We start from the raw sequence: 71,147 nt of genomic DNA, 5'->3' as shown, positions 1-71,147 counted from the left end.
AAATCTCTATCTGGTGAGAAATAGTACTTTTCAAACCAAGCATAGGGACCACAGGAGAGGTTTTCCAGCTCAAGAGTAATGTCGAGGACCCAGAGAGCAGGATACAAGGATATGTGCACATAGAGTTGATGGCCCACCTGAAGCCTGGCTGTGCCATCCTTCCCTCCTCCCCCAGACATACCATATTGGTGCTTTGACCATGAATTGGGTGGTCCTTTGTTGTGAGACAGAGAGGGGACTCCCTCAGTGTTTTTGTCAGCTCTGTGTTCAGTCATGTGCCTGTGATATAGGCATGGGTTCTGGGGGTGGCAGATAATCCGTGGTTAAGTGTTGGCACTGATGATAGCACATTGTGTGCCTTGGGGAGACGCTTAACCTCTAAGCCTCAATGAACTCGTCTGTAAAATGAGGATCATAGCACCCACCTATGGGTGGCTGAGTAAGAATTGAAAAACAGCTGCCCGATAAATATTCCTTTTTTCCCTCCTTTCCATGGCCATTTGTGAAGGAAAAAAGGACCTTACCATGGCTACCATATACTTCAGAATGTGTCTTCACCCATTCCGATCCCCAATGCCACCTCCATCCCCACAGAAATACTGCACCAAACCAAACAGTTTGCTTTTCCCAGGGGTGCTTGCTGAAACCACACATGGAGCTGGCAGTACCTAGTCTTTTGCCACAGGCCCCTCCAGTGGCTGCATACAGCAGCCGCCCTCCTCGAAGCCAAAATAGAAGGGAGTACATAGGAGCGTGATGGGATAGACCTGTGTGCTTCAGGTGCCTGGGACACCAGGGAGGTGCTGCGGTGAGCGGAGTCTTCAGTGAGAATTTGTCGGCTCATCTTAAAATTGCCCCATAGTACAGGAATGAGAGCAGCACCTCTCTCTTGGTGTGGCTGTCATGGTAAAAAGTTCACATGTATCAAGGGCTCTAGAACAGCGATGGCCCGTGGTGCTCAGTGCGTGTTCCTTGCCCAGCAGCTCAGGCTCAGCAATTCCACGTTGTTCATGTATCCTAAGGAAATGACTAAGTATGTGCAGCATTTTTTATCTCAGGGTGAGAATTGGAAACAACCTAAATTTCCCACAATGGGGGAGATTGGCTATGATTCACTCATGGAACGGAATGAAATAAACCATTTCAAGACAGAAGAATTTCATGATTAACCACTGAGTGAATAAGCAGTTTCTAAAACTGGAGAATGGGTCCATTTTTAAAAGTAAGCTTTTTATCTTGAGATAATTTTAAGTTTACAAACAAGTACTAAAGACAATACAGAGAGTTCCTGTATACACTTCGTCTAGCTTCCCCTAATAGTTACATAAGTGTGGTACATTTGTCACATTAAGAGAGAATCACGTTAGCTCTTCACATGATAGGTGCTCAGTGTTTCTTTCCTCCTCTGCTGTGCCAGGGCAGCAGGGAACAGAGCTGAGGCAGGATTCCTTGGAAAGTTTGCCAAGCTCTGACCTTAGCCATCTAACAAGTCGTGCTTCTGTCTCCACCAGATGGACTCCCAAAACCTGGGCTCAGTCCTGGTTCTGCCCCTTACTAGGTGGCCTGTTATGTACCATTCACATTCTATGAGCCTCAGTTTCCTCATCTGCAAACTAGGCACACTAAACGTACCACATTTATTTATTTTAATTTTTTAAATTTATTGTGTGTTTTTGAGAGAGAGAAACATTGATTTGCTGTTCCACTTAGTGATACATTCATCGGTTGATTCTGTTATGTGCCCTGACAGAGAATCAAACCCACAACCTTGGCATATCAGGATGATACTCTAACCAACTGAGAGCCCTACCACTGGGTGTCTGCCCAGTGCTGTCGTTCCGGCTGCTGTCTTGGTCTGGCCCAGGGGATGAGGGACTGCACTGCTGCCCTCGAGGCTGTGGCTGTGGCTGTGGCCCTGCTCCAGCCAGAGCCCGCCCAGGTCTGCAGCTTCCCCACACCTGTGCCAGCTGGAGCCAGAAGCAGGGGCAACTCAGAGCCTGGCCTTGGTGACTTCAGGCCAGTGGTGCATCAGGGACGCAGTGGGGATGAGAGTTAGCCCTGAGACTACAAACTTCAAACACAGGTGCTGCAGGGTAAAGTGTAGACTCATCACCCTGCCGCTCACCACCTTGTCCAGCTTCGTCTCCCCCTCGTATTTTGCGCTCTGGCATAGCAACCACTTAGAAGCCCCTGAAATCAACACCACACCGTTTCTCCTCCCTGAGTCTCTCCTCTTCGTGCCCACCTGGCAACCTCCAGTTCATCTTCTGGAAACGTGATTGGGCCCACATCCCACTCAAGCCACCCAGACGCCTTTCTATTTGTAACTACATGGACTCATCCTACTTCCCCGAATGACTGGGGTTTTCTTCAAGGACGAAGAGTAGATCTCAGTCTCCTCTGCTCCCCCAGTGCCTGCTGAGGGACTGACCTGGAGCTGCATCTCTGGATGGATGATTGGAAGTCCCTCGCTTCTTCAGCAAACATCAGGCTTCTGCCTCTGGCCTGCTGATGCTCAGCCAGGCAGAGGATACAAGAAGCGTGGGGTACAGTGCAGTGAGACTCCCATGCTAAGAGGTAACGGAAGTGTTGAGTGACATGATGGGACTGCAGCAGAGGGCAGCTACTTTGAGTGCACCGGGGAAAGCTTGCAGGAATCACCATCCCAACTGGGCCTTGAAAGTAGAGCAGGAAACTGCCAGGTGGTGAAAGAAGGATTCTAGATTATATAAGACACGGAGGCATGAAAAAGCACAACGTGGTCCAAGGACAGCAAGTACTTGTTATGGCTGGAGCAAGGGAGGAATGGAAGGGGCTGGGAGATGAGGCTGGGCAGCAGGCAGGGCCAGGGAGAGCTAGACTTTACCCTCATGCCAAGGTGGTGGACACACACCTTAGAGCCAGTGATTGAAACTTTGCAAACAGAGGAAGTGACGTGGTCAGTTTGCGTTTTAATGTTGAGGAGAGCTGGGATAGAGAGGCCAGGGCAGAGGCTGCTCTCTTAGTCCTTAGATTTGAACCACTTAATAGTAATAACAACAGGTAACACTTATTCAGTGATCACTCTATATGGGCTCTGTCCTAATTATCTTGTACATATTAACTGATTTAATTATCCCAGGACCCTATTTTGAATATTCAAAAACTGAGGCATAAAGAAGTACCTTGCTTTAGTCGGTAAGTGGTGGAGCCTGGTATTGCACCCTGGCTGGCCCACCTCCGGGCCTGTGGGGGTTTTTTGTGCGTGTTTTTAAAAATATATCTTTACTAATTTCAGAGAGAGGAAGGGAGAGGGAGAGAGAGAGAGTTGAAATATCAATGAGGAGAAAGTCATCATTGATCAGCTGCCTCCTGCACGCCCCTGACTGGGGATCGAGCCCACAACCAGGGCATGTGCCCTGACTGGGAATCGAACCATGATCTCCTGGATCCTAGGTCAATGCTCAACAGCTGAGCCACACCTTGCCAGGCATGGGCCTGTTCTTTTACACAGGGCCTGTGTATGTGTTCTCATCATCGTCGTAGTAATAATAATGATGTTATGCTAATGAATGTTTGTTGAGTGCATATTTCATGTCAGGCTCTGCTCTGTGCACTTCAGACTATTACCTCAGGTTTAATCGGGTTCTAATCAGGTTAGCAAGGACATCGGCCAACTGGAAGGCCAGCCCAGAGCCCATAGTCCAGTGGAAACACTGCTCCAGCCTTGCTGCGTCTGAGCCACCCAGAGGGAAGTGGTCTGGCCACCTCCCCAAATTGCTGACAGTGACCTTTGGTAGTGGCAGCTGGAGCCTCGTGCTACAGTTGGCTGAGGGCCCAGCCAGAAGGGCTGAGCCAGTGTGGAGTGAGCAGCTGCAGGGCCTGGGCTCCTGGGGCCTCCAGTAACCCTGGCTTAATGCAGGGACACTGTGCAAGGCTACTACATCCCAGAGCTGGGGACCAAGCATCAGGACCCCTGAGGTTTGGGCCCCACTTGGTCACTGATGTGCTATGGGACCTGGGGCAAATCCCTACTCCCCATGGGCTTCAATTTCCTAGAAGGTGAGTGGATAAGATGGCCCCTGTCCTTCATCTTCCTTCCGCATAGTGCCTACGATAGGCGGGCACTCTGAGTATGATAGTCTCTTCTGCCAGGAAAACCAGGCCCAGGCTATTTAGGATCTCTCCTGGGTGCCAACACCTGTGCAGTACACTGGGGCTCCAGAGGGGGGCTGAGCTGATCCCCGCCTTCAAGTAGTTCCCAGTCAATGGAGTTGGGGAACAGACAGAAAAGTAATCACAGCCCAGTACCCTGCGGTACTGCGCTGCACAGAGAGGATGCCCAAGAGGATGTTGTGGGCTCCAAGGAGGGAGCAACTGACTCTGCCTGCTGTGGCAGGAGGCTTCCAGAGAGTAAGAACATGGAGCTGGACAGTGTCTTGGATCTTCCAGGTAGAGAAGGGGGTGTGCATTCCTGTTGAGGGAACAGCATGTGCAAAGGCTTGGAGGCAGAAAAGACCCAACATGTTGAAAAAAGATGAGCTCCATGTGGCAGATGGTGGGGAGGGGAGTGTGTGTGTGAGTGCGAGGAGAGGGGGCTAGAGGGTCAGGTGGGCAACAGCAAGGGCCTGAATTGAGCCCCGAGCTGCTGAGCCACAGCTGAAGGCTCCTAGGCTAAAAAGAGCAGGGTCCATGCACAAAAGCCAGCCCTTCACAAAGCAGCCCATTCATCACACACACCTCACACTTGTAGGCCTCATCCTCTCTCTTCAGGAGAACCAGCAATCAAGGAGGCAGCGGAGACTCCAAAGAACCGGCCAGGTGATGCAGAAACAGTTGTCGAGCACCTATGGGTCAAGTCCCACGTTGGCCTCTGGAGAACAGACCAGACAGGGTCCCTGCAAGGAGCCCACAGTCTGGCTGGGAAGACAGATGCTAAACTCATGAGCATGCTAGTAATTGATTATTTAATATTGTTTTGGTGGTTTAGAAAAACATAGGTAGCTGGAGAACTTTATAGCAGGAGCTGGACAGACAGAGAAGGTACTCCTAAGAAGAAACGTTGCAGTTGGAACCTGAGGATGCAGAGGAGCAGCCTTACTCAGTGAAGCAGCAGGGGGAAGCGTGGTACCAAGTCCAAGATGACTTGTCCATCTAGCTGTAAGGGGGATCTGACGCCAGGCCCACTGCTTCACACTTCTCCTCCCATCAGTGTTTTTTACCCATCACTCAAATGTCAACAGAAAAGAATTTCCTCATCTTTGATCTTGCTGGACCCTCTGTGAGGTAGGGCCCACATTCCCAGTTCAGAGGCAAACTGAAACCCAGGAAGCCTGAATGACTCATCTGTGTCTACACAGTAAATCAGATGCCAGACAGGATCCCACATCTCTGGATTCAGATATCTGGTGAGATCATGGAGAAAAACTACCACTGTCTTTCCCAGCTTTACCATGGACCAGACCATCCCTGGGACATCAGACACCAAAGGGACTTTCTTGGGAAACAACTTCCTGAAGGGACATGAGAACGGCCCAAGACTTATTTTCAACTGGGGACAGCACCATGCTGAGCCTGAGGGTGCCCAGGAGCCCCAAGCAGTTTTCCCTTGCTGGTAGTTCAGAGCTCAGGGCAGACACTCCAACTGTAATTCTCTCTGCCCCTGAGGCTGCAACCAGGACTGCTTTTGAATGAAATGGAGCATAAGCTCCTCACAAAGGCTGGCCCAGCCTCTCTAGGGGATATGGGCACCACCACCAGAAAGACCCGTAAACTGTAGGAAGCTCTAAGCCCTTGAGCACTGGGCCCTCAAGCCCTGAAGCGGGACGGATATCTCTGGACCCTAAGGGGGTCTCGACCCCATTCAGGGCCTTCTGGATCCCAGTGGAAGTTTCTCTAGGTCCTTTGGAGAGGATCTTTGGGTTCTGCTAAGGAGTCTTTGGATACTATGGACCTGCAGAGGGAGTTCTAATTACAGATCACTTGTCAGAAAGATGGGAACAGTGGAAGTGTTTACATGTTTGCTGTATCTATGGAGTTTCTTCAGTCCATTTCATTCCCAGGGCACTCACCCCTGGATTATTTTATGCATTCCACGTTTACCCTCAGAGCTGCATTTTACTGAGCTAGAGACTGAGGACAGAGAAATGAGGAGAGCTGTCCCAAACCCCACAGAACATCTGGAATCAGACCGACCCACCCCTGTAGCCTCAATCTGCCCTTGCGCCCTCTGCCAGTCTAGGGTCCACCCTCCCCCAGCCCAGCCTGGCCTCACCTTTTCAGGCCCTGCAGAGCTACAGGCCTTAGAAGCCCCAAAACCAAGCCCCACTCCCCACCTGAGCTCTCCTTTCTGAAAAAGCTCTGTGTGGGGAGGCAGGGTGAACTGGGGGCTTTAATCCTGGCTCTGCTCCTTCCCTGAGTTGCTATGAGTTTAAGTGAAATTGTGGATCCGAAAGTACTTCATAAATTGAAAAACGTTGAACAAGCACAAAGAAGAGGAAACCACCACTCTTACAGTCAGAGACAAGTGATCTGGAGTCAGGCCTTCGAGGAGCTCACAGCCTGGGAAGACAGATGCACAGACACACAACCCTAACACGGCATGGATAACATAACAGCCAAGGGTGTGCCAGGCACTGCGAGGGCACACACAACTCCTGAGGGAGTCAGGGAAGGTCCTGAGAGGACACCGTGTAGATGGGCCCTGAGGGATGTGTGACAGTTTACCAAGCACACAAAAGAGAAGACACACATTTCAAAGGAGGGAGCAGCTGGTGTGAAGGCGTGGGGGCTGGAAAGGGAGTGGTGTCCAGCTCCAGGGGCCAGTAAGTGATGGGGAAAACAGTCTTGGCAAGACAGGCCAGGCCAGCACAGAGGAGAGCACTGAATGCCCAAAGAAGACTTCAAGGTTTTTTCAATAAATAATGGGAATTCTAAAGCAGGGAAATGGGACTTGTACAAGAAATTATGATTTCCACTTTTGACAAATTTCGCAATAGAGGCCCAGAGTGAGTAAGCAAGTTGCCCAAAGCCTCTGTATGAGTCAGGAAAACAGAACTAATGGGATGGAGGTATTTTATATATACACACCCACACATTTATATAAGTGGACATAAGTTACATTTCCTTAGATATATTTATATGTACTTATATTTTGTATACTAATATTTAATATTCTATAAGACTTATTATAAAAAATTGGCTTACATGATTATGAAGACCAGTAAGTCCCAAGATCTGCAAGGTGAGTCAGCAAGCTGGAAACCCCGGAGAGCCAATGGTTTGGTTCCAGTCCAAGACCAAAGCTATCTGAGAACGCTGGGAACCAGTCAGATTGGCATATAAAATTAACTACCAGTCTCACAGCTAAAAAGAGGCAGACCTGGGGTTCGAACCCAGGTCTATCTAACTCGAGAACCCTCTGCTGCAGCAGCCACTGGAAAGAGATCCAGCGCTCTCCTTTCCCAGCCTGGACTCCAGCTCCCTTGCCAGCTGGAAAGAAGCAGCCAGTCCCCAGCCAGGTTAGGCTGTGGGCCAGTCAGAAAGCCCAGCAGGGCTTGGGGAAGGAGCTAACCAGCAGCCTCTCTGTTTCAGACAAGGCTTTACAAAGGCCTTTACACCCCTCTTGGGAGGAGAGGTAAGGGCCAGGGAGTTGGAGCTGGCCCGGCAGAAGCAGGATCTCCTCCTCCTTAGGCATCTGAACAGTTGTGCCTCTGTCTCCCTTCTCCCCCTGCTTCCTGGCCTAGAGAATCATTGCTTTCAAGATTGTTGGAACTGAAAGAGCCCCCAACCTTCCCTTCTTCAAATCAGTTCTACACCAAGATGCAGATGGCAAAACAGAGGTCCACAGTGGGAAAGGGCTTCCCATGGTTACTCAGCCATCCAGTAAGCCAGCCAGCCAGGTCTTACTGGGTTCTGTTGTGTAGAGGCTTAACGTGTAAAGGGATTGAATAGGCAAGTCCAGGAGTGTGGTTACGGGACTCCCTCCTCACCAGCCTGGGACTGCTAAGGAATAAAGATTGACCCACCCCTGTGCCTCCAATGTCAGAACAGTGCCTAGAACAGAGAAGGTATGTGACTCTTCAATAATGTCTCCACATGCTCCACAAGGTCCTGGGGTATATATGAGATTCACAGAGGATGGATGCTCAGAGAACAGAGCTTCACAACTTGGGGCTAGGACAAGTGTGGGTAGCAAGGGAAAAGGAGTTGAGGCTGATAATCCGAGTTTCCAGGCTTCAGCTCCTGGGCACATGGGAGATGTCCTCCTCTAGTTTTGAGAGCAGCTGGAAGAGGGAAGATCTGGAGGGAAGATGGCAAATACAGTTGGGACCATGAACCCATGAGAAAAGGTCTGGGGGAGGAAAAGTATAAGGCTTGTTTGAGGAAGGTTGTTGGTGTGTCTTGGAGAGTGGGAAGAATTATATATGAGAGGTAGAGGGTTTGAATGGAAGCTGAGGTTGGTCCTTGATCCCTTTTGGGCAGTGGAGAAGGTCTGTGAGCAGATCCCCCAGGGAGATGACTCCAAAGGTCACTCCCAGCCAGCCCCATGGGAATACCCCAGATCCCTCAGAGAGCGGGGGGAGATGAAGCCGGGCTGTGCCCACAACAATGTCCATTTCTTCCCTATTTACCCTGAGCATGAGGAGGAGTAAAATGCCCATTGGGCAGATGGAGAACTGAAGTGGCTTGCCCAGCATCACAGCTGGGAAGCTGAATCACAGGCTTGGAGCCCAGACCCCTCCTATTTTACAGAGAAGAAATGAGAAGCCCAAAGGGAAATGCCCCTGTTTTGCCAATGAGGAAGTAGAAATGGGAAGGCTGGGTCTTCTCCATGCTGTTCAGTGAACGACCAAGTCCTCTCATTGTCCTGGGCGTTTATCCATCTCTCACAGGACTGGGTCTTTTTACCAACCTGAGATACTTTTGGCCACAGTATGTTGTATTCAAGGTCATGCCACTGCAGAGCCAGGGGCACCTTCACTCTCACTCAGTACTGAGATCCAGGCAGGGGAACAACGTCCCGTGGCACACAGCAAACCAGCAGCTAACTCCAAAGGCCGTTTCCCCGGGCTGTCCCTTGGAGTGGCAGAGACTTGACTGGTGAGGCCAAACTCTGGGTGACCCTGGGAAACCTCTCTGGGGAAAGGGAGGCTCTGTGACCCAGAGACGGCAAGAGGCTGGCTTGAGGCTCCACAAGCTAACACTTGTCGCTGCCCTATCGCAGCACTTGGTAAACACCAGCTACTTTCTCGTGGGCAGAACCACAGCACCTGCCCCACATCCCACCATGAGAACACACCGGGAGCCAGGGGCTTTCCACCTAGATCTCCAAGAAGTTGCTCCATCATTCTGTCTCACCACAACCATTTCCTTCTCTAAAAACTCCCTTCCCCGGAGCCCTGGGGTCAGCCAGGCTCTCAACATGAGGACACAGGCTAGTTTCACCAGGCTCAGGAATGTCCCAGGAGGTCCTTCTACCTCTGCCACAGCCGCAAGCTGAGGGCGTGTGTGGGGCTGGCAGGAGGAAGGGCTGGGCCTGAAACTGTGGGCTCTCAGAGTAAGAGTGACATACTCCCAACACCGCAAAGCAGTTTACCTACATCAGCTCGCTTAATCCTCACAGCACCCTGTGAGGGTGGGAGCAGTTATTGTCAGTGGTCATTTTACAGGTAAGGACGCTGAAACCAGGGAAGGAGGGTAACACAGCTTTTCTGTCTGACTCCGAGCTCTCTGCTCCTCTGAAGGGTGGGCTCAGTGGTGTCAAGTATGAAGTTTTTTGTTTTGCTTTTGGTTTTGGAGGCTTTTTTGGAGGTTGCCTGGGAAAGAGTTAAGATGCCCAATCATGCCAAAGAGAGAAGGGTTCCTTGGCATGGGGAAACTGGAGAGGGGAGGGAGGCCTGTCTTAGTGAAGGTCACACAGCAAGAGAAATAACTGGCTAGGTTCAGACCCGGTGGCGGGGAGCATCTCCAGGCGTGCATCCCAACACCAGGCCCTGACTGCCGCCACCCATCCCTTAAGGCCTCAGTTTCTCCGCTATCTAGGGGGAGAGGGTTCCAGGGCTCACACCTCAGTTGGGGCTGCAAACCATGGGGTTGCATTTCCAGAAACTGGTTTGGTTTTGTGGGTGCATAGATTCTGGGCCCTTCAGTACCGCCCCAGTTGATGCCCCTAACACCCTACACCCTGGGCCTTGAGAGCCTCTGCCCCCAGTGACACTCCTGCTGTGAGGGGCGGGGCCTCTCCCCTACCTGCCAAGGCCCACCTTGGGAGATGGAGGGCTGGCTCCCCATAGGAGAGAGTTGGGCTGGTGAGTGACACCTGCTACTACTGACATTCAAACTTTCATCCACTCACTCATTCAACCTCTCCGATGTTCAGTCATCTATTCCTTCAACACATTCTTATCCAGCACCTTGGAATTCTCCCACTCAACACTTTCTGACAGCCACAGTGGGTCATGCCTACCGCTGGACCCTGGGACACAGAAATGAACAAGGCAGACAGGGCCTCTGCTCTGGAGGACTTTAAGAGTGTAGGGGGCACAGCAGTATGTGTCTGATGCTATAACATAAGTATGGACCTGAGACAGCATCAAGACAGCCAGAGCCTGACGTGTGAGAGCAGCCAGGGAAGGCTACAAAGGGAGTGGCATCTGACCTGGATCAATAAAGGCACACCAGTTGGCCAGGTGAAGAGTTAATTATAGTAATAACCCCAACATGAGCTCCTTGCAGGGTTTAACTGTGTGCTTTATTTCCATTAATTTTCATCTTGACCACAATCCTGAGATGGATTGAATAGAAGGATATTATCACCCCCATTTTACAGATGAGGAAACTGAGGCTCCAAGAGCTTAAATAAATTGTCCAGAGTGATACAACCAATAAACAAGGAAGCCAGAATTTGAACCAAGTCTGTCTATCTCCAAATCCAGTGCTAAGTTTAAACCTAGATTTAAGTTTAAAACTACAGGATGTTAACTATAAAAGCCTGGAGGCTAAACCCAAAATGTTAGCAATAGTAGCCTCTGGGAGATGAGTTTACACTGTTATATATTGACATACATTTGAATTCTGTGTGAGACAAGATATATCTATATATGTTAGAATTCACAATTATCCCTATGGTAGATTAACTTTGCTTTCTCCAATTCTTTTTCTTCCCCCAGAAATGGAATGCAAGTGGGTTTGCTTGAATGTAAGTGGGGTTTTTTTCTTGATTACAAAAATATGGGATCATTTTTTTGAAAATCACTTAAAAATGACCATTTCTAATGATTTTTTCCCCTTCGTGTTTTTCTAACTCACTGCATATATAACATTTGTCATTTGAAAGTAAATGTTATTTTTATTATTTATTATCTATTTATTTTAAATACATCTTTATTGATTTCAGAGAGAGATAGAAACATCAATCATGAGTCATCATTGATCGGCTGCCTCCTGCATGGCCCCGACTGGGGATCAAGCCTGCAACCCGGGCATATGCCCTGACGGGGAATTGAACCTCGATCTCCTGGATCCTAGATTGATGCTCAACTGCTGAGCCATGCCTGGCTGGGCTAAATGTTCTTTTTAAGAACTGAATTACACACTTTAAGGACTGGGGTGGCCCCACCAACCAGAGTTCAGGCAGTTCCCAAGAAAAAGGCCTGGGGGTTTTGGTTGACTTCAGACCAGAATGAGTCATAGGGGTGAAGTAGCTGCCAAGAAGCAGACAAGTAGGGACAAGAGTCTCAGATTAGAAAAGGAAGTCTCCCCTGTATGTCAGATCTCATCTGAGGCTCACGCATGCTGGTGAGCTACCCTGCAGCTGGGGAGAGACCTAAGCACAGCTGAGGGGCCTTGCAGAAGGGAAAGCTGGTGGAGGTCTTTACAGTGCATGCACAGTTGGCATGCAGGTATGGGCAGGGCTTGGCCAGTGGGTGTGACCTGCCTGGAGAAATAGTGAGCAAGGAGAAGGTGGAAGACCACCTCATTAGAGGGCAGCTGTGTGGGCAATACATTGAATTAGGAGACTCCCTAATACAGACAGTGTTTGTAGGACATTATGTGGGGAGAGATACATACCCAACTCAACATCTCAAAGGGAAGGTGCTAGAAGTATCAGTAGTAAACAATGGTGATAACAATGAGAGTCATTTGTGGAGCCCTTATTATGTGCCAGGTTCTTAAAGCCTAGCATATTATATGTTATATAATTATATCAATTAGCTTAAATATTTCACATAATACATGGTATGTTATATAATTATGGTATGTTATATGTACTATATATGTGTGTGTATATCTCTAGCTTTAGGTGGTTGTGAAAAATAAATAAGATAATGTACATTGTGGTTCTCAAAATTTGGTTTATATATATAACGCTAGGCATAAGGAGCCTGAGATATGTATCAGTGGCTTTCAAACTTGAGCTACTCCAGAATCCTCTAGAAGGCTCATTGCAAGACAGATCACTGGGCCCCACCCCAAGAGTCTCTGATTCAGGATGTCAGGGCTCAGGCTAATTCACAGGTGATGCTACTGCAGCTGGTCTGGGAACTACACTTTGAGAACCACAATGTACATTGTCTTATTTATCTCTCACAACCACCTTAAGAGAGAGGTTCTGTCATTATCCCCATTTTACAGATCAAAAAACAAACAAAACAAAATACATCATCTGGGGCTCCTCAGAGAGGTGAAATGATTTTTTACAGCTAGTACACAGCAGAGCCTAGGTTTGAATCCAGGTCTTTCTGACTCCAAAGCTCATGCATAACCAAAACAATCCATTTTTATTTTCAATTCATTGATAAATAGAAATCAAAGTTTTTATGTTTGGTAACAAAGTTGTAAATTGTTTCTTCAAGACATAAAATATGAACAAAAATTTTGATCCCTGGAAGCAGCTGGGGCAGGAGTGATTCCAAGGGCAGAGAAACAGCAATGTCTTGGGGGGAGAAGGGGGTAATGATTGAGCCTCCCCCCATGTTGGGAGGAGCTTTGATTTTATTCTACCCAACATTTCTCAGTTTTTGCATCTTCAGGATCTTATGTTGTGGGCTCTCTGCTGGGGCAGTTCTTCCCTTTCTTATGATGCAATTCACCAAACATGTATTAGGCATCTTGCTCAAGAGAGCAAAATAGGCTTAATTATGGCCACCCAAAGATATCGAGTCCTAATCCCCAGAACCTATGAATGCTACCTATGTGGCAAAAGAGATTTCACAGATGTGATTAAATTAAATACTTTAAAATGGGGAGACCATCCTGGATTATCAGAGTGGGCCCGATGTAATCACAAGGGTCCTTGTAAGAGAGAAGGCAACGTGTGAAGACAGAAACAGAGAAAAACGTGAAGATGCTATGCTGCTGGCTTTGAACACAGAGGAAGGGCCACAAGCCAAGGAATACAGCTGTAGAAGCTAAAAAGGCAAGGAAACTGACTCAACCCTAGAACTTTGAGAAGAAATGCAAGCAAGCCCTGTCAACACCTTGATTTTAGCCCCTTAAGATACATTTGGGACTTCTGACTTCCAAGATAATAAAGTTGTCTTGTTTTAAGCCACTAGATTTATGATAATTTGTTACAGAAGCTATAGGAAACTGATAGGAGTGGAACTGCCAAAAATAGAAAACTGCCTCTGGCCATTCCATCAGTGAGTGAGCAAATACAATACCACATCCACATTCACACTCACACTGCGTCTGGCCTTGTGCCTGCGGGGAGCAGATGCACACAGACGCACAGGTGCCTCGAAGAGGGAGAGCACCTGTAGCCATCTAGACCCACAGACCACTTCTGGTTTTGTTTCTACAAGGAAGCAAATGTGATTCATTCCCTTAATTAACATTGACTGAGTACGTGCTGTGTGTGCCCAGCATGGTGCCAGGTATGGGTACATACGGATGAGCCAAACAGATCCTCAGGGGCTGCTGAGAAAGGGGGTGTCAGCAGTTCAATACTCTTTCACGTTTCTAATTCTAGCGAGGGTGTCTCTGAATAGGGATTCAGTTCTAAACTCAGGGCCCATCATTCAAAATTACATTTGAAAATCCTTAAATTATCTATAGCGCACAATAATTATTTTGCATGCTTAGGTCTGAACACCTAGGCTGAAGGAAGTAACTAAAAGAAAGGCTGTCTTGACTGAGGAAACAAGATGGCGGCGTAGGAAACAGCTGCACCCGCCGCCTCCCGCAACCACATCAAAATTATAACTAAAATCCAGAACCACCATCACTCAGCACCTCCTGGAATCTGGTTGCACAGAAGCCCCACAACCAGGGAGCTGAGGAAGCACCGAGACCGGGAGGAGGGGCGGAGATGCAGGCGGATCGGGTCCCGATCGTGGAGACGCGGCTGCGGGCCCACTCCTGGTGCCCTGGTTGAAACCCGGGAGTGAGTCTCAGCGGCAGAGGTTTCCCGGAGGAGCGAGGGGTTCCAGCCCCACAGCAGGCCCCCAGCCCAGGGCTCCAGGGCCGGGAAGAGACGTCCCCACAACTCCAGGCTGTGAAACCAGCGGGGACTGTCGCTGAGGGTCGCGGAGGCTGCGGGAGCCCCAGCAGCTCCTCTAAAGGGCCCGGCACAGACTCACTCCGACGCTCCCTCTGAGCCCAGCGCCGGGCAGCAGCCTGAAAAGACCCGGGACACTCGGGGAGGAACTAACCTGCCTGAAGTCAGGGCGAGAGCTGGAGGGACGGCTTCCTCCAGGCAGAAGAGCTGGCAGAGGCCCTGGCTCCTTTGGCGAGTCCTCCCCGCACACAGCTGGCAGGCAGGCGCCATGTTTGAATCGCCAGCACCTGACTCGCACCTTTGGCCCCGCCCCGTGATTCCCGGAGGCCCCGCCCCTCCCCACCTGCAGGCTCATCCAGACCATTTCCAGGGGCTTTTCTGTGCAAGTGGCCTCTCCAGCCTCATGCTTAGGACTTTCCTAAAATCTCTCAAACAAGCAGCAGCGGGCCCCATACAACTTGATAAGCGGCCCCAGGCCTGGCACTAGCGGCAGCCTGCATTGGCTCATAGCTTGGCCTCTCCTGGGCACCTCCAAGCCCAGCACAAGTAGCAGCCAACTACGGTTTGCTGAGTAGCTCATGCTGGGTGGCCCTGGGCAAGGCACTGGCACAGGCTAACTTTGCACCTCCCGGGAGGCCCCAGAGACAGTGCACCCGGTGGTCAGACTCAACCACGCTGGATTACAACCCTACCACATCCACGAGTGACACTTAAAGGACACACTTGGTGAACACCAAAGCTCCACTGAAGTAAATCCTGCTCCATAGAGGTGTCTCCAGCACAGCAGCTCTTTGGCTGTAGCTACAGCTGGTCCTCACAGCTGACTGGCCTGGGAGTGAATTCCTCCCAGTGACGCCAATAGCAACCAAGGCTCAACTACAACAGGACAGCACATAGCCCACACAGGGGAGCACCTAGAAGGCCCAGCTCAAGTGACTGGAGAGGCTGAGCCACTGGACCCTACAGGACACCTACTACACAAAGTCACTCTACAAAATCCAGGATACATAGCAACTCTACCTAATACATAGAAACAAACACCTGGAAGCAGCCAAAATGTGGAGGCAGAGAAACATGTCACAAAGGAAAGAACAGAAGAAATCTCTAGAAGAGGAACTAAATGAAATAGATCCAAACAAGCTAACAGATACAGAGTTCAGAATTTTGTTTATAAGGATGCTCAACCATATTAGTAAGAGTTTTACGAAAACAACTGAGAAAATCGATGACATAATAAAGTACCAATTTGAAATGAAGGCTACACGAACTGAAATGAAGAATAATTTACAGGGAATCAACAGCAGAAGAGAGGATGCTGGAATCAAATAAGCAATTTGGAACAATGAGGAAACAAAAAAACACCAACCAGAAGAGCGAAAAGAAAAAAGAATCCAGAAATATGAAGATAGTATAAGGAGCCTCTGGGACAACTTCAAGAGGTCCAACATTCATATTATTGGGGTGCCAGAAGGGGAAGAAAAGAGACCAAGAAATTGAAAACCTATTTGAAAAAATAATTACAGAAAACTTCCCCTACCTGGAGAAAGAAAGACTTACAAGTCCAGGAAGTACAGAAGGTCCCAAACAAGAGGAACCCAAAGAGGCCCACAGCAAGACACATCATAATTAAAATGCCAAAGGTTAAAGACAAAGAGAGAATCTAAAAAGAAGCAAGAGAAAAGCAGTTACCTACAAGGGAGCACCCATACGACTGTCAGCTGATTTCTCAACAGAAACTTTGCAGGCCAGAAGAGAGTAGCAAGAAATATTCAAAGTGATGAAAAACATGGAGCTATAACCAAGATTGCTCTACCCAGCAAAGCTATCATTTAGAATTGAAGGTCAGATAAAGAGCTTCTCAGACAAGGAAAAGCTAAAGGAGTTCATCACCACCAGACCAGCACTACAGGAAATGTTGAAGGGTCTTCTTTAAGAAGAAGCTAATGAACAAAAGAATCTGACGAACTAAATAGATCCAGAGACAATGACGCATGCAACAGATGATCATATTTCAGAGGAAAGAGGGAAGAAGGGTGAGAAGAGATTAACCAAAGAAGTTATATGCATATAAGCATAACCCATGGGCACAGTCAATAATGGGGTGAAGGCCTGGGGAGGGGGTGGGAGCAAGGTGGAGGGGGTCAATTTTGGGGGATAATGGGACACCTGTAATATTTTCAATAAAGATAAATTTTAAAAAAAAAGAAAGACGGTCTTGAGGTATCTGGACACTGAAGCTGCTCTGCCTTTAAGAAAAAGATCCATCTCTAGGCATGAACTGATGTTGGGCAGAGAATTTGGAACGCTCCTGGCAGCTGCAGAGGTGATTCCAATGTGCTTTGCAATGAAGCATCTATTATCTTAGTGCATATTAAAAGGTTAGTTTGGTTTTTTGAGGATAATGCCAAGTTCTGAGTCACCGTCTTTGGAGGTCAGTGGTTGGAGAGTAAGTTCTAAAGTTGGTGTTAGTTAAATGTGCCTGTGATGGGAGTCCACAGGACAAACTGTGGTCAGTGCTGTTATGGAAAAGTACTGAACCTATGAGACTCTATGGTTGGAGGCCTTCCCAGAGAAGTGATATTGAACTGATACCTAAGGCATAGGTAGGCATTAACCAGACAAGGAGACTATGAGGGAGAATATTCTGGGCACATGAACCACCTCAACGAGTATCAGAAGTTGAGGCCTCCTCTGTAGGCCCAAGTGAGTGACACAGTTGCCCTGCTCCCCAGAGGAACTCTGAGACTCTCTGTCTTAACCCTGAGACCTCCAGGAGATCCTTGTTTGTGAACCCTGTTCCACTTCCTAGTAGATGCAGGGGATTTCTTAAGACAGTTTCTTGTTTACGCACAGGACACTTTTTGTTTCCTGGAATGGTGTGGTGGGTTTTGGGGAACAGTGGTCCTAGAACCTACTCTAACAATAACTTGCTATGTGACTTCAGGCCACTTACTTCTGTATGGGCCTTGATTTATCCATCTGTAAAATGCAGTTGAGCAGAGGCTCTGACACAATCTTGGGACTTGGGGAAATGCACCCTATAGTGGCTTGAAACCCCAGGCCATGGCACTAGCTCTGAATGTGAGTCCTGACTCCACCATTCACTGGGACCTTGGGCAAGTTATTTCACCTCTCCGAGGTTCCATTTCTTCTTTTGTCAAATAGGGGCCTTTGTTCGCTTCCCTCTGGATTGTCTGAAGGTTAAACGAGATCACAGACATAGAGCATTTGTTGCTGTGCCAAGCCCAGCAAATGGCAACTACTGTCATTTTTTTGTAATGGTTGTGAAATGGAACTTGTCATCTCTGCTGATTGCTGTAAAATGCACACCATCGGAGTTTACCATTAGTGCAATCTCTACAGGCAGCCTCAGAAGGTCCTCTGATGGGTGTTCGGGAAACACCCAGAGCTGCATAGCTTCATTTTGGCAGGAACTGAGGAAATTCCCCATAGGGAAGAGTCTTCTGGGAAGGCTGTGGCTGCACTAACTTGTGGGCTAGCGGATTAGACTGAGCTGCAAGAGTGGGCCTGAGATAGAGTCTGGGTGGTCTGAATTAGCTCAGGGTGGGAAAGAAAACGTCCCTGCCCTCAGCTGGTAACCAGGGCCAGGACAAGCTGGGGCAGGATGGCGAGGAGGACAGTGCGTTTTCTCTCACCCATGACTGACCCCTGAGCTTCTGGCCCTGTCCCACCATCACTCTGATTCTGACCATCTGGTTGGTATATATTCGTTTTACAGTTTAGACAGTCTGACTGCCTTTTATACAAGGGATGGGAAATGAGTCCCTGAAAGGGGTAGGGACTTGCCCAAGATCACTCAGCAAATCAGTACCAGAATCGAGGTCTCCAGGCCTCAGATCCAAGAATCTCTGGGGAAGAGATCAGGCAGCCTTCTACACTTTGTCAAATGAGTGAGCAGCTAGTTGTTGCCTGGCAACCTCAGCAGCCCCAGGTGTTTTCCATTTCCACATTTCCATGAGAATCAGGCCACCCAGCGACGCTGGCCTCAGACCTCAGAGAGAAAATGTCCCTGGCTTAAGGGGCAGTAGGGAGGAGGACTTCTCCCGTTGAAGCACTGACCAAGACAAGGCACAGTCAGTTCCCCTCTGGGTCTCAGAGTTCCTCCCAGGCAGCCCAGACTCATCAATCTTTCTGGTCAGGGACAGACTCACATGATTCCTTCTCCAGGCAGAGCTGAGCTGTGGGCTGTCATCATACATAGCAGCAAGCGCTGAAGGAGAAAAATCCTGCCAGGGCCTTTCAGTTATCACTGAGAGGCACCTTAAGAGAGCATTTGGGAGCCACACCTTGGCCTGAACCCTGGCTCAGCCACTCATTGGCTATCCAACCTTAGTTAAGTCATAGGACTCGCAGGTGGAATAATTTATAATACCATAACAGCAAAGAAAATAACTGCATCCATGACTGTCATTGCACATGAAACAGGGAAGGATTTCCAGCTACTTTCAAAATCTTTAGACTTGCTACCCAAAATGACATGAGATAACCACACAGCGCTAGACTACTTACTGGCATCACAAGGAGGAGTTTGTGCTATAGCAGACACCTCTTGCTGCTTTCTGTAAATACCACTGGCCAAACTGAAGAGAGCACTAAGGAAATAATAGAACAGACTAACTGGTTACAGACCTTCAGCCAACGGGATGTTAAGAACACCATTTGGGACTTTATACAAAATATGCTTCCCAGACTAGGGTTCCTTCCTCTACTAGGTCTCCTAACAGCGGTCCATGTGTACTTAACTTCTTCTCTTTGTCTCCTCCAGGATTCAGTCAACTCAACTTCAGGCGATGGCCCTGCAGGAATTCTGCTGTTAACGTAAGAAACATTCAAACTGTGAAGAATTGTTGTGAGTTTATTTGAGCCAAACTGCCAATACATTCCAAGAAGCAAAATCTCAATGGATTGAGATAACGCTCCGGAGAATGGCAGTTGTGCACTTTGTTTTATACATTACAATCAAAAGAGGAGACATAAGTGGGTTACATGAAATCCATTGGTGATAGATTAGGGAGGCGGGAGAGAGCAAAGCAGGGAAACCAAAGCAGGGAAACCTCTGGGATAAAAAGTAAAATGATGGACACACACACTTCTTTTCTTAGGTGAGTGCAGGATAGCTAACAGTCAACAGCTCAATAACAATGAGGGGATCTGTGGTCTCTGCAGAGCAGTGCCTGTGCTTTGAGGGGTCCGGATGAAGGAAAATTACTTTGACATTCCAATGATATGTTATCATAGATGCAAAAAGAAAATAGACAGGCTCTGTTAAGGTAAAGATTGACCTTTATCAGGGAAGATAAAGGACATGACTACCCACCATAAACTGCTTTTTAGTTAAAAAGTTTTCATTTCAGACCATCCTTTGAGGTTACTTTAGGTCTCTGAGTTTGCAAGGGTACCAGGCAGGCCTTCCCTGGGCTTGTCAGGTTAGCATGTGGCCCCTTTTCATCCACACAACCCATTCCCTTGACAGATGACTCCAGCAGTCCCCTAGATCATGCAGGGAAATTCAGTTTCATCCTACCTAAACCTGTCCCAGCCAGTCAGCAAGAGACTAAGACCCATTGTTCTATGCCCACTGATAGCAGAAGTTACAGAAGCCAGACTGTTGCCCTTCAACTTCCCAAAAGCTTTTGGGTCCCACTCTCTTGAGGGGGGAACGTTAGGATAGGTAGCTAGTTAAACATGAATTGGGGCAGGCAAAAGGAGAGAAAAGAGTAGATTAGTATCATGCACTTCTGCACGTCAATAGGGCCTAAGGTAAAATTTTTAAGCCAAAGCAGGCTTCCCCATATCCAGACTCATGGTCATTAGATCTCTGATTCAATCTCAAGACATTGTTCAGCCACATAGGCCACCAGTTCCAGTAGCCTCGCACATGCACAGGTGGTTAAGCAAGAGCGGGGAGCTGAAGGGACAGGAGCAGAGAAGGCCAGGAAGACAAGGCCCATAAATACTGAGCTCTGTAAGGGTCGGGGCACTTTCATTCTGAGGCGCCCGCTCAGTCCCATCATCTGAGTGCATTTCCCTACTGCCAATACTCTTGCTTGTTTTGCTGCATTTTGTCTCTTGATTGAACTCTTTCCTTTAAGAAGACAAGAACTGAGGTCTCCCTGTCTCGCAGTTAACTCTGCCACTTCTCAGCTGACTACACAGAGCAAGTCCCCTCTCTGGCCTTAATTTTCTCATTTGGAAAATGGAACACTGACCCTCATCTCACCTGCTTCTCTGTATAGTACTAGTATTGATGAGTGCCTGTGTACGGAGAGCTTGGAATATGTAAGCATGTTTAACTGGGAAGGCTTCAAAATGCCTCTAAGTCCAGAAGTTAAACATACACAGATCTGGATTTAAATCCTGCCCCTGTCTTTTTCTAGCTGTATGTCTCTGGGCAAATCATGGAACCTCTCTGAGCCTTGGCTTGTTCTCCTATAAAATGGATTTTTGGTTTCCTCAGCTGTGAAATAATAGCTTATCTCCTAAACTGGTTTCTTTGTTAACTGAAATACGCACATCAAGCGCTAGGAAGGATCTAGGCTCAGAGCAAGCTCTCAGGAATGGGCTCTTGTTTTTAATCCTCAATGACCTCTCAATTCCTCACCTCTCCCATGTGCTATCTTGTGCAGACCTTGCTGTGCTCAGGACAAAGCCCCTTCTGTGACTGCCTCTAATAGACCTTCTCCCACATCTGTGAAGCCACAAAAAAATTGTTAAAATAGAGATAATTTTATTTATATTTTTTACTCATTGTAAAAGTAATGTGTTCATGATAGAAAAAAAATTTAAGCACAAAAGTAAAAAGATAAAAATAGAGATCACACATAACTTCACCACCCAGACATAATCACTATTAACAGTTGGGTGACTTTCCCTCCTGATTTCTCTTTAATACATGTGTAACAGGATGTTAAATGCAAGTTTCCTTTGGTTTTCGAGGCAACGGATGCCAAGGACCACCCAAGCAGGGCCTGTTGAAGGATGGAGAAACTGGTTGGACCAGCATTAACCCAGCATCCACCTCTGGTTATCATGGATTGTGTGTGTGTGTATGTGTGTGTGCGTGTATCAGATACAGAGACAGAGAGAGGAGAGGCTGGTTGGGAGGGATTCCTGGTTATTGGAGAGAATTCCTCTTTATTGTTTGGCTCCCACTACAACACCCCAGAGAGAAGGGGTGAGGGGGTGTCTCTTCCTCATTTTAGGGCAGGGGGCTTGAAGGGAACCACTTGGCAAGTTTGAGATGTGCCTCAGGAGTATAGACCAAGGAGAAAGGGAAGTCTACAGCAATGACCCACTCTTCTATCACCCACACTTGCCCCAGCATAGAGCTTATGGTGCTGAATTGTAAATATCCATTGAGTTGTCTGCCTCCCCAACGTAACCTGAAACAATCTTTCAGATAGTCTGGGTCTTGTATCCCCTGCCCCTGCAGAAGGGCTAGCACTTACTCGATGCTTGATAAATGTTCTGGTGAATGAAGGGAAGACTGAAAAAACTATTGAACAGGAAACAGAAAGAACAAGTGTGGGGGTGGAAATTCTTCTAGCTGGGCTGAGACAGATTAGCGGGAGAAAATGTCCAAAATTTATTGCGGATGTACATGTGGAGGTGCCGTGAGAATGAGACCCCAAGAGGCACTGGCAATTGAGGTTTATTTGCCAATCTGGATTAAGCAGAGGGAGGCAGGAGTCTGGGATTTCAAAGGGAAAGCAGGCAATTTACAGGTAGATGGAAAGAGTAAACAAGTGAAGAACAAATTCTTGCTGGGCCACCCAGAAACAATGGGACACAGAAGGAAACAGGTTTTGCTAGATTTCTCCTTGTCTGCCACGTCCAGTTTATCTTATGATGTTAAAGTGATGCTCCCTTTCTTTAAGCAGGTTGTTCTTCCTGAATTCCTTTAAACAAGTAAGGGGGAAGTTCCAAGGTTCTTCCGGAGTCTTTTGTTTCTTAATAACCAGCTTAAAATCAACATCCCAAAGGGGATATTTTGAGGTGACAAAACTTTTGTCTCCTTCACAGGATTTTAGAACCACACAGATCTAAGTTCAAATCCTGCCTCTCACACTTTCTAGCTGTGTTCCCCTTGGGGAAGTCATGTCATTTCTCTAACCTAATTTTTCTCACTTGCGAAGTGAAGATAATTTGAGTGTCTGTTCTACAGAGTTTTTAATGAAATGGCACATAGTAGGTGTTCCAGCAATCACAAATGAATGAAGACAGTAGCCTTGGAAACTTTGCAAACTGGCTGCACCTCCTGAGAATTTTCTGTCTAAATTGGTATAGTTCTGGAATTTCCATATCCTGGCTTTCTTCTCTGTTCCTTCTTCAGTCCCCATCATCATCATCATCATCTTTATGGCAGCAACAACAGCTCCTGCTTGTATGGCAATTTATAGAAATTCCATGGCCTGATCTCACTGAAATCTCAAAATAATCCTGTTAGGTCTAGATTATAATCACTGAAAGGTTAATGGTAGGTGATGGTGATGCACCAGGCAGGCTAAATAGCCATCTTAGATGGGTGAATAAAGAAAAATTAAATTTATTAAAAGGGGGTGGAGAAACCCAAAGAGGGGAGAAGGGCTACACAGCACTGAACCAAAGGGTACTGGGTCCATGATGGCAGCAAAGATATACTTGGGACAGTGAAACAAGAAAGAGCATAGAAGAGGCAACAGGAGAGCCCAGGCCAGACTGCTCTGGCTCCCTGAGAAGTCAGAGAGAGAACGTGGCCTTGAAGACAGGATCAGGGGATAAGCGCGGGATGAGCTGCCGTTGCCCATTGCTCCCCTGGTTGCAAGTCTCATGGGTTCCCCTCGGAGGGATGGAGATGGCTCTAGCAGCTCCCCTGTTGGGGAACAGGTGCTGAGTCCTTTGTCCTTTTAGTATAGGTGGGAATCTTAGGGGAAGTCTCAGGGGAGGGTCTCAATAGAATATTCATCAGCTTTCCAGGTATATGCTCTTTCAGGGTTGTGGTGCCAGGGCAGGGGGTCATTAGTCAATGCATCTGGTCCTGAGGCAGCCATGGCGCCACTTGTCTGGTTTCATGCTTATCTGGGCCTGGATGTTATCATTAGGGAGAAATGCTCAAGGGGTCTGAACCGCAGGACTAGTTATATGCTAGGGGAGGATAGGTTACCCTGAGGACAAGGTTCTCGTTTTCCCAGTTTTTCCCCTTGCTAGGTATCCTGGACTTCCTGCCCTGGTAACTCTCTATATCCTAGTTTCTGTACCTGGCCTATCTAACAATCACCATTTCATCCGAAGAGGGTGAATGATTTGCCCAAAGACACAAAGATCTGAGACTTGAGGGCACTGCTTTTGGCCTTCCTTAAAGGAATTGACTTAACGTGTAACTCAGCACCCACTGTGTGCCAGGCACTTAAAATTAGTGGTGTTAAACAAAAATCTTAACCTGCATAGTTGAAAGTCTTTTGAAAGGAAAGGGTTCATTAGGCCATTGCTAGCAAGAAAGAAGACCGGCCTTGGAGCATGAAGTTCAAAATCCCAGAAGCATAGCTAAGTAGGAAAGAAAACATGTCCATGGGCCTGGAGTGCTGCAAGCGCTTTTACACACGAGGAGAGGGGGAAAGGATGTAAGCCATTCTGAACGTGCATTAGCTGCAGACGAAGGGGATGGTTGAAGGTAAAGTGGGGCTCGTTCTGGGATAGACACAGCAGAGTCCACAGCCAAGTCTGTAAAGCTCTCTGGTAAACAAGAATTGGAGCCTCCTGGAGTTCAAGGGCGCCTGGCTGTTCTCTTTTTAGATAATCTGGGAAATAGCCACATGGAAGTTAAATTAATTCCAACATACACTAAGGAGTGAGAGCAGTTTTTTGTTGGTTTTACACTGCAGTTGTTAACTGATTAACCCCTTTTTGTCTCTTCTTTCCACCCTCTGGCCTGCTGTAACTTAATTTAGGATGGCTCAGAATTTTCTCCTTGCCAGCAGCATGGCTCCTGTCCCCTTATAGATAAGTGGGGAGGACAGATACACACGTCAAAACAATACCTATAACTCTGCATGGTAAGTGCTGTCTGTGAAAACCCCAGACAAGATCATAATTTCTTTCTTTTTTTTTAATTTAAAAAATATATATTTTTTTATTGATTTCAGAGAGAGGGACAGAGAGGGAGAGAGAGATAGAAACATCAATGATGAGAGAGTCTTTGATTGGCTGCCTCCTGCAGGCCTCCTACCGGGGATCGAGCATGTGCCCTGACTGAGAATTGAATCTTGATCTCCAGGATCATAGGTTGATGCTCAACCACTGGCCGGCCGGGCAAGATCACAATTTCTTTTGCTGGGGGCAATGAGCTGGACAGCAGGTCCAGTCCACTGTGTTCTATCTCTGTGGCTTTGAGCAAGTCACTTCACCTCTCTAGGCATTAATTTCTTCATCTGTAAAATGGGGGTTATAAAAGTACCTCTCTCATACAATCACTGCAGGATAACAGAGATAATATATACATGTAGCACAGTGTCTGGCACAAGTAAGTACTTAGTCAATTATTACTGTAACCTAGATGTCCATCAGGGGCCCCTGACCTCTTGAGACCAGGGGATGAGCCCAAGCATCCATTCCAAAATCCTCTCCAGGATTATTGCATATTCCTGAGAGGTTTTATTTCTCCTGGTCCAGCTCCTGCTTCAGCCTGTACTGTCTTTGGTCAGCACTACACCAACACAAATGAAAATGTGGCCCCTTTAGCCATTTTCACAAACACTCCGGTCAGGGCAGCCTCGGTATGTATAGGAGACTTTTTTGAAGATTTCCAGGGATGGGAGACAGAAGGAGATAACATCATAGCTACAAAAAACCTCAGAGTGAACTAAAAATACCCTGGTTCCCAATACATCCTCAGCTGGCTCTTCTGTTTTTCGCTACACTGTCCCCAGTCCCTCCGCCCCGGGCCAGCTCCAGTCCCCAGGCCTGTCTTTGGCTATTGTCTCCACAATCGATTCCTAAGGAGCTCTCAATTTCCGCTCCACGCATTATCTCATTTTTGGTGTTGCCTTCTCTTCTATCTCACCCTCCCCCTTCCCCCCAGAAAGGCCAAGCACTACAGGTCCCCTCTCAGGCCTTCAGGAAGCCCCCCCAAGGATGGGAGGAAATGTTTGCTACAATTTGTGGTAGTTGATGCTGGTGGGCATGCCACACTGGCTGGCTTCCTGAAGCCTCCCCCGACCTCTCCACCCCCACCCCTCACCCTCCACCCTTGTTCCTGCCCCTTTCCCAAACCCAGTCCTCAGTTTCTGGTAGGTTCTCCAGTCCTTAGTAGTTTAAAATATCCAAATCCAAGTCCTCTTTTTTGTTGCCTCCAAAACAACTGCCTCTCAGAGCTTCAAGACACGTCCTCACCTTAAACAGTTTTTCAGTTATTTTCTCAACGAAAGACATAGTCTTCCCTAGGAGAGGAAGGAGGTCATGCACTGAGGATCTCTGAGAGATTACACATAAAAATCTGGATTTGTGCCTTTCTTGTAAACTCAAATATCTAGCATCATAGGACCCACATTCCCCCAAGGAGCATGTTAGCCTGAATGGGAGTAGGGTCCCTGTCGTTCATGCTCCTGCCCACTGGCCTTATTTACGTCTCCTGCTTGAACCCTGTAGGCTTTCAGCTTTGTGACCGTTGCTAAGAGGCATTTCACTGCCAGTTTCCACCCTCCATTGCATTAGTTTTATAAAGTTGGGTCTTGGAATTTGCTATGGTCACAAAGGGCATCCTAGGTAGCACGTACAGGAAGAGTAGTCACTTAAGTATGCAAGTGATGCCTTTTCTTGAAAGGATAAGGGGTCCAGAGGGACGGGGTCTCTGGTGCAAGGGAATAGTGGGCTGGAAAAGGTTAACCTGGGGCTGGTTATGAAACACATTGATGTTCTCTAATGGGAGCCAGTGTGGGGTTTAGAACACAGCAACACAGCATGAGCTGCGCATATGAGAAAAGTAGCTGGGAAGCTCACGGGCGGATACATTAGAACCCTCCCTTCCCCGCTGTCCCCGCAGGAAACCCCGAGAGGCCAGGGCAGTGCACCAGGCGGGCCAGGGACGCCGCAGCCGCCATGGACCGAGGGAATGGCTGGGAGGACCGCAAGGGATTCGGAGGCCGCCTTGCCTGGCCGTGGATACGCTTGACTTTGCCGCAGAACATTGCGGGCTCTGCAGCTGCAACTCGCTCGCCTCCCCTTCTCTCCTCCCATCGCCCCTCCCGCACCGTGGGGGACTGCGGCGGAATCCCCGCCACTCGCAAAGCGCCCACACGAGCGGCTGCGGTCTGCAAGAGGCGGGGGCGGGATGGCGGGGATGCCGGTGTTGCCAGTGTTCCCCCGAAGGCCGGCGCTGGAGCAGGAGGGGAGGCTGGTCACGTGGTGCCTCCGGAGGCGCAGCCCGATAGGCGAGTCACGCAGCCCGGGCGGCGGGGGCGGCCCCCTCCGCGTGCGGCCGAGAGCGCGGGCGCCGTGCAGGGCTGGGCAGGGCGAGGGTCTTGCTGCGTCTGCTCCCCGCGCCGCCGTCCCCGCTGCCCGCTGCGGTCCTCGCTGCAGCTTGGGAGGTCTGCCTGTCGCCCTGAACGAACGCGTCCCTTCCCGGCTTCGCCTCTGCCTCCCCCACCTGCCCCTTTTCCTACCGCGCTGCCGGGAGGCCGCCTTTGTTTGCTCTGCCTGAAGCAGGTTTCTGTCACGTCCCACAATTTTGCAGTTTTGAACAAATCAGTTAACCTGGCTGGAGGTGGGAAAGATGAAAGCAGAAATCCCACAGATACCTCTTGCCGCACACATTCCAAACCGACCTTATTAATCCCCAAACGGCTCCTTCTTTGTGTCCCGTCTCTGTTTTAAGCAGAAACCTGAGTTATCGCCATCTCACTGCCCGCCATGAAATCTATGACCAAAATGGACTAAATTTACCTTCAAAATAGTTCTTAAACCGCAGTACCCAGTTTTTCCCCTTGGCATTTATCCTGATTTGTAACTGTGTTTATTTGTGATTGTTTTTTGTGTGGTCTCCATATCCCCCCCACACTATAAGTTCCATGAGAACAGAGCCCTTGTCTATTTTGTTCATTGCTGTGTCACCAACACACTACCAGGCACATAGTGGGTGCTTAATAAACATTAATGAATAATGAATAGATGCACAGTGAGTCCTGTGCTAGGTATTAGGTGCAGAAGGAGGCACAGATTTTAAGAAGAAACACAGTTCTGTCCTCAAGAAATCATCTGTCCAACCAACATGCCCTGAGCCTTCTCTCCATCAGGCCCTGGGAGGGGTCAGTGTACAAGGTAAGTACATTTCTACTTTCCCCATTCATCTGGCAGGGACCACAAGTGACTAACCTAGACAATAAGACTCTGTGGTATTGGACGCATCAGGTACATACTAACTTCTAGAGTCAAAGGAGTCCAGGGTTTGGAACCTGATGACCTGGCTTCCCAGGCTAGCTTTGCTGCCTCCTGCCTGTGTCACCACAAGTCTCCTCTCTCTTTTGAGGCTCCATCTTCTTATCATTTTTTTTTTTTTGCTTGTTTTGTTTTGTTTTGATTTGAGAGAGAGAGGAAGGGAGAGGGAGAGAGATAGAAACATCAATGATGAGAGAGTCATTGATTGGCTGCCTCCTGCCCCGCCCCCGCCCCCCCCCATCAAGCCACAACTCCAGCATGTGCCCTGGCCGGGAATCGAACTGAGATCTTCTGGATCACATAGGTCGATGCTCAACCACTGAGCCATGCAGACTGAGCTCCGTCTTATCTTAAAAATGGGAATAACAATACTATCTCAAAGGGCTCAAAGATGTGAATGAGATAAATGAAAGTACCAAGTGCCAGGTTTTATGACAATGTTGGATGTAGGTGGGTGACTATACCTTCTAGTTTGCCTGAAACAGATCAATTGATACCTTTTGAACCAAAACAATAATAGCATTCCCTTTCATTCTCAAGAGTGTCCTGGGTTTGGACAGTAAATTATGTGGTCATCCTTATAATAGGTGTAACACTAGAGTTATCTACACGTGCCCTGGGAACACAAAACAGGGAGAGAGATAGGTCTTACTTAAAAAGGGGGCGGTAACCATGGAAATGACCCTGGAAGTATGCATAGGGTTATACCAAATAGAGCAGGATAGGAAGGACATAACAGACAAAGAAGCCAGCATTTGCAAAGAGTCTGATTTGATCATTGTGAGCATGTTTAGATAACACCAGGGGGTTCAAATGGCTCAATTCCAATATTCACGGAAGGAGATGAGGCTGGCAGGGAGAACTATAGAAATTTTTTGAGTAGGGGTTGACATGAGCTGATGCCTTCATAAAACAGATCAATTGAAGAGCTGGGGCCAAGTCCAAACAAAAGAGATAAAGAGGCCTGAACCAGGGAGAGGGTCTATAAGCACTTTGGAGAGAAAAAGGACTTGGATTTGTGGATCAGAGGCAGGAGGAATTCCAGGTGGATAGGGAGGTCATTCACTGAGGCAGGTGGCAAGGAAGGAAGTGCCTGGAGACCCAGGTGACAGGAGGTAACTTAGATCAGACTGACTAGGTTTGGTGGCATTCACCACTCCTGATCCAGAGGGAAAAAGTAGGGGTCACAACAGATAGAGGTCACTCCTAAGGCCAATGGTGGGAGCTGGGGCCCAGTCACTATTCAGGTAAAAACCTGATTAAAATTAACTTTCAGAGCAACCTTAAAAGGCAAACTCAAAAGTAGAGCCTCAAGTAAAGAAAGACAGGTTTTGCAGGCCAACTTCATTATACTTATGGCTCTCCTTGAGCAAAATGTTCCCATAATGTCCCACTATCTAGCAATAAAGGCTGAGGTCCTCAGCCTGGTGTTCAAAGTTCCTGGTGACCTGGTCTCAACTATCCCTGGTGAACATTTCATATTTCACCTATTCATGTTTGGCCCCTCCCTTCCTGTGAAAACACAAGAATTGCGCTGCCCCTGCTCCAACCATATGGTCCAAGCAGGAACTATCAATCATGGCATCCCATCCCCATGACCAAGGGCCCAGTTACCATAGTACTTGTCTCAAGGGTTACAAGAGCAGAAATTACTCTTTTGTCTTAGGCTAGTGTGGGGCGGTTAAAAACAATTACTTTCCTCCTACCTTCTAAGTTCTTGTAGCTGGGCTAATAATGAAATTAATATGAGACAGATTAACAGAAAAAAAGTCCAAAATTTATTACAGATATATATGTGGTGCCATAAGGATATGAGACCCAAGCCCTGGCCAGGTAGCTCAGCTGGTTAGAGCGTTGTCCAAATACACCAAGGATGTGCATTTGATCCCTGGTCAGGGCACATACAAGAATCAACCAATGGCCTTGGCCAGTGTGGCTCAGTTGGTTGGGCATTGTACTGTGAACCAAAAGGTTTTGCCAGTTGGATTCCCAGACAGGGCACATGCACGGGTTGGGGGCTTGATTCCTGTTAGGGGGTGTGCAGGAGGCAGCCAATTGATGTTTCATTCTCACATCGATGTTTCTCTCCCTCTCCTTTCTCTCTCTCAAAAAAAAATCAATAAAAAAAAAGAATCAACCAATGAATGCATAAATAAGTGGAACAAATTGATGTTTCTCTCTTCCTTCCTCTCTCTTTCTCTCTCAAAATCAATTGATAGCCCGGCCAGCGTGGCTCAGTGGTTGAGCGCTGACCTATGAACCAGGAGGTCACAGTTTCATTCCCAGTCAGGGCACATGCCCAGTGAAGGTAGCTGATTGATGACTCTCTCATCATTGATGTCTCTCTCTCTCTCTCCCCCTCCTTTCCTCTCTCTGAAAATCAATAAATATATATATATTTTTTAAAAATTTAAAATTTAAAAAAATATATGTTTTAAAAAGAAAAGAAAAAAAGCATATGAGACCCAAGGAGTCATTGGGCAGTTAAGTTTATATGCTATGAATATAAGTTTATATTCTGGACAAAGGAAAGGGAGACCATGGTCTGGGATTTCAGTGATAAAGCGGGCAGTTTACAGGTAGATGGAAAGAGCAAACGTGATAATTCTTGGCAGCCCACCCAGAAACAATGGGATACAGAAACAGGCCTTGCTAGATTTCTCCTTGTCTGCCACATTCAGTTTATACTATGATGCTAAGGTGATGCTTCCTTCTTTTGAGCAGGTTTTTCTATCTGAATTCCTTTAAGCGGCTAAGGGGGAAGGTCCAAGATTCTTTCTGTCTTTTGTTTCTTGATAACCAGCTCAAAATCAATATCCCAAAAGGCATATTTTGGGGTGACAAAGCTTTGGTCCCCTTCATTAGTCCATGTCTGGGCTTCCTTTCCTTGAATCCAATGGAGTCATAATAGAGAACCACTCCAGTCTCTCTTTCCTTGTGCACCCTTCTCTCCTTCTGTCATACCCTGCTGTTCACATTTCTTCAGACTGATCCTATGTTTGGACCCCTATGCCTTTCCTCCAGACTCCCACAGTTTAGAATGTCTTACAACTTGCCAACTCCTACTCATCCTTTGAGACCCAACTCAAAGGGCTCTTTCTCAGGAAAGCCAGCCTTGACCACCCTGAGCAAGGCTTGCCATGCCCTCCTCTGCCCATCACAGCTTTTTGTCCATGTCCTTATCACCTTGTATCCCAATGACCTGCTTTCTTGTCTGTAACCCACCTTAAGCTATATTTTTTCATCTCCATGACCCCAGTGCCTGGCAAAGGATCTAGCACAAAATATAATAAATATTTACCAAATGAGTGAATAGATAAATAAGAATCCTTCCCCTCTCTCATGCCATCTCCCAGAGTCACTACTTGGTTTCTATCAAGTGGAGACACAGAAGAAAAACTAGGAGGAACCACTTTAGTCCCTCGGTTCAAGGGTGATGGATTTGGGAGAGAAGAAACCCCTGTAGAAATGAGGCCATTGCAAAGTCCAGTAACATTTATGAGAGGTCATTTATCTGCCAAAACACTGATGGTGGCAGCTTTGAGCTGAGCAGTTTGTTTGGGAGCCAGAGCCAAAACTAACATTCAGTGTGTGGAGCTTTTCAGCACGCTAGGATTCTGACAGCTGTTTCTGTCAGCTCCTCAGGGAAAAGCATCTAAAAGCCATCTGGGTCTGCCTAGAATCAGGAGTCCCCATCTCCTTTGGCTCAATCTGACTCAAATAACAAGGCAGCCCTCTCCTCCACCCTTCATCCCCGCCACAGGCACACACCTCCTCAAAGGGAGCTCTTCAATTGATCAGGACATCGGGCACTGAGAACAGAGTAAAAAATGGCTATAGGGAACTTGGGCCTGTACGACAAGCTCTGGCCAATAGTCTGTGAGTAGAAATAACATGTCATTTCCACGCTGAAGTATTTAATTGCTGGTGCACAACTCTCCAGCTCCCTTTCCACTATGGAGACAATCCTGAAAGCCTCGTATTAAGGTGGTGGAGTCCAGGATGGAAGTGGTCTGGATATCTGAGTTACCCAGTGGAGTGGAGGACAGCAACCCTGTAAAGTGCCTTGATCCGTAGCAGATTTTGCATGAGTGGGGAACATATACCATTGTTGTATTAAGCCATTGAGATATTTGGGTTGCTTGTTACCACAGCAGAGCCTAGCCTATTATGATCAATATATGAAAGCTAATCAGATCTCCTTTCCCCTTGAGGAGAAACATTCCTCCTCCTTATAAGTCTCTCTGTATTGCCAAATCCAGTGATCCGTTCTTTGTTTTTAATCTTTCTTGATTTCTCAGCAGCATTTGTCACAATTGACCACTCTCCCCCTGGAAACATGTTATCTTGGTGTCTATGACATCATACCTGCTTGGTTTTCCTCCTATTTTACAGCCCCGACTTCCTAGTTTCTTTGCTTGCTCTTCTAGTGTTTCACCCTAAAAGTTTAAAGTTTTTCCAGGGCTTATTCCTAGGGACCTTTCTCATGGTTTTAAATACCATCCATGAAAAAGACAGCTGGTTACCTTCCAATATTCATCCTACCATTATTCATTAATAGCAAAAGCCCTATTTTTAGGGGCACTTTTTGCCCAGTTAAAAGACTACATTTCCTAGTATGGCCCTGTGACCATGTTTTGGCCAATGAGATGTAAGCAAAAACATAGGGCTTACAAGGCATCCTTCTTAAAAGAAAAAAGTTGGACCTTTCTTTCCTTTTTCCTCCTCACTGGCTGGAATGGGAACTATATGAGGTAACGAGATTGGAAACCAAGTGCTGAGGATGGTGGAGCAGCCCTGAGCTGCCTACCTTTGGGCTTATTTTTCTGAAGAGAGAGATCCATTTCTATCATAAGCCATTTTTTCGTTTGTTATTTGCAGCGGAACCTAATCCTGATACATTCTCTGTTGAAGTTGCTTGCTTGCTCCCACTTGGAAGCCGGAGTCCAGATCCTCCCCCAGTCATAGGAGTGGGGAACCAGCACAAGAAATGCACTTCTAGGCCTAAATAAATAAATAAATAAATAAAATAAAATAAATGCTGGGCCTCCTTCCACAAATTGTAAGTAACCAAGCTACCAGAAGGATAGAATGGGAGGTGGACCCGGGAATGAAGTTTATTAGCTCACAGAGGGCATTGAATGCTAGACGAAGGCATTTGTACTTTACTCTGTAAGTCCCTTGCAGATAGGGGGACCTGTCTCTTACCCAGCAATGCCTCTGCTTTGTAGGTGCTCAGCGAATGACTATATTCTTTATTAAGTAATGGTGTTTGCTTAATAAGCAACAACAAAAGAAATGTTGGAAGGCGGGCCATTTGGGAATCACTGTTTGATCTACCCTTGTCTGTTTTTACACATGAAGTTACTGAAGCATCAGTTGCTGGAAGTAGCATTCAGACGACCCACGAGGAAAGGCAAACCGGGAACTCCATCTTGGAGATGATGGGGTAGGGGCGCTGGACTCGGAGGAGGTCAAGCAGAGCCAGCGGCCTGGCGATCTCCTTAAGATGGCTGCCCTGGACCGCCCGACGCGGAAGCGGCGAAGCTCCGCCCAGCAGCCCGGCCCCGCCCCGCTCGCCAGGCCCCGCCCCGCGCCCCCTGCCCCCCAGCGGTGCGGGTTGTGAGGTGTCTCAGCAAAGCGCCTGCGCAGTGGGCAGCGGCACGAGGGGCGGAGGCTTTATAACCACTTCGTTGACGCTACACAGTTTCTATCTCGGGGAGGGCGGCGGCTGAGGGGGTGCTGAGGCGGGAGCTGTGGCGGCGCTGGGCGCCGCTCGCCCCTCGGCCTCTGGGGGCCATGGGCTCCGAGAAGGACTCCGAGTCGCCACGCTCTACATCCCTACACGCGGCTGCGCCGGACCCCAAGTGCCGCAGCGGCGGCCGGCGCCGGCGCCTCACCTTCCACAGCGTCTTCTCCGCCTCGGCCCGCGGTCGCCGTGCCCGTGCCAAGCCGCAGGCCGAGCCGCCGCCCCCGGCCGCGCCGCCGCCGCCGCCCACCCCGGCCCCGGCCCCTGCCCCGGCCCCGGTCCCGGCCGCAGCCCAGGCCCAGCTGCCTGAGGCGCTGCCCGCCGTTCCGGCCGCCGAAGCTGAGGAGGAGGCCGAGGCGGTGCTGGGGCCCGGGTTCGACGATGAGGAGGCGGCGGAGGGCGGCGGCTCGGGCCCGGAGGAGGTGGAGTGCCCGCTGTGCCTGGTGCGGCTGCCGCCCGAGCGGGCCCCGCGCCTGCTCAGCTGTCCGCACCGCTCGTGCCGGGACTGCCTCCGCCACTACCTGCGCCTGGAGATCAGCGAGAGCCGGGTGCCCATCAGCTGCCCCGAGTGCAGCGAGCGACTCAACCCGCACGACATCCGCCTGCTGCTCGCCGACCCGCCGCTCATGCACAAGTACGAGGAGTTCATGCTGCGCCGCTACCTGGCCTCGGACCCCGACTGCCGCTGGTGCCCGGCCCCGGACTGCGGGTGAGCGCGGGGGCGTGGCCGCCGGGGGTGGCGGGCTGCGGCCGCTGAGACCCGGACCGGTGCCTGGGGACCGGACCCGTGGGTCGCCCGCCCCTGGAGGCGGCCCTGGACATAGCGTGCGTGTGTGTGTGTGTGTGTGTGTGTGTGCGCGCGCGCGTGTGTGTCCGTCCAAGCGTGGAGGGAGAGGTGAGGGATGACCCACGGGAGAGAGAAGCGGCTGCCATAGAGCTTGAGGTGGAGGCTGAACAGTCAGTGAGGGAGGGAGCTATCCATCAAGTCAGGAGGCAGGGCAGTTTTTTGTTGGGTAAATGGCCCTCTCTGTCCAGAGGTAAGGGGTGTCTCTTAATGAAGGGATATATGGCAGACGACGGAAGGAGAATATTCTGAGGGGGCAACGCTTCGGAGGGGTGTGTCCCTTTGGCTAGATACCGACTTAACAGCATTGCAGGAGAAGGTGTGTTCTTCCTGACCATCCCTGCTGAAAGTTGGGATGGAGGTGACGAGAATGGCACTGGGGGAAAGGACAGCTCTCTAGGAGAGCTCTGGGGGCTCCCTGAGCATTGTGTATCTTCTGTGCCAAGCTATTGGGAGGCCCCCCGTGGTTCTTACACTGGTGCGTGGGGCAGGGTGAGGAGTGGACACTGTCTTTGTCCAGAAAGCAATGGGGCACTCAGAGGAAGCATGCGGAGAGGTTGATATGGTAGGAGAAAATGTGTCTCCAAGCCCCTCCGATCTTGAGTTCTTGGTGACGGTCTTTTTAATGCACCATGCATATTGAGTTTTTAAGGTCAGTGAGAAAATATGCCATAACTGCAGAGACATAATACCAGCAGATTTAGCTATCCAGAGCATTCAATGGAGACTCCCCTCCTCCCATTAAAAAAATCTGTTTGTGTTACTGTCAGTACATCCCATGAAGCAAAGAGGGGCTCCTCTAGGTGGTTGGGAGTCAGACTGTGCCATTACCTGTTCTTTGACCTTGGGCAGACCATTTTATTCTTTCGTGTCATGTTTTGGGGACAGAAAGATACTAGGGACTCCTTGCAGTGAGTAAATGTAATGCTAGTAAAAAGCTTCATGATCTTTGCTTCAAAGGAGTTAAGGACTTTTAATTGTAGCCTATATATCAAGGCTGACTTAAGACTTCCATGCTGCTGCTGTTTGTCTCCTTCAAAAGAAGCCGACACAGACTGTCTAGGGGAGTAAAAAGAGTTAGCTTCTTCTGTTTATCTATTCTGCCAGACTTGTTTAGAGATGGGTGTGTTATTTAACCTCACTTAGATGGGGTTTCTAAATTACTTTGAAGTGTTGTTGTCAAAGGTACTGTGTTTATCTATGGTAGATCACTTTCGCTTTCAGTTAATAAGTATCAGAAAGAGCCATGTAGACTCTTAGAAGTTTTTGCTTGTATCTGGTGATCCCCCTAGCCGTAAGAGGTTAATTTATATGGTATTCACATTTTACAGACACCACTGATCTATTTTCTGAACCAAAGGAATTTAAGTGAACACTGTTCTTTTTGGAATAGTGTATTAACTCCTTTTTTGAGATGTAAGATTCTTTGAATTTTAACTGAAAAATGTAGCACCACTGATTATCTTTCTGGAAAAGCTCTTTTTGTTTTTATTCCTCTGAAGCCAAACTCCTGACTTTGCTCACATCAATAAAAATGGACAGGAATTAATTCACAATCTTGATTACAACTCCAAACCATTACTGATTTGGAAGTTATTAAAAAATTAGGTATTTTCTATTTTAGCCAAGTATTGCATCAGTTATAATCCAGAGTTTATTTTTTTAATTGGTTAAAGGAATTGTAATAATTATATATATAATTTTTTTAAAATGTGTTTATGGGTTTAAAGAAGGTAAAATTTGGAGAAAGAAAGCAAGCTGGCATCTGAGTATCCATGTGCCAGGCATACATAATTTAATTTGATCCTTGCAACATGATAAGATAAATTTGATCTAGTTTTACAGGTGAGGAAACCGAAGTTTAAATAAATTGAGTGACTTGTTTAGGGTCATGTAACTAAGTGTAAACACTGGTCTTAACTCCAACTGGGTTCAATAATCTTTCCTCTCAGCCTCTATTTTAAAAAGCATGGGTTTGTCAGCATTATTGGGGATGCTACTGTTTGGGTCATTTCAACAAGTGTGGCCTAAGGACAACATTGAGAGAGCCAAGGATACTAGAATCGATTTTCTTTACTGATTCTTATTGTCAACAGTCTCTCTTACCAGCTTTATTTTTCTTATCTGAAATAAGCCTAATCCTTTCCTGACTTGAGAGGCTTAATTATTGTTTGCACAATGTTTTCAGTAGAAGGTGTTAGATTAAACACGGAGTAACTTTAAAATTCTGTTACTCCCCAAACAGGTGTTTGGGTTCCCTGGGGATGTGGCCAGTGGTTTTGCCTCTTTTTTATGCCAGGAGAAAAATAGCTTGTTTTTGTTTTGTTTTGTTTTAATCAAACTAGTCTACTCTTCTGGGTCTGGTAAAAATCATGGATGAGCACTACAACAGAAGCCTAAGCCCCAGTTATCTCTTCTTTTCATACCTGACCATCTTTACTGTCCACAGATCAATTTCTTACTAGCCAAATTTATCAAGTCCTCCCTTTGCTCTCTGTGTGTCAGTGTGTATGTGTTTGGCAGGGTGAGGGGAGCATATAAGTGATCCTACAGAGTTCTGATCACTAGTTTCACTGTGATTACTCATGATAATGAGAACACTATACATTAAAAGATTCATTATTTGTTTACAAAATATTTGTAGAACAGGGCAAAGAGTTTCGAGTTTTTCTTTTCCCATACTTGAAACAATTTTATTTTAGTTGTAAATAAGGGAACCAATTTTAGTGGGAAAACATTCACATCGTTATTTAATATTATTAAGTACAATACCACCAATTATTATCTTTAAAACATACTTTTAAATGAGATAAAATTAATTCAAAATACAAATCACTGACATTTTTATAGTTATTTCTAATCTTTAGACTCTAGTTCTTTCTAATTATTCAGAAATAATTTCATTTTAGTTTCATACAGGTAGATGGTGGTAAATTCATTTTATAAGGGAGAAACCAGTGTAGAGAAGTTTGTATGGAACCCAGTGTCTCATAGCTAATAAATGGTACAGTTGATCTGTTACCCCTTAGAGTCTCTGCCTAAATATGAGGTGTTTTCAGAAACCCACAAATTCTGTAAATTTTTAATGATTTCCTCTCAAGTGCCCTGTTGTCATCCTTTAAACCCTTGCAGAATCTCTAGAAGGCTAAGGGGTGAGCAAGGGCGGCAACAGGGCAGATCCTCCCTCCAACTGAGTAGGAGATAAGGCTGTCTTGACCTGAATTCTTTGTGCAGGTCCACCACTCCAGCCTCTCATTGCAGAGTTCCCCTGCAGAGTAGTCCTGTCCACGTGCCCCCCCCCCCCCCCCAGCAGGTAGTATCAGCTATTGGCATTCCTAGATAACTGGACTGGACCATCCCATGAACAGGAAGCTTCTATTTGTCTCTAGCATATTTATGAGGGAAGAGCAAGCTCCCTGAGCAAGACAGATTTCTCAGCCAGTGAAGGAGTTTTCCTCCCTGAAGACTTCCTGGACCTCTTTTCTTAATTCACTCCGTACCATCTCACATCCCTTCTCTCTACCTCCCTCTCTCCCCATCATCTGCATCCTCCCCCAGTCCGATACAGCTCTCTCATATTTGCCGAAGTACTCGTTCTGTAGTGGAACAGTTTATATTGCTCCCCTGCCTAAAATTGTTCATATCTGACCTATAAGATGACTCCTTATATCTTTAATAACTTATTTATATTATCTACCCTTATAATTTAAGCACCTTTATAGTATCCAACCATCTTTTGATCTTATTTTCTATTTTTCACGTATATAAATATTTCCCAAGGTATATTATAGGCATTACTGGAAAAAGAAATGTTTTGTGACCAGATAAGCCTGGGAAATACTGGTTTGAACAAAATAAAGCAAATTTATTTCTGAACGTTCTGAGCTTCTTAGACCCTTTAAACATGCTAATATACACTGTAAATCTTGTTAATACTAATAATGCAGTGTAAATCTTCAATCTGGTATAATTTTTCCAAATTTAGATTACCAGAAAACATGTTTTTGTTTTTTCAATGGCGTCTTTAAGGCGTAAGTGAAACTTTCCCTGACTAAAGTTTTGTAAACTTTAGCAGTTATTTTGGCCTGCCTTCTGTTAGTGTCCTTATTTAACAATGAATCTTGATCTCTGAATAGATAAAGAGCTTCTCTAGAGTAGGGTATCTATATTCCAACCTGTGAACAGAATCTCTCAGTTAGCTCCCAGACGAATAGATGTAGTTGAATTTTGATAAGAAAGATAAAGAATACAAACAGCACGGTTTTTGGAGGAGAAACATAACAGGAGGGTGGATGAGAAGAAGACAGATGATCATTCAACAGACACTTTGGAGAATTATGTAGTGTTTGAACCTTAGGTGAGTACTGGATATTACAAAAAGGACTTAAATGTGGTCCTCTTGACAGGGAGTTTGACTTGGTAGAGAGAGAGAGAGGGAGGGAGGGAGATGATAGATAGATGATAGATGATAGATAGATAGATAGATAGATAGATAGATAGATAGATAGATAGATAGATAGATAGATAGATAATTATAACTGCAATGTAACAAATACTAAGGGAAATACAAATCCTCTTACAGGATAGATGAAAGGTTTTGCATGATGGTGTCAAGAAAGACTTCACAGAGGAGATAATATTTGATCTGGGCCTTGAAAAATACGAGTAGGAATTCATATCAGACAAAGAAGTGGGTAGAGAAAAAAAGCATCTTAAATAGAATGTTATGAGCAACGGTATGGAGGTATAAAAATACAAGACTAAGTCTTCAGTCTAGTTTGGTTAGCTTCTGAATGCACAATATGGGGAGCATGATCTGGAAAGTGACTAGAGATCAATCTGAAAAGGTTGACTGGGTTCAAGATTGACTGGGCCAATCTTATGCCATGCAAAGATTTTTTAGGCCTGAAGGACTTTCTTCTTTTTTGTTGAAGGATTTTAAGCAAAAGAGTAACATGATTGATAACCTTTTAGAATTGGAATTTGTATTGGAGTGGGGAATAAAGAGACCAGATAGTAGTCTCTTGCAGTTGTCTGACGAAGACGTAACATGAGTTTGAACTAGGGCAGGAAAAAGAAAGATAGTAAGAGTACAGTTCATTGTGACAACTTGGCCCATGTCTCCCTCCCTTAACATGTGCTCAGGGTTGATTTGTAAATGAAGTTACCTGGCCTGGAGCTTGGAAGTATAGACATAATATAAGAAAACATTTCTTTAACTACCAGAGTCTCTTTGAACATAATCAAATTCATACTAATGGGATTCTACCCCCACCTCCCAGGCTGAGGTTAGGCAGTACTGTGTCTAGCCTGTCACACATTATGATGTTTCTGAAGACTTAGGAAATGAACAAAATTAGTAAAAGGTGTATGCACTTAAGGGGAAAAAGTATGCATCTGTATTCTTAGCAACATGTAATTTCCTGTATCTTCTATTTAGCTTCTAATTAAGCAAACTTGAATGCTTGGCTAAGCTAAGAGAGCAGGGTAAGGGAGAGGGTCTAGTGTGAGACATGGAAGAAAAGAAACAAGATGATCAAGGCAGATTTGGTCTCTCAAAGATGAAGACTTTTTCCAACTACCTGGGGAAGAAGATTGCCCTAGTTAGAACTTAGAACTTTACCCCTAAAGTGGTTTTATACAAAATTTTAGGATTAAGTTATAGTACCTGACATGTATTGTAAGCCAATACATACATGGATAAGTTTAAAAGATTGCTTTAGGGCAAAGTAATAGTCTAGGAGAAGAGCTAAAATGCCGTGGGGAAAAGGAAAAAACCTAAGCAGGAGAAGGTTTCTATCATTCATTCAACATAGGTATTTTAAACCTAAATTAGTGTGCTAGATCCTGGAGATTTAAAAAAATGGATGAACCTGGCTGGTGTGGCTCAGTGGTTGAGCATCGATCCATGAACCGAGAGGTCAGTGGTTCAGTTCGTGATCAGGGCACATAACCTGGTTGCAGGCTTGATCCTCAGTCGGGGGCGTGCAGGAGGACGCCCATTGATGTTTCTCTGTCATCAGTGTTCCTATCTCTATCCTACTCCCTTCCTGTCTAAAAAATCAATAAAAACATATTTTAAAAAATGGATGATACTTTTCCTTGAGTGCAGTCTTGTCGGGGAAGTATGCATATAAACAGATGATTACAATATAATGTGATAAGTATTATAAAGTAATTGTGTTTCTCTGTGGGCTTCTTATAGTGTACCCATGCCAGAGTAAATTGCAGCCTTAAACTATTGCCCAGCCTCCTTACCTGTGGGCTGTGAGCACTGAAGGGAGTTGCACAGTGGGGGGGGCGGGGGGCGGGAAGGGGAGTAATTGTGCATAGGCATGAAGTAAACAATCAGCTGCCTGGAGAGGTTAAGTAGATTTTACAGAGATGATGACATTTGAGCTGGCTCTTACATGGATAAGAAGTAAGGTAAGGTCATTTCTAGGCAGACGGAATAGTGTATATAAAGGCCAGGAAGTAAGACCAAAAAAAAAAAAGTGCTGTGATTTTATGCCGTTCCTGTCATGGCAATATCTCAAATGTAGTTTCAGAACATGTTTAGTAACACTTGAAGGTGGCAAGCACCTACACCTCTATTTTGGGGATAGAAGCTACCATTTGGAGATTTTAATTGGCACAGCATGAGTCAGGAGCAAGGAGCTCAGACCAGGCACCCAAAAACAGGAATGCCAAATCTCGTGCCCTGAGTAATTCTGTGTCATGGTAATAGATTGCTTTGAGCTCATGAGTATTTGGGTTTATTTTACTTCCTTGGAACCAAATTCCACGCCCAAAATTGACATTGTCAGTCCTACCAAATGTTCTTATTTTTCAAGAAGAGGGGTTGGGGGAACCTGTTAATAAATATTTATTCCCGCCATGTAAGGTAAGAATGGATCATGAAATATTCAAGGCTTCCTGACTGGCAGTCTGTCTAAATTGTATCACCAGAAGTTGACTTAATATTTTTCTGAGATCATCCAGTACCTTTCCCGCTTAAGAGAGAGGGAGAAAGGTGAGAGAAAGAGAGAAAAGGAGAGGGAGGAAAGAAGGAGAAAAAAAGGTATAGAAAGATAATTATGAGCTTTCAGTAGGAGAAGTTGATCATGAATCCATCTATGACTATTGTCTCCGAGGCTGTGGTCAGACCAGCTTCACTGTGGAATGTAAAAATGAAAAAGTATACTTGCTATAGTTTGTGGTATAGCTCTTCATTTTACAAGTGTCCTGTCCCTTATGTAAACAAATTCTAATCTCTCTAAATACAGCAAACCATCGGAAGGAAATTGTTTTGTACCTTGTTATTTATGAAACTTACTGTGGCAAACTGCTCCTAAAACAGCTTAAACTATGACTGAATACATGCTAGAAATTCAGGCTAAATATGATATTTCTCCTTATTTTTTTCAGGAAATAAATGATTTGTGTTTTTAGAATCTCAAGAAATTTACTTTCTCACACAGAAAATGTTTTACAGTTTGTTAAACACATTTGTGCATGTGTGTTATGTGTGTTCTTAAATCATATGTGGTGGTGGGGAGTGCCAAACAGTGTTACCCCACTGAACTGATGAATGTCTGTCTGTCTTCGTTAGATCGTTCTTACCTTACTGATACCTCTTCCTATTTCCTTACCCAGCTATGCTGTTATTGCCTATGGCTGTGCCAGCTGCCCAAAGCTGACCTGTGAGAGGGAAGGCTGCCAGACTGAGTTCTGCTACCACTGCAAACAAATATGGCACCCAAATCAGACCTGCGATATGGCCCGTCAGCAGAGGGCGCAGACTTTGCGAGTACGGACAAAGCACACTTCAGGTCTCAGTTATGGGCAAGAATCGGGACCAGGTATAAATTGGCCTTGTCTCATTTGTCTCTTTATTTTATACTTCATAATGTGAGCCCAAAGCTGGGAGAGATTACCTTAAACTATATAACGAAGTATTTCCTGGGATCAGAGATCAGAAGATATTTGGCAGTACTTTACTTTCAGTATTATAATTGATGTGTAGCTTCCCTCTCTACCATAGTAGGTTATCCAGCTCGGGTAAAATCGGAATACAATAAAATTGAATTCCCTAGTTTCTGCCTTCTTAGTAATAGGTATCCGGTTGGAGAGCAATTAGGTCCTTTTGCTAGGGGCTTTTTCAAAACTGTAATTGTGAGCAGAAAAACATTTAATTAGTGTTACAAGGTGTACTGCTTTCCTACTAGCTTTAAGTGCATTACACTTTTGGAAATAGGGTACATATGGAAGGACAGGAAGTATTAGTATGGATTAATGATTAACCTTAAACGTAGGAATATCACACATTCAGTTCCACCTTTTACAAGTCAGAGAAAACATTTTAAAATGTCAGTGAGTTTATTGCCTTTTATAAATGTCCTTATTTCACTGACGTCATTCGGGAGAGGCTAGTAGGAAAGATTTTATCATTCACTTTTTCCTGGAACAGCATAATCTCAAATTGTCATTTTAATAGGATAGCTTCTGGCTTGCTGTGAAGATTACCAGGTGTATGCTACGCAGCATACCCAACTGTTTTTAGGTTTTTAATTTGAAAGAATATTGGGAAGGAATTGTGGGTTACAGTAAGAGCAAGTTACAATGATACTTGCTGAGTCTGAGAAATTAATTTCCTGAACTAAAGTTTTTCGAAACTTAAAGCCAATTCCAGTCTGCAGACTATTTTTCCTGCTGGACTGTGCTTTTAATATTGCCAGCCTTTTGGCTGGTGAAATTCCATTTTTCTTGAAACCATCTTTCTCTTGGGAAGTCTCCTTGCTCAGAGTGTGGCTCACGTGGTATGTAAGATGCCAGTTTTTGGGATAGGCAGCTTGCTATAAGACAGGATCCATTTTATGAAATTTCCTGAGGTCTAGACATAGCCAGCCTTCCAGTGAAGTGGGTTGCATAATTTGGAATTCTTAGTCAAGAGTTCTTTATTGCCTCCCCATTTTTTATATATACTCATAGGATTAATAAAGTCTAACAAGGTTTAACTAGAGTTACTTTTCTGCCTATTCTTCCTTCCCCCCTTAGCAGATGACATCAAGCCATGCCCACGATGTAGTGCTTACATTATTAAGATGAATGATGGAAGCTGTAATCATATGACCTGTGCAGTATGTGGCTGTGAATTCTGTTGGCTTTGTATGAAAGAGATCTCAGACTTGCATTACCTCAGGTGAGTTGGAAAATGTGTCTGTTGCCTTTATAGTCTTGTTCTCATATTGATTGAGAGAAAATGCTGTCAAAGAGACATTGTTGTCTGTCCTGTCATTACAGCATAAGGAAACTATAAAAAAGTTCCTCCAAAGTATCCTCTGAAAGTGTTTTTTCCAGCTCAGCAAACTTCCAGGAACTGTTTCCATTACCTTCCAGATAGAGTTCAATTTTCCTAGCTTGGTTTTTAAGGTTTTCCAGTCTGGCCCTAGTCTACTTTTCTAGCTTTTTCCATTTTGCTTTCATGCATGCTATATTCCAGATACATAATCTAGGCTTGCTGTTCCCTGTGTGTCTCCTGTGCTTATCTTACCCCTCCATACTTGTTCACAAGTTCTTTACTTTGCCTGGATTGATTTCTAATCGCCTCTCCCAGCAACCCTATTTTTTAAAAATATGTTTTTATTTTATTTCATTTTATTTTTAGAGAGAGAGAGGGAAAGAGACATCGATCAGTTGCCTCCTGCACACACCACTATCAGGGACCGAACCCACAACCTGGGCGTGTGCCCTGATCGGGAATCGAGCCGGTGACCCTTCGGTACACAGGATGACACTCAGCCAACTGAGCCACACTGCCTAGGGCACTAGCAACCCTATTTTATCTCAACCTGTTCAGTTCTTATCTACCCTTCAAGGGCCACTTAAATGCTGTTTCATCTGTGATGCCTTCCCCAGCCTTTTCTGCCTCACTCTTCTTAATTGACAGTCCTTAAATGTTTCTTTCTTTTTTTAAAAAAATATATCTTTATTTTTTTACTTTTTATTTTTTTTAATATATCTTTATTGATTTCAGAGAGAGGAAGGGAGAGGGAGAGAGAGATAGAAACATCAGTGATGAGAGAGGTCATTGATCGGCTGCCTCCTGCACCCCCCCCTACGGGGGATCGATCGAGCCTACAACCCGGGCATGTGCCCTAACCAGGAATCGAACCACAATCTCAGGGATCCTAGGCCGACACTCAACCGCTGAGCCATGCCTGGCCCGGCCTTAAATGTTTCTTTATGAATGTCATCATTACTTTTACTTCATGTACATGTCTAATTTTGCTAAACTATTTAAGTTTCTTAAAGCTAGAATTACCTTTTTCCAGTTCCTTGCATGTAGAGAGTTTCCAAAGAATTCATTGAGTGAATATTAAAATATTGTCATGGAGGAGTTAATATTTACAAATTTAATTCTTGTGTGGATGAAACACTTTGATTTCCAGTTTAGCAAACATTTGAGTACTTCTAGTCTACCAATTAATGGGGACACAGGAGTGTATAAGATATGATTCCTACTTTCAAAATTGCTTATCCCATCTGGTAGAGAAGACAGGACAAAGGGAGTAAGCAAAAATGGATGGACTGAAAAGGGCTGAGTGTAAACATAGCCAAACTCAGAGTATGAAAGTGACATAAAGGCTGTGACAAAGTCTTTCTATGTTCTTTCCCAGGAACATGGTTCTCAGTACTTATCAGATGTGGTAGGACATATGCCAAGAAAACTTGGCAAATCAGAGTGTTCAATAGCTGCAAGGCACAGTGCAGTTTGGATAAGGTGTCAAGTGTGGAGGCTATGCAGGATCCCAAGTAGTGTCAGTCAAGGAAGCTGAATCAGATTGGTAGGTTAGGGAGTACAAAGTTCAGCAGAAAAAAATAGAAAAGAGGTTTCAAATCTGGAGGTTTGCCTTTACAAAAAAAAGTAAAGAGCACAGAGCTCCAATAGTCTGCTCTTGTCCTTTGCTCCCTCATGTAATATATTCATTTCCTGTCACTTCTTGTAACTTTTTTTTTTTTAATGTATCTTTATTGATTTCAGAGAGAGGAAGGGAGAGAGAGAGAGAGAGAGAGATAGAAACATCAATGATGAGAGAGTCATCATTGATCAGCTGCCTCCTGCATGCCCCCACCTGGGGATCGAGCCCGAAACTCATCATGTGCCCTGACCGGGAATTGAACCGTGATCTCCTGGATCCTAGATTGATGCTCCACTACTGAGCCACGCCCGGCTGGGCATTTCTTGTAACTTTTAACTACTCCTATTGAAAAGAAGGTTCTTGCTTTTATTAAGCTCTCTGGTGATAACAGCTGCATTTATTTGTAATATTGACATTAACTTCAGCATGTTTCCTCTGCAGCCCCTCTGGCTGCACATTCTGGGGCAAGAAGCCATGGAGCCGTAAGAAGAAAATTCTTTGGCAACTGGGCACATTGATTGGTGCTCCAGTGGGGATTTCCCTCATTGCTGGCATTGCCATTCCTGCCATGGTCATCGGCATTCCTGTTTATGTTGGCAGGAAGGTAAGACATTGAGTTCTGTGCATGTTCCATTTTCAGGTTTGTTGGTAAAGGTTTGAAGGAAATGGGGAGGAGCTTATGTTTCAGGGCTGCCTGAAACCCAGCTGGTTCTTAGATAAAAATAACCTTAATTTCTTAAATGGATTTTCATAAACCCCCAAGAGATCTGAAAGTTCTTATTAACATCCTGGGCCTGGTTTGTCTCAGTCAGTGACTTGAAGGTGAAATGCTTACTTCACCCTCCTGAGTTATTTTGTCTCTTCTTGGTTTAACTTTCTCTGTATCTGTTTATATCTTCCTGGTCTGATTAGGTTAAAATTTGAGAAAGATGCTTCTTTGGGGTGGAGGATTTGTTTTACTATAGATAACTTATATGGGGATATTCACTTCTTTTACTACCTTGGCAAAAAGGTTGATGTCCTAACCTGTTTACCTGGATTTTTTTTTCTTGTTCTTAGATTCATAGCAGGTATGAGGGAAGGAAAACCTCCAAACATAAGAGGAATTTGGCTATCACAGGAGGAGTGACTTTGTCGGTCATTGCATCCCCAGTTATTGCTGCAGTTAGTGTTGGTAAGAAGCTGGCCACGACCACGACTCCACTCTTTCCTCTCCACACCCCCATCAGCTTTCTGACTATCACAGTTTAGCCAGCTGGCCAGATGTTTCATCCTGGAAGCCCCTATATTTTTTACCAAATTCACCTTAGGAGTTAATTTTATTAGGTACTATTATTATGATTATCAACCACACTAAATTATCAGAGTTAGGGAATCTTTCAAAGAAAGTTGAATTAAAGTATTACTTTAAGGCCTAGTTTTTTACCTTTTATCTTCTTTTTTTCTCTACTTGCAATGGAACCCACAAAACAAAGTTACTTTTATTTTGATTTGCTTAGCGCCTCACATTATTCGGGGGAAGCATGAAGGTTTATTTCAGAATAATAGTAATATAACTAACATTTATTGAGGTTCTCCATGTGCCAGAAGCAGTTCTGAGTGTTTCTTATGTATTAATTCATTTAATTCCCACAGCAGAATAATTGTAACAGAAAGATCCAGTAATTTGCCCAAGGCACTTAGCTGGGACATGAATCAAGGCACTCTGACTTCAGAGCCTATGCTTCTAACAACTGAGCCAGTCAGATTTTGGAATTAACACTCTGGGGATCCTAACCCCAAGAGTCACTTATTTAATGTTTGGTTATTGATTTGATTTTGGATTAGCACTTCAGCAGGGGGAAAATTAAAGCAACATACACTTACTGTGCTTGGCACTGTATATACATTCCCTTTTGATCATTGACAGTCCTGGGAAGCTATTTCCAAGGTCGTATGATTAGTAAGTTGGAGCCAAAATTTTAATCCAAGCCTGATTGTAAAGCCAGTTGTCATTCTACCTCTTTGGACCAATCTTCATCTTTGGAATAGCCATCTTTTGCCTTTCCTTGGCCCTTTCTAAAGTAGTTTGTCTATGCTCAGGCTAGGAAGGAGAATTCAGGACAGTTGCAACCTGATGGCCTGCTGACATGTTTCCTTCTCTTCCTCCAGGTATTGGTGTCCCCATTATGCTGGCTTATGTCTATGGGGTTGTGCCCATTTCTCTCTGTCGTGGAGGCGGCTGTGGAGTTAGCACAGCCAATGGAAAGGGAGTGAAAATTGAGTTTGATGAAGAAGATGGCCCAATCACAGGTAAAGGAGGATTTTCATTTTCTTTGTAATTTATGGAACATCAGATAAAAGTCAGTAAAATTTAGCACATTTTACAGAGAGATTGCCATTGGATTGCTTCAGATAATGAGCTTCGTGGGGGTAAAGTATTTTTAGCTTTTCATTTCTTTGTTCCAGAGTTATTAGGTTAATTCCTCTGGTACTTGCTTCTGTGTGGCAGGTACAAACTTGTAGGATTCCAAGTATGCTGGTAATAGTAGTGATTATAATAAAGTCTTAAATCTGCACAGTACTTTATAATTTTCAGAGGACTTTACACAGTTATTATCTTACTTGGTGTTTTTTTTACAACAGCTCTCTAAAGAGAAAGGGTGGGGGCTCTTATTATGCCCCATTTAATGGGAACTTCTTTAAGCTTTTGTCTCAACATCTGTTAAATGGGTTTAAGAGCTTCTGCAGAGCTGGGATCAGAGCAAGCCTTCTGACTTCTACTTTAATGTTGTTTCCACTTTATCATATTAACTCATTGGTGGCACAGAGCTCTCCAAAGGTTTTTCAAGCTTCCTACTAGAATCAGCCACATGACCTAAATTGTATTTTGAAATATTCATGTTTGATTAGATGGCATCTATGATATATTGGAAAGAACAGTGGACTTGGAATCAGAATTTTTGTTTTGTGTGACTAGCCATGACTTGGACAAGTCATTTAGTTCTAAGCTTTTGTTTCCTCATTGAAAATTAGAGCTATCTGTGCCTAGTTATTGGAGAGATTATATACGAATATATGGTAAAACTCTTGATGTGTGGTGACTGCATATAGTAGCAGTTCATTAACTGAATAAATGAGTATTTTTCTACATGAATATTTTCCTCTCTGAAGAGTCACCGCAGGAAAGTGCCAGACTGTTTTGATGCTGTGCTGTCTTGAATTGAGATGTTGGTTTCCATTTCCAGTGGCAGATGCCTGGCGAGCCCTTAAGAATCCCAGCATTGGAGAAAGTAGCATTGAAGGTCTGACCAGTGTCTTGAGCACCAGTGGAAGCCCTACAGATGGACTCAGTGTAATGCAGGGCCCATACAGCGAAACAGCCAGCTTTGCAGCCCTCTCAGGGGGCACACTTAGTGGTGGCATTCTTTCCACTGGCAAGGGAAAATACAGCAGGTAAGCAAATAGATCATTTCTGACAGAATCAGTTGGAATTATAGCACACAGCATACCTGTATGAGCCGTTTCTCTGTACCAGGCATGTCCCATGTATCATCTTATTTTGATTTAATCATCAGTGGGGGTTTGTTTTGTTTTTTACTTTTACAATTAGAAAACAGGCTCAGAAAGGTTAGGTGACTTACACAAAGTTCAGTGTTCTTTCTGCTATTCCATATGAAGAATAATATTTAGATCCTCTCTCTACTATATTAGGCCACTTGCTTCAAAAAGGGAAAGCATACATTTTTACAGAATTTCCAAGGTCATGCTCTCCATTAGGCTTGTCAGTGGCCTTCAGCTGAAGAGCATTTATGCTGTATCTTGTTGGCTTATTGGCTGTCATCTTCATTATCTTACTATTCCCGTTTGGTAGATAAAATCACTTCTGTGAACTTGTGTTGAGAATTTGTAAAGCTTTATAACTAAAAAGGTTGTGACTTGCTTGGTTATTTCACCAGTTAGACAAATGAGAACATATTTAGAGAAACTTAACAGCTGTTACATGAGAAGCAATTAGTTGAATGCACTGGAAACAGAGACCTGGGAGGGGTGGGGGTGGGGCAAAACAAGTTAGGGAGGTAGGGGAGATGGTTGCCTTCAGGTATCTGAAGGGTCTTGAACTGGAAAAAAGAATTAAACTTCTCACTCATGTCAAGAGGTAGATTAAGATGACTTGGCTAGAGGGAAACCAATTTCATTTCAGTACGGAGAATATAGGGAAAACCTATGTAAAAGTCCAAAGAAAGAATGGATTACCTTAGTAAATACTCAGCTACCTATCCTTGAAAGTGTTTAAAGTGAGTCCAGATAGCCGTTTAGCCATTAGGAGTCAAGCAACAGATGGCAGATGGACTGGATAGCCATACCTGAGTGCTTGTCAGTCACCTGGGAGCCTCTTAAAAATAGATTTCAAGGCCCTGCCCCAGTATTAGTAAATTAGAATCTCCTGGAGTGGGATTTAGGGATCTGTATTTTGAAAAGGCTCCCCAAGTGATTCTATCATAGTCATTGCACGGAATAGCACCTGGGAACCACTTAAGTAGATGGTCTTTGTGAAAGGCCTCTTCCAATTGAGAGTGAGCCTGAGGCAATTGAGAGTGAGCCTGAGGCAGAGCGGAAGCTTTTCCATTGTACCGCCTCCTTTTCCTGGGCTGTGGTGCATTGTGAAGGGCATCTGAGGCTGGAGCAGCACAGCAAAGGCACAGGCGGCAGGCTGGAGGTTGTTTGAATGTGCAGCTGCAGGCTGTTGCTGACCCGTCCGCATCTCATGACTGTGGTGGTTCTTTGTTAGGGGATCCTGCCCCCACATTCTGGAGAATTCACTGTTGCTATCTTAAAACCAACACCCCTATAAATAAGCAGAGATAATTGTAGACTGACTTGCTGAAACTGCAGTTTAGCCAGTCCAGCTGTTCCAGTTCTGTGAAAGCTTTCTATAGGAAGTGAGTGAATCAGATGAGTCTGACTGTGAAACCTATTATGAGGAAATACTTAAGTGTACAAAAAAATGGTGTTGGAACCAAGAAAGGAAATAGTTATGGGTTCTTAGCTCTGAGACACCACTGGAAAAGTCTGCTGCTCTTGTAGGAGGTTGGCTCCTGTATGTCCTTCAATCTCATAGCTTGGGGAGGGTATTTGATTGCTAAATGTTTGAGTTCCTTGTATGTGTAAAACGAGGAGGGTAAAGTGAATGAGATGTGGCCTTTCGTTTTTTGGAGCTCTCAGATGACTGGGAAAGAGATGTGTAAATTGGTTAATAAATAGGTAGGTGCTGTAGGAGCACTCCTAGCAGGAAGTGACAGGTTTGCTGGGGGAGTGAGGAGAAGTACTTTCTTTGTTAAGGACTGATACGAGTTTGTCATCTAGAGAAATGAAACTTCCAGAGAGTGGGAATAGCATGTGCAAAGTCATGGAGGTATAAAATGTGTATAGGTGTGTAAGGAAAGAAAAAAAATCAGAGTGATTATGATTTAGGGTCTGTGATGAGAGAGGAACTAGAGAGAGAGCTTGGAGGCAGATCAGGAAGACCTTAAATGCCTATTGTCAATAGGGAGCCAAGAGAGGATTGTTCGAGTGATCAGACTTTTGTCCCCATTGGCACTGATCTGGAAGTACTTTAACTTGGACTTAGGGCTACTGCAGAGGGAGCCCAATTGCATTATCCAGGCAGGAGATATTGAGGGCCTGAAGTTAAGCAGTAGCAATGGGGATAGAAAGGAGGGGACGATATCAATAGATATTTAAGAGAGAAAATGTGTGGGCATCCACCTTGAGCTGTTTGACAATTGGGGAAGATCCTAGCAACTCAGTTTACAAGAGAATAATGGAAGAGATGTGTGCCAGGAAGCAGACTGCCTCAGAATACCCAGGTCTCATATTAACTTGAACGTCCCCTCTTTACACAGGTTAGAAGTCCAAGCCGATGTCCAAAAGGAAATTTTCCCCAAAGACACAGCCAGTCTTGGTGCAATTAGTGACAACGCAAGTACTCGTGCTATGGCCGGTTCCATAATCAGTTCCTACAACCCACAGGACAGGTATGTGACCAGTCAGATGACTAGGAGAGGTTGCATTTTTGGGTCAGGTACTAGCCTTCAGAAGCCCAATGCCTTATGTTAGAGCTCTGTGTACCGTCTAGTGGGATATATAGTGTGTGTACCCGGTGACTTCACTGAACAAGTTCTTGGCAGCTCTTGATTGATCCTGTGTGTTAGCACTTGAGTTTTAGAGGGTTGTTTCCTTTTCTTTTTTCCTTTTCCTCCTTCTCTTGGCTTTTGCGACAGTGTAATTATTCACGTGGAGCTTTAAGAGCTAGATTGGTGTTCATTGATGTCTGTGGGTCTATGGGTTTCTGCCCTCATGTTGCCCTTTGCTTGATGTGGCTCCTGTAGCCTATTTCTCTTTATTTTTGAGAAGCTAGTGTAGCTAGTATGGTGTGATTGCAGCACCCCCTTCTGGAGAGTTTCTGGGTTCTTCTAATTGTGGCACGGTAGTAAAAAGCTATGAATCTTCTTTCATATTTGGGTAAGATAGTGTGAGGCTCTGATACTTAGTTGAATTTTGGAAGCTCTTTTTTAGTTTAAAGAAATTGGGAGAGCCCTGGCTGGTGTGGTTCAGTGGTTGGAGCATTGTCTCATGCACTGGAAGGTCACGGGTTTGATTTCCGGTCAGGACACATACCTAGGTAGTGGGTCCAATCCCCGGTCGGGGCATGTGCAGGAGGCAACCAATCGATGTATCTCTCTCACATCAATGTTCCTCTCTCTCAGTCTCTCTCCCTTCCTCCCTCTCTGAAATCAATAAAAAAAGAAAACTAGATGATGACCAAAAAAAATGTTTTTTAATGCAATTGGTAGAGGGGTGTGTGTGTGTGTTAAATCAACAAAAAGTATCTAATTGTTCTTCTCCATCTCATTTGAGTGTTAAGTTAAATTTTCAGTTTCACTAAAAGTGAGCTCTAGTCTATTTACCTATGTTTTTGGACGTCCTAATCCTGAACCCACAAACTGCTTTTACCAACAGGTATAGCATGACCCATGCATGATTCAGCATAGTGGGTTTTGTCTCCACAGAGAATGCAACAATATGGAAATCCAAGTGGACATTGAAGCCAAACCAAGCCACTACCAGCTGGTGAGTGGAAGCAGCACAGAGGACTCGCTCCATGTTCATGCTCAGATGGCAGAGAATGAAGAAGAAGGTGGTGGTGGTGGCAGTGGCAGTGGCAGTAACGAAGAGGATCTCCCCTGCAAACACCAAAGCTGTGAACAGAAAGACTGTCTGGCCAGCAAACCTTGGGACATTAGCCTGGCCCAGCCCGAGAGCATCCGCAGTGACCTGGAGAGCTCCGATACGCAGTCAGATGATGTGCCAGATATCACTTCAGATGAGTGTGGCTCCCCTCGCTCCCATACTGCAGCCTGCCCCTCAACTCCCAGAGCCCAAGGTGCGCCGAGCCCAAGTGCCCATATGAACCTCTCTGCCCCAGCTGAGGGGAAGACTGTCTTGAAGCCAGAAGGTGCAGAAGCCAGAGTATGAAGTGGAATGAATGCTCCTGTTCTGAGAAGCACACTTGTTGTAACTGCATCTTTTGGAATCTTTCTTTTGGGGGGTGGGGGTGGAGATTTATGTATTTTATTTCAAAGATTCTCTGGTCACAGGTTTTCCCCAGGGAAATTCTGAGAAATTTACAGTTTCTTACAGATAAAACATGGGAAATTTTGCCCTTAGTCCCACATCCTACTATCCCCCTTTTTTTAAGTTTTAATTTATTGGTTAAACTAATGGTGGCAATCCATGAGGTGTGTCAAAGAGTGTACAGATGTATGTGTGTATATTGTATGTATGCTAACATTACTGAAGGACACATTTTAATAAAGATTTCTGTTGTAATTCAATTCATCTCATTTTCCTTGGCTTGGGTAGTCATACAGAGCCAAGGGTTTGAAACAGACTACTACGTCTTTAACAGTCTCTAGATCTGAGTGTTCCTAATCTCAGGGATGAAGGATTGTATTCTAATCAGGCTGTAGTGGAGTCGCCTATAAACCAAGGATTCCTAGCATAACAGGAAGCAAAGCCACGCTTGTTTTAGACTGTGTAGTCAGACTGAAGAATTAGCTGAGTCAGCCAAATAGAGAAACTGTAGATTAAAATGAACCTCGCTTGCCCTCTAGAGGCAGCTGTGTAGTTTTCCTGTTAAAGCTTTATTTACCCTTTTCTGTATTGTATTCACTACTAGAAATGTGTTTCCAGAGGAGGGAGAGAAGGGGTGGCAATTCAGTGGCTCTTTAGAGTGATCCCAGTGAATGTTGCAGGATTACAAAATTGGGGAATAATAATCTTACCGGAGGAAGCAACGTACTGATTCTGCATAATCTAATCGCCAAGCAATAACCTGGGTGTTCGTTATGCTGTCAGGTACACATTCCCTGTTCCAAAACGCTTTCTCAGTTTTGCCAATTTAGTTTAAGGGGACTAAGGAATCTGACTAAAATGTTTAGTGACATGAGAGAGAAGAAATGCCAAAATCTCAACATACTTAATTTTATCTGATCTTATAAATTTGTCAGAATTGAGCTAAATGAGTACTACTTGGGATTTTGGCTCTGTCTTGAATAATGGTCTAAGAAATGAATGCTCATACGCAGTATAGCAGAAAAAGTAAAAGATTCATAAGACATGATGTAAGATTCCAAACCTGCCATTAACTTATTTTGTGATTGTGTGAGTTAGTTAACTCTCCTGCCCTTAAGTTCTCCAACTCAGACAGTATTTAAGAAGTTTCCAATGCCAAACTTCTCTATCACCTTAGCCCTGGGCCCAGAGGAAGAATTGAAAACATCCGTTCCCTGAGGACCAGATAGCTTTCTGTTTCCTTTCACAGATGCAGCTGCTCTTTGTCTTCCTGGCCTGTGGTTTTCTACAATGAGGATGATGAGTCTGGACAACAGCCAACCTGGAAGATTCTTATCTCTTGAGCACTGCAGCCATACTTAGCACATTTCCCTGCACCTGGGACAGGAAATGCTGTTAGTGGACTTTGGGTCTTTGGGAAAAGGCACCCTAGAGGGTGTCCACATGTGGAAAAGAAGCCATCAATCTGGAAATCTCTGAAATGCAAATTATCAACTCTCTTGAAGTCTCAAGAAAGCGGTTAACTTGGATAAAATCAAGGAAGTCGGTTGGAGGGGCAGGAGTTTGCAGCTAAACCTAGGTTCTACTTCTTACTGCTGTGAGACTTGTGCAATTTACCCTGAGTCTGTTTTCACTTAGCCGAAATGAGGATAATAATTCTAATTGTGGGGTTGTAAAGATTGAAATGATATACTGAATATGCTTTTGGTAAAAGCCCATGTTTTATCCTGCATGAATAAGACATAAGGAAAGAGTGTCATCTAAGAAAAGCCCAGAACTCAATGAAAAACTAAACTTATTCTAATCCTTTGCAACACTACCCTTGTATCTCCTAGACATTAACAGATGCCCTTCATCACCACCTGGAGATCATGAGTAACGCATCAAAAAGTTGGTCAGTTTATTTATTTATTTATTTATTTATTTATTTATTTATTTATTTATTTATTATTTTATTTATTTGTTTGTTTGTTTGTTTATTTTTATGGATTTTAGGGAGAGACAAACATTGGTTTGTTGTTGCCCTGACCAGGGATTGAATCCGCAACCTTGGCATATCGGGATGATGCTCTAACCAATTGAGCTATCCATCCAGGGCCTAAAAATTGGTCAGTTTAGAATATGGGGAACATTTAAGTTCCTCTTGGCAGAGCTTTCATTCATTCTGAAATACCTACTATGTTTCAGGTATAGGATGCGTTAATAAGGAAAACAAAAGTCTGTCCCTGTGGAACTAACATCATTGTGGGGAAAGATGATCAGGTACATAACCTGGATGAGGGTAAATGTGCTAAAGGAAAAGGGAAGTGAAGAGAGTTGCAGATGGATAGTATAGGCCTCTTCAACAAGTAACATTTTATTCGAGTCTGAGTGGAGTGAGAACCATGGGATACCAGGCATGGGGAATAAAGTACAAAGGCCCTTTGGTAGAGCATCCTTAGTCTATTTAAACACGTACAGACACACACAGCATAGAGGCCTGTGTGGCTGGAACAAAGTAGACCGAGGAGGAGAGTAGTAGATTAGGCTGAAGAGGTTGCTGGAAACGAGATTGTGTAGATTAGCAAAACAGCTCTGAAGACAAGGTTCCTCTCAGGCCAGGAAGAGAGAATCTTCCAAGCCAGATAGATGGGTGATTGTAGTCAACTTTCAAAGGGGCTAAAACAGGAAGGGCATCTCTGGTCACAAGTCCTACTTGGGCCAATGGAAAGAAACTAATGGTAAATAGGTACTTATTATTCCAGCCTATTTTTCTAATGTACTTTCTGGGACCTAAAATGTCTCTGTGGTCTACTAGTTAGAATAGAAGCTTACTTGGTGTTATGGGGTGAATTGTGTCCCCCAAAATTCATATGTTGGAATCCTAACCCCAGTACCTCAGAATGTCACCTTACTTGGAAACAGCTGTTGCAGATGTTAAGATGAGGTCATACTGGAGTAGGATGGGCCCCTAATCAATATAATTGGTGCCATATAAAAAGGGGAAATTTGGACACAGAAACACTCACAGGAAGAACACAACATAAAGATGAAGGCAGAGATTGGGATGATATAGCAGAAGCCAAGGCATGCCAAAGATTGCCAGTGAAACATCCAGAAGCTAGGAGACAGGCATGGAACAGATTCTCCTGTATAGCTCTCAGAAGGAACCAACCCTGCAGACACCTTGATCTCGGACTTCTAACCTCCAGGACTGTGAGACAATAAAGTAGTGTTTAAGCCACCCAATTTGTGGTGCTTTGTTATGGCATACCTAGCAAACTAAAACATAGGGTCAAGTAATTTAAAAGGAATTTTGGCCTGGGTCTATCCCACGTATCCAACCTGTGATTATTTCCCTGTTTCTGTAGCTAACAGTTGTAACAGACATACTTGGCAACTGGCAGAACCTTCACATTGACACATAGCATGAAAACTATGTAAGAAGAACAAAGGAAAGTCCCCAGAACTGTTCTTCCCCCCCGCAGAAACATAAGCCAAAAGCAACAGCGCATCCCTAAGGGAATGGTAGATATTACCACCATCATCAAAGACAAATTCAGGAGTGGTGACCCCTATCTGTTCACATTTAAATCATTTGCCCTGTACAGGACTTGGCTTGTAGCTATTATTTCAGATATCACTTTATAAAGCAAATCAATACCTGCCCCTGGCACCTGCAGCCATGCAACTATTGACCTGGGATATGCTTTTCCCCCACTCTAGCCCAAAGAGCAGAAAATATGAAAAGCAGATTACTTTCACCTGTCAGGGTCAACAGTACATCTTGCTGTCGTACACCTGGGTTATATCAGCTCTCCAGCCCTGTTGAAATCTCATCTGCAAGTACTTTAATCATCTCACATTTCCCAGCAGAACATCACTCAACATGTGGACATCATGTTTTTGGACCTAATAAGCAGGTATGTAAAATCCCTTGGTAAAAAAAGTGTGCTTTTTTAGAGGATAGGCCACAGTCCTATAGAAATTAAGGGCACTTTCACCTCCATGAAGTTTTTGGGGATCCAGAGTAGTCTGAAGTATAGCAGGTAATCGAAAATGAAAAATGAGCTGTTGCACTGTACACCCCCCACCACTAAGAAAAAATCTGAGCATTTGATTGATAGCTTTTTTTTGTTAATATTTTTTAATATGTTTTTGTTTATTTTAGAGAGAGAGAGGAAGGGAGAGGGATAGAGATATAGAAGTAGCAATCGGCTGCCTCCTGCACGCCCTCCACTGGGGATTGAGCCCAAAACCCGGGCATGTGCCCTGACCAAGAATCAAACCAGTGACCTCTTGGTTCATGGGTTGATGCTCAACCACTAAGCTACACCAGCCGAGCTGATGAATTGCTTTTGATTTTAGAGGTAATGTACCACATTTGGTTATGCTGCAGTGACCTGTTCACCGAGTAACCCATAAGGCTACCTACCAGCTTTGATGGGCCCCAGAAAAGAAAATGGTCAGCAGTAGGTACAGACTGCAATGTCAGCAGTTTGGTTTTATGACCTAGCAGATCCAGTGGTGTGCAAAGTCCCTTGGCAAATGAGGATACAGAATACACACCGTGGCAAACTTCCATAAGAGAATCACAGCATAGGGCCTTATGATTTTGGAGTGAAGCCATGCTATTTTTGGCAATAGCTATTTTCTTACCACTGAGCCCTTGCTCCATGCTCGAGGGGGACCAGCTGGGCACTTAATAGCAGTTAGATTATATCAGATCCCTTCCATCATAAAGAAAGCAGCAATTTGTCCTCACTGGGAAAGACATTCATCCAATATGTGGATTGTTTCCATGCATGCCAAGCCTAAAATATTCACAAAGACATTTTAAACTGAGAAAAATCCCAATTATTATAAAACCAGACATTTCCCCCATCCCCTGTTATTCTAAATTTGGTTATATGTTCACATTGAGAGGCATAGTGGCTAAGGGGATAGACTCCAGAGCCAGAATGCCTGAGTAGGAATTCTAACTCCACCATTTAAGTATCTTATGACCTTGGGCAAATTATTTAACCTCTCTATTTCAGTTTCTTCATTTGGGACTGTAAGGATTAAATAAACACATATAATAGTGCCTTGCTTTTAGTAAGTGCTGTATGTATTAGCTAGTATCATTTTCCTTTATTATTATCATGATCATCATCATTATTGTCTGTAAACCTCCCAAATGCCTTATTCACCCTGTGGTGTTCCATATAACACTGCCTCTCATCCAGGGAGGCAACAGGCTCAGACCCACGGAATCGTCCCAGAGCAGCCGCCCTTACAGAATAGTCAAATGGCTTGCAGATGACTTACAGTCCTCAACACCCACAAAGGAAATACTCCCACCAGGGCACAAAAGGAATCTATCAACTAGAAGTTTTCTGGCCAATTTGGGCTCCTTCATTCACTAAACCAATAGTCAAAAAGAGATCAATTTTGTCAGGTGGAGTGATTAATCCTGATTCCCAAGGGAAATAGGTTGCTATAGCTCAGTGGGGAATGGGAAGAGGTAAACCTGGAACCTAAAGGACCCTCTGGGGCTCTTCTAGTACTACCCTATTTAGGAGTAAAGGTTCTAAAAGGCTAGACCACTAAGGGCTCAATTCCTTTAGGAATAAAGATTTGGGTCACCACACCATATAAAGAACCTCATCCAGCTGAGGTACTGGCTGGAAGAAAAGCAACTTAGAATGGGTAGTGGAGAAAGAAAGTTATGAATATAAATAACTCATGAGAACTTGAGAAATGATGACTACATTAGCATTTCATTTTTTCCTTGCTGTACTATGTGTATGTTTTATAGCTATCAACCCGTTTCTCCTCCACCTCCCACATTTCCTCTAGTATTATGAGGTGTGTTACTGTTAGTAACTTGATAATGTAGTCCTTAGGTTACAGGTTGTTGAGGTAGAATTGTGACTGAACTAGAATGGATGTTGCCAATAGATGGACACATGGCTGATAGGATTTTTAATCTCTCCTTTTAGGGAGGGGGTTTCGATCCCTAAAAAGCCAAAGGAAGAATTGGCGTAGATATGGTGAGTTGGCTGTCAGCATCCATTCTAATCTCTTTCTCATACTGCCAAGGCTGCAAAGTGAAACACTGCATTTCCCAGAATCCTTGCAGTTAATACTCTGCATACAAATTAGTGTCTATAAATTGCTTCCATTTATATAAGAGTTGGGAGGAGAAAGTGAGACCAAGGTCATCTCCAGCACCATTCCAGTGTCCAATCACTAGCTTCGTGCAGTTGAAAAGCAGCGGTGACAGCAGCGGAAGTGGCTTTCTGGTCCTTAGACTGCAGCTACAATGCTGTGTGTATTTTTTAACCATCCTATTTTTTTAATTGAGATATAACTCACATAAAAATCATCATTTTAAATTGTACAACTCAATAGATTTAAAACATATTCACAAAGTTGTGCAACTATCACCACTATCGAATTCCACAACATTTCCATCACATCCAAAGAGACCTATTAGCAGTCCATCCCAATCCGCCCCCCTCCCCCCACAAGCCCTGGCAACCACAAATCTAATTTCTGTCCCTATGAATTTGCCTATTCTGGGCATTTTATAGAAGTGGAATCATACAATATGTAGCCTTTTGTGTCTGACTTCTTTCACTTAGCATAAGGTTTCTAAGTTTCATCCTTATTGTAGTATGTAACAATACTTCATTCCGTTGTATGGCTGAATAATATTCCATTGTATATTGTATGGATATACCACATTTTGTTTATCCATTCATTAATTGAGAGACATTCAGGTTATTTCTACTTTTTGGCTACTGTGAATCATGCAGCTATGAATATTGGTATACAAATATCTGTTCAAGTCTCTGCTTTCAATTCTTTTGTGTTTATACCCCAAAATACAATTGCTAGATCATATGGAAATTCTATGTTTAATTTTTTGAGGAACCGCCATCCTGTTTCTACAGAGATTATACCATTTTACCCTTCAGCAATACACAAGGGTCCCACTTTCTCCACATCTTTGCCAACACTTGTTATTGTCTGTCTTTATCATTATAGCCATCCTAGTGGTCGTGAAGCAGTGTTTCATTGTGGTTTTGATTTGCATTACCCTAATGACTAATGATGTTGAGCATCTTTTCATGTATTCCTTGGCTATTTGTATATCTTCTGTGAAGAAATATCCAAATCCTTTGGTCATTTTTAAATTAGATTATTTGTCTTTTTATTGTTGAATTATAAGTCTTCTTTATATATTCTGGTTACAAGTCCCTTAATAGATATTTGATTTGCAAATACTTTCTCCCATTCTGTTGGTTGTCTCTTTACTTGGTGTGTTCCTCAATGCCAGAATTCCAGCAGCGGCCTCCTAACTCATGATGGCGTCAGAGTTAGTGACTATTCTGTGGTCTTGTCCTGAGTATCATTCTTGGAGGCTCATCCTAAAGGTCACTCCTCCAGCCCTTCCAGCTACTTTTTTTTAAACACCTGATTCCTTGTATTAAACCCTTTTCTGCTTAAAATAGAGTGGTTTCTGTTCCCCACAACTGATCTCTGACTGAGAAATAGCATAACTTGACACCTTTGGGCCAGGATATGACATGTCCTTTTGCTAGAGCTGATATGCAGCCAAACTAAAATAATAATAAATTCCTGGAAAGTCAGATTTGGAAGCACCTTTGAAGACCAACTGGTCCAACTCCTTCTTCTGTGAAATGAAGAAAGGAAATTGAGATACAACTAGGAAGACACACACACAAAAATCATGAAGCTGAGTACCTGCAATTCTCTCAGCCTCCTCCTGAGGCCAGCCGACCTGAACTGATCTTCATGAAATCACTGTGATCTAGGTCATGTAAATCCAGTGAGGCCAGCCCTGCCGACCTCACTGCAGCTGCTTGACACAAAATGTGGGCCCAAACCAAATGCTGCCATGAACAACCTAGATGTGATGGAGGCCAACCGCCTGTTAAGACTGTCTGGTATGGGAGACGTAAGTGCTGGGGGCACAGCCAGGGCAGGTTGCCAGGCATTGCTAGATCATTGTTCCTGTTCTCCAGGGACCTTGAGGCTGCTTCAGTGGCTTCCCCTGATAACCTCACTTCCTCTGTGCCCCTACCATAATCCCCATTACCAAAAGTCATCTGAACATGGCTCTTTCTTGCATATCTAAGAAGTTCATGCACTTACCCAAACATGGCCACCAATTTCTTGGAGATCACAGCCAGATCAAAAAAGAAGCAGGCCCAGATGGCCAATAGACATATGAAAAACTGCTCAACGCCTCTAATCATCAGAGAGATGCAAATTAAAACCACAATGAGGTATCACTGGCTACCATCAACAAATCAACAAATGATACGTGCTGGCGAGGGTGTGGAGAAAGGAGAACCCTAGTACACTGCTGGTGGGAATGCAGACTGGTGCAGCCACTATGGAAAACAGTAGGAGGTTCCTCAGAAAATTAAAAATGGAACTACCTTTTGACCCAGTGATCCCACTTCTAGGAATATATCCTAAGAATCCTGAAACACCAATCAGAAAGAATATATGCACCCCTATGTTCATAGCACAATTTACAATAGCTAAGATCTGGAAACAGCCCAAGTGCCCATCAGTAGATGAGTGGATGAAAAAGCTGTGGGACATTTATAACGTGGAATACTATGCAGCTATAAAGAAGAAGGATCCCTTACCCTTTGAGACAGTATGGATGGACCTGGAGAATATTATGCTAAGTAAAATAAGCCTGGCAGAGGAAGACAAATATCACATGAGCTCACTTATATGTGGAATCTAAGGAACATAATAAAGCAATGAACAAAATATATTCAGTGACATAGAAGCATGGAACAGACTGACAAATCTCAGAGGAAAGGCAGGGGTGGGTGGAGGGGGAGAGATTAACCAAAGAATTTATATGCATATATGCACAACCCATGGACACAGACAATAGTGTGGTGAAGGCCTGGGGCCTGGGGGGTGAGTGCAGGGTAGAAGGGGTCAATGGGGAACAAAGGGGACATCTGTAATACTTTAAACGATAAAGATAAATTTTTTAAAAAAAGAAAAAAAAGAAGCAGGCCACAAACCCAGACCTGAAACTCCAGATATCATGCACCCTCCACTCTGACATGGCTGTCTCACATGCAGATATGCGAGGGAGGAGGGCTTCATGCCTGGAAGTTGACAATGAGAGAAGACTGCTGGCACTGCTTGCTTGAATTCTGAGGCCTGAGTTGTTGTCAGAAAGATCCAGCAAGGGCAGGGTCACTGTCCCTCCTCTTGACCTGCATTGGAGATGCTGCTTAACTTGACCTTTGTGATCTGCCTTTGTATGTGGCTTGGAATATAGTTCCAGATCTGGATACTGCTTTGTCATTCCTTAGGCACTTGCCTTTGAGGAAATTCATCCATTGCTCTATATATAGACAGCTGCTCTCTTCAGGCTCTGCTGGGGCACAGAAACTGACACCCGGAGACAGACCCGGGCTGTGGAGATGAGGAATCACCAATGAAAAAATGGCACTTGAAACTGTAGATATGAATGAAAGGAGAATTGGCTTTCTCTTCTCATAAACCTTTAAGCAGTGAGTGTGCAGGGAAAGGAGCAACCAGAAAAGGGAGCAGGAGAACCAGGAATAAACAGAAAGTGGGAGCCAAGTGGGGTGAGAATTCAGGAAGGAGAGCATGATTAGTTGGCACGTGAGACCGGTCAGGCTGGCTGAGGGCTGGATTGGTCACGCGGGAAGTAATTGGTAACTTTGGAGGGAGCAACTTCCACCACAGAAAACATTTCGTTTAATTGAGATATGAGTGAAAGGTGAGGAGGTAGAGATAGTAGTCAACTCTCCTAGGAAGGGGAGGAGACTTGTTTCTTTAGTAGGAGAGACTTGAGCCTGCTTGGAGGCTCAGGGGAAATGGAGTAGAGGAGGGGAGAGTGACAATATAAAAGAAAGGAAGGGACTTGATGGTGCTATTTCTCTAAGAACATAGAGGAATGGGATCAAGGGCACAGCAGAGGGGATGGCAGTGGACACAAGAAGGGGCCCCTCCCTCTAGGCTTAGAAGGAGGTAGAGAGGACCATGAGATTTAGTGTCCTTCCCAAAAGGGGATAATCTTCACCATGAGAGGATATAAAATGCCTACTAGAGAACAGATGGTTTGTAAATACCAATCCGTCCCTCCCCTCCCTGGCTGTGTAGTTGCAGTCCTCTGAGGCCACATGTGACATCACTCTGGGATGTCACAAGACTAAAGAATAAAGCTAGAGCTAGAAAAATTAAAGGCAATCCCAAGCTTTTCTGGAATTCCAGGGGAGTAGAGGCTGCCTTCTCCTAAAGTTCCTAAGCTGGGAAGATGAAAGCATGGATCTTCCACTATGTGGACATAGACTGCCTGATATTGAAACCAAGACAGAGGAGGGCAGAGCTGAGAAGTGGAGAGAGGACAAGAGACACCGTTTGAACACACCATTGTTTTAATGCTGGGGGCTAACTGTGCCTGAAGCTCCTGAACTTTCCCTAAATCCAACAAATAACAGCCCCCCCCCCCCCCAAAGCCCATGAGTGTTAGGATTCTGTCCCGTGTAACTGAAGTTCTGAGTCATATGGGCTGTTGCTAGTGATGTCTCTAACACGTGCAGCTGGCTGAGTTGAAGGCAATACAGAAGGGTGAGGGGTTCCCGGTCCAGGCCAGGAGGTCAGCGTTCCCCGTGATGTGGCTGCACAGCCAGGGTCTCCTGAAGCTCAGATCGTGTGCTTAACATAGGTGGGAACCCAGGGAACTGGTAAAAATATGTCAGGTGGTTGTGCTGGCTATTTTCCCAAGAATTCAGTCAAAGAGATAAATTGTACAGAGAGAATAAGGAATAGTAAAAGCTAATGTTTCTGAGGCACTGATTGTGTGCCAGGCTCCAAGTCTTTACACACGTTAATTCATTAATATTCACAATGACACAAAGAAGTGGGTGCTGTTGTTGTTCCCTAGTTTACACTTGAGGAACTGCGGCGCAGAATAATTTGCCCAAGGTCATGAAGCTAGACGGGTAGAACTATGACTTGAATCAAGCAGCCTGGCCCTACAGCTTTGCTAAGAGAGCCTACCTGTAGCCCGCAATCCAAGCTGATGCAGAGTCTGTTGGTCAGGATACACATGGCAGCATCTCTTACACCAATATTGGAAATTAAAATTAAAATTTTTTAATATCTATTTTAAATTCATAAGCCCATTAATGTTAACATAAATAACACCTTTTTCATGGAAAATAACTACATTTTCCAAATCAAAATAGTGAGAGGAATGACATTGTTTGAGATTTTTTGCAAATCACTTTCATGTCTGACTTTATAAAAGTCATCTAGATTCCCATCTTCTTCTGTGTTTAATCTGTTGAGATATGTTGTTTTGGTTGAAGTATATGATGAAAATTTAGCCTCACACAAATATGTAATTGGAAAAGTGAGGGGTATTTTAAAAGCCTTTGCAGATAATTGTGGAAATTCCTCTCTGATACTATACCAAAACTTGACAAATGATAGCTTTGTCAAATTTAATTTCAGTATGGAACCTGAAACCGTATCAATCAACTTTTCATTGAATTAAAATACATTGGTCTGTCTCGCACTTCGAATGAATCCATTATTCATTCATGATTTCGGAACATTGTGTATTATTCGCTTGGAAAATAGTGGTTCCCTGAGTTGTGCAGATCTTCCAAATGTTGAATTTTCCAAAAGTCTATTTTCACTCAAAAGCTCAAATTTTATCATTGGCAGCAAATATTTTCAATTTTCCCCATTGAATTGACAGGCTCACTTCTTTCATTTTAGAGAAAATGTCTGCAAAAACCCACATTTGCATAACCCTAGTCTGTCTTTCAATCAGTAGAAATGGTGTTCATGAAAAGAAGCAGCTAGTTCAGCTTGCAACTCAAACAATGGCACAAGTGCTTTTCCTGGAGACAACCATGGTACTTAGGCACCCAGCAGAATGCTTCCTGTTCTGTCAAAATATTTAAAAGTATACTCAAGGGTAGAAATTTAATAGAGTTAATAATTTTTACTGTTTCATCAAGTTATTCTTAACTGAAATTGGCATATTTATTGGCAGTGACAATACAATGACTACAAGCAGAGCCTGGAGCCGCTGCCTTACTTTGCACTAAGGGGCCAGCTGTTTTACCCCCCATTGCTTTTCTACCATCCAAAAAGCAAAATAGCATCTAAGTATGATTATGAAAATAGTTTTGACTTCACAGATCCTCTGAAAAGGTCTTGAGGGCCCTCAGAGGTTCCCAGACCACATTTTGAGAACCACCAATTTAATGCTTTATTCATCAGTTAACGCCTATCATGTGACTGTTCCAGGTGCTGAATATTGAGGGGTGAGCTATATTTGAGGTACTCAGGGCCTCTACTCTTAATGTTCTTGCTAAGTGCTTTGAAGCACAAAAATTTTTCATTTGGATGAAGTCAAATTTATCTGTGGTTGCTTGTGCTTTTGGTGTCATACCTGAGAAACCATTGCCTAATCCAAGGTCACAGCGATTTATGCCCATGTTTTCTTCAAAGAGTTTTAAATATATATATTTTTAAATATATATCTTTATTGATTTCAGAGAGAGGAAAGGAGAAGGAAAGAGAGAGATAGAAACATCAATGATGAGAGAATCATTGATCAGCGGCGTCCTGCATGCCTCCTGCTGGGGATCGAGCCCACAGCCCAGGCATGTGCCCTGACCAGGAATCGAACCTCAATCTCCTGGATCCTAGGTCAATGCTCAACCTCTGAGCCACGCCTGGCCAGGCTCTTCTAAGAGTTTTATAGTTTTAGTTCTTACGTTTAGGTCTTCTGTCCATTTTGAGTTAATTTTTGTACATGGTATGAGGTAGGAGTGCAATCTCATTCTTTTGCATGTGAATACCCAGTTGTTCCAGCTACATTTGTCGAAAAGACTATTTTTCTCCCTTGAATCATCACGATACCCTTGTCAAAAATCAGTTAACCATGTGTGTATTTTTATTTCTGGTTTATATCTGGTTTCTTTACTTTTGGATTCTCAGTTCTGTTCCATTGATCTATATGCCTGTTCTTATGACAGTACCGCATTATCTTGATTACTGTAGACCTGTAGTAAATTTTGAAATTGGGAAGTGTGATTGTTTCTTTTTAAGGTTGCTTTGGCTATTCCGGATCTTTTGCATTTCCTATGAATTTTAGGATCGCCTTGTCAATTTCTGTTAAAAAAAAAAAAAAAAGGGAGGGAGGTGCACCTTGGAATTTGATAGGGTTTGCATTGAATTTGTAGACCAATTTGGGAAGAATTGTCATCCTAACAATATTAAGTTTTATAATCCATGAACCCAGGGTACCTTTCCATTTATTTGCCTTCTTTAATGTCTTTTGTTACTTTTGATGTGAAGCAGAAGAGTAATGTGATCTGAATTATACTTTAGGAAGGTTACTTAGTAGTGTAGAAAAACAGTTGGGGGCCAAGAGATGGTGCAGGAACAAGGGCAATAACAGCAGGGACAAAGAGGAAGGTACTTGTCATAGAAATATTTATGATGTAAATCAGCAGGACTTGATAATTGACTTTATGTAGAAAGAGGGAAGAGTAAAGAATGGGCTCCAGGTTTTGGCTTGAGCACATCATGAAGCCACCGAGACAGAAAATACATGACAAGCAGTTTGGGAAAAAAGATTAAGCCATCAATGGTACATGTTGAGCTTGAGGTGACTGTGGAACACGCAGGTGGAGAGATAAGGTAATTGGATACGTGAGTCTGAGGCTCAGGGGAGCTGTCTAGTCTGGGGACAGTGATTTGAGAATCATCATATAAAAGGGGAAACCACAACAATGCATGAACCAGCCCATGGGAACAATAAAGGAAGCAGAAAGGATGCAAAGAAATGCCCATTTAAAGGTTGAGCTGCGGACAAAAGGCCACAGAGGAGATTGAGAAGGGACAACCAGAGAGGTAGGAGAAAAACCAGGAAAGAGGAGCTTCCATCGGATTCAGTGGAGTTAGACGTCCTGGTAACCGAGACAAGGGCTCTTCCGGCGGCGGAGGGCTGACCCACGTTGCTGTGGACTGAGGAGGAGGTGGGAGCTGAGGAGATGGAGACAGCCTGTAAAGGTCGTCCACTCTGGAAGTGTGGAGGGGCCTGGGAAGGGAGTGAAAAGGGAGCAGCTAAAAATGTAAAGGGAGCCAAGGGACGGTCTGCTTTTGTAGGATGAAGAGGCTTTGGCATGTCTATGGGCTGATGGGAAGGACTTAGCAGAAATGGAAAGATGCGGATGGAGTAGTGTCCATGTGGGGCTGGAGGAGCGGCTGGGAGAAGTAAGGAGCTGAGTGGGTTTACATAGAATTTTCAAATTTTAACGTGCTTTAGAATCACTTATCTCAAATCTCCCCTCTGCTCTCCACCTCCATAACCACTATCCCGGTCCAAGTCCAAGTCCCCTACACTTCTCATCTCTTGCCTGAACAACTGAACTGGCCTGCAGGTCAGCCTTGTGGTGTAGGCTCGGTGGTGAAGAGGCCAGCAGGGGGCTAACTGGACAACTGAAAATAGAACAGGCCAGTGGCCTCTGTGAAGTCAGGGGGTGAGGCAGTGGGAGTCAGGAGGTGGGCATGCTATGCCTTTAGGGATGCTTGAAGTTGGGGCGTCAGAGGGGGTTGTTCAAGGTGTGGCGCCAGAGAGCATGGCTGGGATCATGATGAAGGTCATTGAGGAGGTCAAGGAAGAGTATTGGAGGGTTGTTCACATGGATAAGCAGGGCCTGAGCGCAGGTGGCCTGATGGAAATCTGGAAACCCAAGTCTTTGATGGATAGAGGTGTGTGACAGGGAAGGAGACATAAGGTGATGAGAAAGGGTGGCAGAGGAGAGCCAGGTGGCAGGAGTCTCAAGAAAGATAAAGTGATAAATGCACATAAAAAACCTTCCAAATGTGAATGGTGGTTTTCTGTAAGGGCAGAGAGGACTGTGGGTAGTTCAGATTTCTTCTTTATACTTTACTGTTTGCCCTTCAAGTTTTCTATGATGAACTTTTGTTTCTTAGAAATGTAAAAGATAGAAAAAAAATACAAAGAATAACAAATGCCCCATTCACACCTTGTCATTGTAAACTTGTAATTGTAAACACAAAAAAGTCCCCTTTACCTGCCTGCTCTTCTTCTCAGACAAGCATGATCAGTTGGCTTGCAGCTTTGTGCACATGTATACATATACCTAATTAGAATATGGTAGGGTTTGTGTGTGATTGTTTTATTTACATGGAGGAACTATTCTTGCAATGAGAGGGGGGCTTTTCTAAGGTGAGGAAGGGTTGCACAGGGACAGAAGCCTGAACCGCCACTCCCAACTGATTAGCCCTGGGAAGACCCAGCCCTCCATTTAGTGCCACACCTGGTTGTTAAATGTCCCGGGAAGAGAGAATTACTACTTGTAGCTCTCTGGCTAGGTTTCATCCTGCTCTCATATCCCTCAAGCCGATTATGCCTCAGAAGTCTGGGAAGCAGGAAAGGCAATCATTATCCCTATTTGACAGATGGGGAAACTGAGGCCCAGGGAATGACAGTGAGCTGCCACGTGTCACAGTGAGCTGGTGGAGGACAACTGACTAGAGCTCTGGCCTGAGGTTCTTACTGGAACTTAAGGCCAGTGTGCAGAGGGGTGCGGCAAAGGCAAGGGACACTGCTGGCTCAGACTAATGGACTTTGACCAATGGGCAATAAGGAAAAGAAACAGCAATAACTTCAGGCTGCTAAAGCTGGGCCCTGGTCAGAAAACTGTGTCTGAGGAGAAACAGATGGGCAGTTCTCTCTCCTCAGAGGCCCCCAAAGCAGGCCCACTCCCTGCCTTTTACCTTACAAGTTTTTCTTCCCACCCGGCACCTGTCATGCATTGTCCCCTTCAGACAGCACATGATAGGAAAGCATGTCTGCCCAGGGGTTACTAGACTGGTCTGCCTGACTGTGGTGGTCTGCCTACGTCACAGGGGCTTCTAGACCCATTCCAGATGGCTCCACTCCCTTCTGTGGAATTCATGTGCTCCATTAATACTCCAGAGGCTCTGTGTGTGCCAACCCAGGTGCCCAACACATGTGATACACAGTAGGCACGGGTACAGTTGTGCAGAAAGGCACACATTCGGCGGATATCCGGTGTGCCAGGCTCCAACTCAGCACCCAGATACCATCAAACCAGCCCCTGCCCTCCAGGGGGCACTAACCAGTGGCGTGAAGGGTGCCCACACTGAAGAACATGGGCACAGAGGTCTGGGTGGGAATCCCCACCACTTCTAGCTGGGCACTCTCGGGCAAGTCCGCCTCTGAATGCTGAGGATAGAACAAGGGAGGGCACGAGTCCGTCCTGGCACACTAGAAGGGCTCAGTAACCAATAGCCAGGATTAGTAAAACTCCTACTATGTGCTCCCCAGGTCTACACTTTGCGAAGATACTCTAGAGAGTTTTCAAAGCACGTTCTTATTTTATCTAACCACCAAATTAGGGGGCAGAAATTATTACCCTGATTTTCCAACTAGGGAACAGAGACCCCCAAGACAGAGTTTGTCAAGCTCAGGCCAGGAACAGGAGAGAAAGCAATTTGGCTGAGGGCGCACAGCAGGTTAAGGGCAGACCCTGGTCCCCAGGCAGTGCTCTTCCACCACCCACTGCCTCTCCCCGTCGTCCAGAAGGGAGTGGATTCCGTCCCGGTGCCCACCGGCCGCAATAACGCAGCTAATATGCGTACGGCCCCACCCCTCCCCGCTCCCTAGCTCTCTGAGCTTCATTTCCATCTGTACAATGGGCACCACTGAGTGGAGGTGGGCCAGGAGTGTGCGGGAGGGGGGGGGGCGGTGCCAGCCGGGACCGAGGCCGCGGGAGGGGGCCAGCGCCGTGACTCAGCGGGCGGGGCGGGAAGGGCTGCCCAGCCGGTCCGACCGGCCCGGGACGCCAGGGCCGCGGGGCCCTCGGGGGGCAGGGCCGCCCGGGGGCTGACGGGAAGGGAGGCCGGCCCAGGCCGGGGCGCCCGGGCTCCGGCGGGAAGTGGGTGCGGCGCGGCTGCGGGCTCGCGGCGGCCGCGGACCAGGATGGGAGCGGAGCCCCCGCGCCGCCCGCAGCCTCAGGAGCCCCGCTGAGCCGGCCGCGGATCCGCCGCGCGGGAGCCGCGATGTGTCTGCGCCTTGGTGAGCCGCGGGGTACACCCCGGGAGCCCCGATCCCGCCCCTACTCCGCCGGCTCGGGCGGAGCGCGGTGGAGGGGGCCCGGGACCGGGGTCCGGCGCCTTCTCTGCAGGGCACTTCCCGCCCTGGCCTGTTTTGCCAGCAGCGGCCGGGCGGGAGGAGGGATGCTGGCGCCTTCCCCACGCCCCTCCGTCCCTCTTCCCCACTTTCCTTCTCGCGGAGGCGGGACCCCAGGCCGGGGGAGGAACGCTGCGGAGAGCAGCCCCCCGGCCCAGGAGGGCGAGCGGGGGAGGGCGCGCCGGGCTCAGGGAGCTCCGAGCCGGAGGCCGTCTGTCTTCCGCTTCCTCAGCCCGCAAAGGGCCCCCCCTTCCATTTCCTCCACTCCCCCAGCCAGGCCGGGAGGGAAGGACCGCTGGCAAACGGGGTCCAGACAGAGGAGTGGGACGGATGTGTCCCCTCCCCTCGCTCCCCGGGCTCGGTGATGCCGCTCTTGGGCATCAGACACACCTGGGGAGTGCAAGAGACCTTGTGAGCCTCAGTTTCCTCCTCTGTAAAATGGAGATAGTAGACCCTCCCCCATAGGACTACAGTGAGGATAACGTTAGCTCTAAGAATAAAGTGCTTACCACGGTGCCAACCACACTGCTAAGTGCTCCAAGAATGGTGACTTTGAAACAAAGAAGCCAGAGACTGCCCTCAGACTGCTCCAGGCACAGCCCCACCCTGGCACCGTGCCTCCAGTTTGACCAAAGTCTTGGACTTGGGATGCAGCCGTTTGTTTATAAACCCTGCTGGCCGGCCAGCCAGCGCTGAGCAGGGTGGTGTCTGGGTTGCCAGGTAGGTGGGTGGGTGGGTGGGGTGAGGTGGGTCAGGTCCCTGGGACAAAGCTGCTGTGCCCCTTCCTGTTTGGCTAGCAGTTAATCTTCACAATGAAATTCCAGTTCCACATGCCTGTCCAGCCTGTCACCTGCTCT

General features: G+C 45.5%; 2 protein-coding genes, 1 long non-coding RNA gene and 1 pseudogene across 4 annotated transcripts in view; all 4 read left to right on the top strand.

Annotated features, from left to right (window-relative positions):
• Positions 1-33,612: 33,612 nt before the first annotated feature.
• RNF19B (ring finger protein 19B) lies at positions 33,613-53,281 on the top strand. 2 transcript variants are annotated; one of them, XM_087820278.1, is made up of 9 exons: positions 33,613-34,368; positions 42,139-42,344; positions 43,540-43,684; positions 45,846-46,008; positions 46,464-46,578; positions 47,556-47,696; positions 48,632-48,839; positions 51,290-51,421; positions 52,457-53,281. In XM_087820278.1, the coding sequence occupies exons 1-9, from the start codon at positions 33,710-33,712 to the stop codon at positions 52,920-52,922; spliced, it is 2,235 nt and encodes a 744-aa protein (XP_087676404.1). In that variant the 5' UTR covers positions 33,613-33,709; the 3' UTR covers positions 52,923-53,281. The 2 variants fall into 2 exon arrangements, with proteins under 2 accessions (XP_087676404.1, XP_087676405.1); XM_087820279.1 differs by having other exon boundaries at positions 33,614-34,368; positions 43,543-43,684.
• LOC148092381 (small nucleolar RNA SNORA42/SNORA80 family) lies at positions 40,668-40,797 on the top strand (annotated as a pseudogene).
• A 3,609-nt stretch (positions 53,282-56,890) lies between the features above and the next one.
• Positions 56,891-63,449, top strand: LOC148092380 (uncharacterized). Its single transcript, XR_015715065.1, has 3 exons — positions 56,891-56,923; positions 58,985-59,035; positions 63,294-63,449. It is a non-coding gene; the product is annotated as an uncharacterized LOC148092380 (long non-coding RNA).
• Positions 63,450-70,091: 6,642 nt separating this feature from the next.
• The window catches only part of TMEM54 (transmembrane protein 54), a 6,413-nt gene continuing 5,357 nt past the window's right edge, over positions 70,092-71,147 (top strand). The window contains exon 1 of the mRNA XM_087820277.1: positions 70,092-70,176. Within this exon, the coding sequence (XP_087676403.1) occupies positions 70,161-70,176 (16 nt within the window). The 5' untranslated portion in view covers positions 70,092-70,160. The remainder of the gene's footprint in view (positions 70,177-71,147) is intronic.

The sequence above is a fragment of the Miniopterus natalensis genome, chromosome 9 (genome assembly GCF_054644295.1).
Source record: "Miniopterus natalensis isolate mMinNat1 chromosome 9, mMinNat1.hap1, whole genome shotgun sequence".
In the NCBI taxonomy this organism is placed as follows: Eukaryota; Metazoa; Chordata; class Mammalia; order Chiroptera; family Miniopteridae; genus Miniopterus; species Miniopterus natalensis.
The sequence above is the reverse complement of the archived record's forward strand: the minus strand, read 5'-3'. Positions and strand labels throughout refer to the sequence as shown.

Excerpts from the sequence above, each read along its gene's own strand:
- RNF19B (XM_087820278.1), top strand. The coding sequence starts at position 33,710 with ATGGGCTCCGAGAAGGACTCCGAGTCGCCACGCTCTACATCCCTACAC. Across the intron at positions 43,685-45,845 it reads TCAGACTTGCATTACCTCAG|CCCCTCTGGCTGCACATTCT; the intron begins GTGAGTTGGAAA and ends TTTCCTCTGCAG. Across the intron at positions 48,840-51,289 it reads GGCAAGGGAAAATACAGCAG|GTTAGAAGTCCAAGCCGATG; the intron begins GTAAGCAAATAG and ends CTCTTTACACAG.